Source organism: Dromaius novaehollandiae, chromosome 8, assembly GCF_036370855.1.
Source record: "Dromaius novaehollandiae isolate bDroNov1 chromosome 8, bDroNov1.hap1, whole genome shotgun sequence".
NCBI lineage: Eukaryota > Metazoa > Chordata > Aves > Casuariiformes > Dromaiidae > Dromaius > Dromaius novaehollandiae.
The window spans coordinates 24,129,178-24,187,441 of record NC_088105.1 but is presented as its reverse complement, the minus strand read 5'-3'; the positions used below and the strand labels follow the sequence as shown (position 1 = coordinate 24,187,441).

The following is a 58,264-nucleotide window of genomic DNA, read 5'->3' as shown; positions in this document are numbered from 1 at the left end:
GATGTTTGTCTTTTTGTAGCAGCTTGTCAGTTTTCTGTTTGTTGGATCTGAAATTTGCAGTAAGAGTATATTGACAAAAACAGAAGAGAGAACCGTTCTTTGGTATCTGTACTGTTGAGCAGAACTGTACAGTAAGGTTCCTCTAAGCTGGCAGTGTCTGTGGTATTGCCATTGGCACTGGACAAATCTTTATTGGTTTGCTCAGAAAGTAAAATATGGGCCTCTGTTTTTGGAAAACTGTTACTTCTCTGCCAGACATTGATATATCAAAATTATGACTGAACTGCTTGAAGCCTTGCATATTGCTTGTATTATTTTCACGTTACTCATTTGGCTAAAAAAACATTACTTTCCAGTTGAAATAGGGCTGGGTCATGCACGACTTTGACTTTCTGTTCTAGGTGATCATGTCTGAGGATGTTCTGGTCCACTTTGTGTAGCTGTAGCAATGCAGATCTTAACAGGTCCTGATGTCTGCAGTAAGACAACAGTTCTGATGAAAGCTGAAATGTCTGCTCTTTATTTGTAATGGTTTCGCCTACTGAAGTTTACTCAATGCTTTTCCAACCAGAATGAAGACAAATGCAAAGATGGCATGTCCAAGGAATTTTAAAAGGTGTAGACCTCCTGACTGAAGTGTGCTGTGTATTTTATTCTCTTTAATTAGTAAAGTAAGTATGAATCTCTTAGGTATAACACTTATATTTAAGCTCATAAATATTTATTACAGTTTATCAATTGCAGTAAATAGCTTATTCAATCAGCTATTCAACTAGCATGAATTAGCCACAAACACAAATGCTAAGCTGTTGCATCACAGCTCCCTTGTTTCATTTCTTAATACCTGCTCTAACAGTTAAATGTACGAGTGCTGTCGAACCTATGTTTCTGAGGGGTGATCAGCTTTGTGTGTGTGTATATATATACGTATGCATTGTCATTCATATATGAATGAAAATATTAGACAATAATAAGTTGTGCTGCAAAGTTAAATTTTTCATCCCATCAGTATATGTAATTCTCTTGGTGGGGCAAAATGGGGAATTGCACATAATACGTGATGGAAAACTGCTGTTTTAGAACTTATGCACTATTTATTCTTGGCTGATTGGATGGAATGATTTAATCCATGGAATATCCTAAATTACAAGAGTGATCATGTTAATGCATTGCTCCGATTCTAGGTCTTCTCAGAAGAGAAATAGAACTTATACTGCTATTATAATACTTAATACTGCTATTATAATACTTAATACTAGTTCAGTTTAAGGACAGAGGTGGAGAACTATTGGTAATATCTCTAACAAACACTTTTTTTTAACTTTGACCTGCTTGTTACTTTTACTTTAACAGTACCAAAACGTTTGGTCAAATATATTTCTCAATTTCTGGGGCTAGTTTCACTCTTTGTTTAAATTCTTGCATTCTAAGTAATTTTCCTTAAAATAAAAATGAGATAATGGCTAGGGTTAGGTATCAGGAGTTGTTGAATCTTTTTGCTATGCTTTGGATGCTAGGCCAGTGTTACATATATTTAAAATTGAGAAAACAATGATAAACTGCAAGTGTTTAATAGTGAGATAAACTGCTTTTAACAATTCTCTGTGTCTTTTCTTTTCCTATCACACCAGCTGCTGTTCTCTCACAGGTGAAAGTCATGATCACGCTAACAGAACTCAAGTACTTAGCAGATGCCCAGTCATCCTACCACATACTGAAACCATGGTGGGATGTCTTCTGGTATTACCTCACCATGATAATGCTGCTAGTTGCTGTGCTTGCTGGGGCTCTCCAGCTTACTCAAACCAGAGTGTTGTGTTGTCTTCCTTGCAAGCTAGAATTTGACAATCACTGTGCCGTGCCTTGGGATTTAGTTAAAACAAACCTTAACATGTCCTCTAGCTCCACAGCACAAATAATCATCCCACTTAAAATCCAGAATGATCTTCATCGGCAGCAGTATTCCTATATTGATGCAGTATGTTATGAGAGAGAGCTTCACTGGTTTGCCAAGTTTTTTCCATACCTAGTGCTTCTGCATACCTTTATTTTTGCAGCTTGCAGTAATTTCTGGCTTTACTATCCTAGTACAAGTTCCAGGCTTGAGCATTTTGTAGCCATTCTTCAGAAGTGTTTTGATTCTCCATGGACAACACGTGCCCTCTCAGAAACAGTTGCTGAGCAATCTGTGAGGAGCTTGCCAATAGCCAAATCGAAAGCAGTGGTTTCATCACCTGGGAACTCAGTAGATGTAGGTGCGAGCAGACAGTCCCTGCCATATACGCAACCTGGCTTGGAAGCAACTGGAAGAGAAAATTCCTCGAGTGTTCTTGACAAAAAAGAAGGGGAACAAGCTAAAGCTATTTTTGAAAAAGTGAAGAAATTCAGAGTACATGTTGAAGAGAAGGATGTCATATATACAGTGTATATGAAGCAGATTATAGTCAAAGTTATTGTATTTGTAATAATAATAATTTATGTCCCCTATTATTTATCCTTTATTACACTTGAAATTGATTGTATAGTTGATGTTCAAGCCTTTACAGGCTACAAAAGGTACCAGTGTGTTTATTCACTAGCAGAAATTTTTAAAGTTTTGGCTTCGTTTTATGTTGTTTTAGTTATCTTCTATGGCTTAACTTGTACTTACAGTTTGTGGTGGATGTTAAGAAGTTCACTTAAGCAATATTCTTTTGAGAAGTTGAGAGAGAAAAGTAATTACAGTGATATACCTGATGTAAGGAATGACTTCGCATTTATCCTCCACTTGGCTGATCAATACGATCCTCTTTATTCACAACGATTCTCGATATTCCTGTCTGATTTGAGTGAGAACAAACTGAAACAGATAAATCTTAACAACCAATGGTCAGTGGAAAAACTGAAAAACAAACTAATAAGAAATTCCCAGGACAAGATTGAACTTCACCTTTTCATGTTAAATGGTCTTCCGGACAGTGTCTTTGAACTGACAGAAGTAGAAGTCCTAAGCTTGGAACTTATTCCTGAAGCCAAGCTTCCTCCAGCTGTGTCCCAGCTAGTCAATCTCAAAGAACTCAATGTTTATCATTCATCACTAACTGTGGATTATCCAGCAATGAGCTTTTTAGAAGAAAATCTGAAAACATTGCGTCTAAAATCTAGTGAGATGGGGAGGATTCCACCTTGGATCTTTCATCTAAAAAACCTGAAGGAATTGTGCTTAACAGGGTATTTCATGCTAGATCATCACAACTCCATATACAATGAAAGCTTTCAGGGGCTAAAAAACCTGAGATCCATTCACTTAAAAAACAACCTTTCCCGTATACCTCAGGTGGTTACAGACCTTCTGCCTTCTTTACAACACTTGTCTATCAACAATGAGGGAAATAAACTGATAGTGCTAAATAACTTGAAGAAGTTGGTAAACTTGAGAACCTTGGAATTAGTCTGCTGTGATTTAGAGCGCATTCCCCATTCTATTTTTACCCTAAACAACTTGCATGAAATTGACTTAAAAGAGAATAATCTCAGAACAGTGGAGGAAATAATTAGTTTTCAACATCTTAAGAACCTTTCTTGCCTAAAACTGTGGCACAACAGCATTTCATATGTCCCAGTGCAGATTGGTGCACTATCAAACCTGGAACAACTGTATCTAAATTATAATAATATTAAAAATGTTCCATTGCAGCTATTTCTTTGTAAAAAGTTGCACTATTTGGATCTTAGCTATAATAAGCTAACTTCCATCCCTGAAGAAATCGGTTATCTGACCAATCTGCAGTACTTGGCTTTGACAAAAAACCATGTAAGTACAACTTTTAATTGCTTTAAAAAAAAAAAAAAAATCTTAGTCTAACCTTTCTTCCAGAACAGTGTCTGGTTCAAAATGCTTTTGTAGTGCTCATGGTGAGCATAAATCTAGTAAAGTTGAAAGGTGGTGGCGGTGTTAGTTTTGATTACTAAGACTTCGGTATCATCAAAGCTCGTGTAATACCGAGTAACTACCGTCCCAGTCTGCAGCAACTTAAAGGCTCCAATTCATAAATAGAGATAGTATAGGTTGGATGGCGACTGAAATGTATCTTCCCTTTCCCTGCAGCTGTCTACCCAATTAGTATCTTAATGGAAACATGCAGTTTTAATTGTTACCTTAAAATGTCAAACTAAGCTGTAGTGAATCAACAGCTGGTTTCTGAGCAGCTCATCTGTCTGTGGTTGCAGGAGAAAAATAATTATAGCTGGTAACTCCTCAGCAGTGCTGAACTGTCTGGCTCTGTAGCATGGGGTGCGGGCTTGTGGCGCAGGGCTCTGTTCACATTTCTCTTTCAGTAAGGCTGTTCTGGGGTGTTGTACCTGTAGTATAGACCAGGACTGAGTTACAACCGCACTGCATGGGTAAATGCTTGTACAGGTTTCGCAACACTAGGAGATGCTAATGTGTCTCCACAGAATCTGCGTTTGGTCTTCCTTGAGTGATTCTTTAGGAGACAGCCTGTTTATCTCCCCTGCCACCTGTACGCACGCACGTGCTTCTTATCCCACCCCCACCATGCTTCTGACTCGGTTTCTTCCCATAGCAAAGCATCTTCATACTAAAACAGGTATACAAGAACATTATAGTGTTCTCAGGCAGGTAAAGCCGTACTTTTCCCCACATAATTATAGAAGCACTAAAATTTTCCCCTTTCCTTGTCCTTCTATAAACTATTTTTAACCTAAAATAAGTTGGTAAGTGGAGAAAACATGCAGCTGCATTTATGCTAACAGATTTTCATGTACATCATTTTCATTCTTTTCTTTCCTTTTTCTAGATTGAAATGCTGCCTGATGGATTATTTCAGTGCAGAAAGCTGCAATTTCTGCTTCTGGGAAATAACAGTCTGATGAATTTGTCCCCTTGCGTGGGTCAGCTACTGAATCTTGTTCAATTAGAGCTCATTGGAAACTATCTTGAATCGCTTCCTGCTGAACTGGAAGAATGTCAGTTTCTAAAGCGGAATAGTCTCATTGTAGAAGAAAGGTTGTTAAAAACACTTCCACCTCGTGTAAGAGAACGTTTACAAGCATGCTCGGATAAGTGCTAAGCTTGAAATGAAACTGGCAGTGCATCCTTTAAGCCTTTTACTTAATAGCTCTCTAAAGATCTGTACAGGTGGAGAGAAGGAGAGAACGCAGTTTACAGATCAGTCCTAAACTTAAATGCATTCGGCTGAGTAGATTGTATTGGACAAGAAAAAAGTATTTAGTCTTTTTTTTTTTTTTTTTTTTTTCCTTTTGCCTTTGGCAGGTAATCGTATGTTTCAATACGCAGATATGAATTATTGGTCAGGTTCTCCTGATTGAAATAACGCAGTCAATAAATGTTTACGATAGTATTGTAATGGAAGAGTTGATTGCCTGGCTACAGTGAGTGTGTATATACTTTCTTTTCTTTTTTTTTCTTTTTTCTTTTCTTTTTTTTTGTTTTTTGTGTTTTTTTTTTTTTTTTGTTTTGCACCTATGGGAACTTTTTTCTGTTGATGGTGATCATTTTAAATAGTTTAATTTCCTACCATAAGAGGACCAAGAACTATCTGGGATTAGTTTCTAAATATGAACTCTCCACTAACTTAGAATATGTTAAATTAAGAGTTTAAACTATTTGAGCAGCTCAATTGCATGGGGTATAATGAAAATCATTTTTCAAAATAATTTAATTTTTTAAAGCTTTTTGACAAGTGTTGAGCATTAACTCTGTAACGGTGGAAGAGGTCCTCTGAATCTTGCTATTAAAACCACTTAGATAATACCTGAAACCAGCTTCAGTATTTTGTCTTCGAAATAGTGAAAACAAAGTGAAATGTTTGCCTAGAAACTGGATTGTAGATCTGAAGAATCTGGAATAAGCGTTGTGCACATGTACTGGACAACAAATAATTTTATAGTATTGATCCTTATGGAGAATGATGGCAAATAGAACATGGCATAGTAATAAAGTTGTCTTCTGTGTGTCGTGGGGATATCAGGTGTTAGTGTAGTGTATGTTGCTATTTAACACTTTTATAACCTCTCATTTTCTGACTGTCTCAATGCTTTTTCTCCACCCCCAACTGCTGTAATTTGGTGACTGGGGAGAGAAGATGAAGGAGATTTATATTAGGTACGTGAATAGGGACTGAAAGGTGCAGTTAAACCAATCCAAATATTCACACAACTTACGAGTATGTGGGTGGGAAAAATGGAAGAACACTATAAGCATTGTTTCTTCTAGAGATAGTTTATTTCCATAAGTTATAATGGTGAACTGAGCTCTAGTAATACCATCCTTAATATTTGCAAAACTGGATGGAAATAAAATGGTTCCTGATTTTGCTCATTCTTTTGCTGTGTGCTCATTTATTATATTTGAAGTCTTAAATCTCCTGGAATTTATCATGTCCACTAAACATAAGATCTGCCTTGGGGGGGGGGGGCAGGGAACATTCTTTTCAGAAATATATACTTGAAAACTTTTTGTAGTATATTAAAGTTTTCAAGACTATAGGCTCAGTTGTGGGTTAATAGATCTGGTTAACTATGTTCTTAATGACTTCGTTTTCATCAAGCATGCTGACTCTGTTCCAGTTTGTAATAATAAAGTCTTCAAAGAAAATAGTCTAATACTAAAACTCATGTCATCTTTTGCTCCTGTTTCATTGCCACTTTTTTGGAGAGCAAGGATTAGTATGAATTAAAATGTCTAAAGCAAGTCTGATCAACATGGAAGTCAGATATGCTTGTGCCATAGCAATCAAGAGGTTTGTGTTTATTCACTGTACAGACTGCATTCCAAAGACCTTTGTAGTTCGAACACTTTCTTCTCAGGGAACTCAAATGTGGTATAACTGTTACTTTTTATGTAATTCTAGAAATGTTTAGTTTAAACTAATTAGTTGCATCTATGTGCAAACCAGTATTTGTGGAACAGTATATTTCATAAAATCCATATGTAGCTCTTCCAAACTCTAGTTTCAATTAATTTTCAGTTCTGTAATAGCTTTATAGGCATTAGCATGGTCCCCAAAGAGTTAGCCTCGGTATATGTGATTAAACTGGACTAGACTGATTTATGCCCTGTGGCTTGAGTTCTGTTAATAATTACAGCAAGTCTGTATCAGGACTCTATAACTTAAGGTTGAAGAACATTTTGTGCCAGGATTTGACACACACGACTTGCAGTCTAGTAACTTTTTAAAAGATTAAGCAAGATTTTTCTTTAAAGCTTTTTTCATGAATTTGAAAGCTGTTTGAAAAAGTTAAATAGGCAAGTAACTGTACATATAGTTTTGGTTGATGAATTCAACTTTTTAGCAGTGTTATCTGCACTTTTCCATAATTAACGCAATGACAGAGGTGAACAATTACCTTAAGTTAAGCATTCATTTTATGCTAATTCTTTCAAAGTGAAATAATAGAAATAATGTAGAGAAAGTTACTTTGAGGTTACGAATTTTGGAAATGAAGTATTTGAGGAAACGCCAAGAAATGCATAAGCATATAAACAATATTTTGTAGGTTAAAAGGGTTACATTTTATTGTGTAGATTTCTAATATTTTTTCCATTCTGCACCCCATCAGAGAGGGATGTGTTTTTCACTGTGTATGTGTAAGTATAAATGTCTATAAAACACCTAGACAAAAGCTAGAAAGTTTAAGGGCTAGAGTCTCTGCCTTGTGTGCAAACAACGGTGTGCCTTTGCTACCCATTTCATACTCTGAAACTCGCTGCCAGTGCTTAGGATTGAGGATGGAGACAACAAATATGACTCTGAACTTAAATTTATTTCAGGCAAGACCTAAATATTGAACACTTCTTCAGAATGAGATTTTCAGGGAATGAAAATACTAATCCACTGTCATAAGCTTTGTGCTATAAGCAGTAGTGGCACCTAGTCTTTGTATTAACCCATCACTTCTAATCAAAAAAGACTTTTCAATTTCAATGTTGTGTTGTTAAAGAACTTTGTATGGTGACCTTCCGTATCTTGAACATTTCTTTGAAAAATTAAATTTTTTTTTTTGCTTTATAACTCTCTGAACCATTCTTTATTTCCCTGTGAGAAATGTGAGATGTTGCATTTAAGGCAAAGCTCAGAAGCTTTTTCTAGCTATCTGCACTTGTGTACTAGCAAGTGTATATTCCATAGGAAAGTGTGAAGAAAATGAACAGCAATGGGAAATGAATGCTATGCTCCTTATCAAAGCAGTTCTCATGTTTTGAGCTAGGAGCGAAGCTCTTGTGTTGATCAGAATTCAGTTTCCATCTTAATCATTGTCTTGCTACAGAAACACCTCCAAGTCTCCCACTAATTTTGGGGAGCTGGGTTAATATGGAATACTATCTGGAATTGTGCTGGGAGGAGTGGGAAGGCAATGATGCTCTTTGCAGCTTGGTCCATACAGCTATCATGCAGCGAAACAGCTAGAAATAGTGCTGCTTGTAGTAAATCATGCACATGTTTAAAGTATTGCATGTCATCTGAGCTCCTGGATCTTACTTATCTTGAAATGTGAGCTGATATTTGATTCAGTTTTGTGAGAATTTGTGGCTTGGCTCCTTGTTTTGAAGAGGAGGAAAAAAACAAATGTGCAAGTGATGTTACATCTTCAAATACTGGTTTCTTATCTTTCAAAATAAGAACCTATTTGGCAAGTTTTACAGAACTCTGGCCCTCTTTTTTTTTTTTTTTTTCCCCCTTAGAGATGGAGTGGAATAACTAATAAAAATGATTCTAGAGTCTACCTGCTTGGAGATGGTAGTATCAGTGAAATAGGGCAATTAATTCCTCTTCCAGATGTTGTTCCAGGCTTCTGAAGTTCCATACATTTTGCTTACTTGACAATTTATTATTGTAGTTTTAGTGATTTTAACCAGTAGATTTATATCATGTTGGAAAACTTCCTCAGTATATAATCTCTCTATCTTCAAAGTATGAGCTGAAGGTTTCTCCATAATCACTTCTAATAAGTGACTCCTTTCTTCTATTCCCACAGTCTGGCAAGTACCAAAGTCAGCAGGAGGTGATAAGGAGCAATTCCTCCTGCTGTGATAGCTGCTTAATGTGTAGCTTTGCATTCACTTGCATGCAGCGTAATTCTCCTTTGCTGCTTCTATCTTTTTAGTACTTTCTTGCAATCAAATGGTAATAACTTCTATGCATGAGCTGTGAGATAGATACACATATAAATGTATATAGCTATGTATATATTTAGATACTGAATTGAGATTTAGCACTAAATATGTCCAGGGCACAGTAATATGCTAAACATGTTGTTCTCATTTATCTAAAATAACATATTAGGAAAGTGGAAAGGATAAGAATAGAAAGATACATAAACTTCTCAAGAATTTGTAAGTACCATGTCTTGAAATAATCTTATCAGATGACAGACATGCTCAGAAACTTTGGCTGCAATGGTTACCTGAAGATTTAGGAGTATCAGAGAAACTAAGCATACCTTGAAAATGTGTAAGCCATGTTAATTAGTGAATGTGTACTGTCGTTCAGTGGGCTGCTACATCCCTAGCACGATGTCAGCTTTCCCCAGGCTGCCCTGTCATGTCTAGATCAGGGCTGTGATCATGGAGCAGGGAGAGTGGTTCCTGTGCTGCTTGGAGAGTTTTGCGCAGTTCAGGGGTGATTCAGGTTCCCCTGCAGTAGCTGTTGAGCTGTTGTATTTTAATCTGGGATGCAAAGGCAGCCCAAAAGGGTGTCACTTTTTGTGAGGTAGACAGCAGCAGTTTAGTAGCTATGGCAGAGCCCCAGAGGACCTCCTGGAGTGGAGATGGAAAACCAGAGAGAGGAGGGAGAAGGGTAGACAGTGCAGGAACTAGCCCCCCTGTCCTACGGGAAGCCATTGCTAGTCCTGAATCGGTTCCTCCATCCGGCTGGGGAGAGACGTTGCCTGTTTTCCTCTGAGGCAGCGTGTCTTGTTATGGAAAACTCTTGAAGTGACTTGAGCACTGTGCTGGGATCGGTTCTGCAAGGTGCTGAGTTTGAGTAACTGCTTATGTGAATGTGCTCGACTCCCACCCAAAGCCAGTGGGAGTTCAGAGTATTCATACCATTCCAGATAACCCTTTTTATTCCTAAAGATGTCTTGATAAGATGAGCTTGTAAAACAATGATCTGTTTTCTTTCTGTTCTGTGGATATAAATTATAACGTATGCATGAAAAGGAAATGGATAAGTATTTTCTGTTTTAAAAAATTTGCTAGAAACAAGCAACAATGTCAAAGTCAAGGACATATGAATCTTATTTGATTTAAATCTATTTTTATGCCAAGTGTGTGGTTTTGTTAGCTTGAGAAATAAATCAACTGAATGGTCTTACTGATAAAATACTCTTTCCTGCATTGGTTCAGAGCATACTTGATAAAAATGCTGAGGCACAAAATTCTAAATTTATTGAGTTTTGGTTTTAGCTATAGCGGCCTGTTTTCTTTTTCCCTAGGTTTAATGATTCCAGCAGCTTGTAAAGAGGGATTGGCTTTAATTGCAGTTGATTTACCATTAAGAGTGTAGAGACTATATCCATTAAGAGGATAAATAAAGTCCTATATTCCATAGCAAATGGGATCTGAAAATTTTCAAGTTTCTAGTTGCATTAGGCTGCAATAAATAGTTACATTATTTATTCTTATATGTTAAAATGGTGGCTTTCAATAAATTTAGCTCATAAATAAAGATTAATAGCCAATACAGTACTTCAGGTATTTTGATGAAAGCTCTGCGTGTTTTACACTGCTCTGCGCTTAAACTTCTGAATATATCAAAGATATAAGCACAGAGGTTGAATATTCTTGGGTCAGCAATGAAAAACAAAATGAGCAGATGACAAGTCAAGGTTTGGGGATTGTTCTCCCCAACTTCTTAAAAAACAAACAAAAAAAAAAACCCCAACTTTTTTCCGTGGTTCGTAAGGCTTTGAGCTCCTTCGAACTGCAGCATCCCTCTTGCGTTTTTCAGAAGTCTCTCCCTTTGTGCAAGTTGATTTCAACCCTGCCTTTTCTCATTAGCAGCCCATCCTAACTGAGTTTTAATCGTAGTGATAATTGCACAGGACAAAGGAATCTCCTACAGCTAGATGATAGTGTAAGTTGTCTCCCTGGCATCTAGCTAAACCTTCCTTTCGTTTTGCATTGAGGGCACGGAGATGCTAATCACTGCGGTTGCCGCCTCCTCCTCAGAGTCCAGCTGTTCACAAAATCACAGCTTGGTATGTAGGAGAATTCCTGCTTGTGCCCCTCCCAGCCCCTCCCCTTGTGCCAGCACAATCGGGCTGATTATTTTGGCAGCTGTGCCAGCTTATGTGAATTTTGATTGTTCATAGAAGTGTGACCTAAATAGTGGCCGTATCCAAGTGCAGGATACAGAGAAGAAACAAACGGAGAGGCAAGCACAACAGTTCGCTAGCGGTTATCCCTGCTACAGAATAAAGGAACTAACTGAGCTGAGGAGTAAAAAAAAGAACATGGTGCTAGGGGGAAGCTTTGGTTGTGGGTTTAAGTCCCTCCCCACATGAGAGTTTCTGTTTGCATGCTTAGCATTCGTTTAGCTAACTGTGGCTTTTGCCATCTTCATAGGCTTAAACCAGCAGCTTCGACAGCTACCTAAGGCTGTAGGTCAGTGGGGAGAAAGTAGCGTTTACACTTTTTTTCCCCCGACCCCCAGATAGAATAGTATACTAGAAATCAGAGAGGCTTTTTAGTCTGAGCTGTGTGCACTGGTATTGTATCAGATTGCCAGTGAAGCATGGGAAATGTATCCTCTGCAGTTAGTGACCTGACAACTAATGGCTTTGCCTTTTCTGCCCAAATGATACATGCTGCTCAAAACATGTCCAGAGAAGAGAGAGGATGTGTGCTGAGGAACATGAAAGAAAAGATTACAGCTGCTTACAAATGATTGTCCGAACATATAAAGTATGTTATATGTTTTTTTACCAGAGACTGAAAAAGTAAGCTACTAGGCGAAAAGGAGTTCAGAAGTAATCAGCCATACCCAAAAGTTGCAACAAGTGTTTGTAGAGAAGGCTTATCTCATGCTCTTTTGTAATTTGTTTTCCATTTCACTTCTCTTTTGAAATTTTAAATGTTAGTCTATTTCTATGCTTTTAAATAACCAGAGCCCTGCATAGGGCATATTACTTTTTCTTTTTCTTTTTTTTTTTTTCTTCTGAGACTACCAAAATGTTTTTCCTTACTCCTATCTGTGCTTTGTGCAGACTGAAGCGTGTTTTACTCTTCAGCTCCCTCTGCTGCCGCTACTGCATGATTCTAAATGGGAACTGTAAGATGGTTCCAGCCAGACAGTCTCTTTAAAAAGAGACAGTTTTAAAGAATATTTTCATGAATTATATATAAATCCTAATTAAAATTGTATTTCATTTGAATATAAACGCTCTCCAAACTTCCAGTCACAGCACTGTGGAGCAAAGCCGCGACAACCAAGGATGGAACAAGGGAAGAGGACAGCAGTGTGTATTATTCATCCTGCTGCTGCGTGCTAGCTGCCGTGTGCCGAGCAAGTGCTCTACGGAAATGGCAGAAAGTATATAAACACCTAATCTCAGGTTACATATCTGGGGGTCCAAATGTACATTTTTAGGGTGCCTTTGTCCAGTCTTGAGGAGAATATACGATGAGATATAGGGGACACTACCTCAAGGTGAGAAGTAAACAGTAATAATAAGTTGTATTAAGTGGGAAAAGTCCGCAAAGCTGTTGAGAAACAGCTACCTTTGCATAGTTGAGGAGAGAGTAGAAATTACATTAAATTTTCCCCCACTTCAAATCCATGTCAGAGTTGTGCCCTGGGAGCATGCACCAGTCGCCTACCCTCTTTGCCTGTTGCCGGTGTCTCTGTGTGCAGCAGTGCAGTCAGTACCTCATTTGTGCTGTCTCACTAGCTTGGAACGTCCTCTCTTCCCCAATGCTTGAGTCATTTTATTTCCTTAATCTTTTCCTAAAGATCTGTTATTTTCTTGGTATGTCTTGAATGGTTCTCTTGGGAAGTTGTGGGATTTTCTGTTTGTTTTTCCTCACTTCTTCGAAAGAAGAAGTTACTCTGAAGCTGGATAAAATTTTAATAACTTCCTAAAGCATCATGTATCCTCTTCTGTTTTATATTCTATGAATGTATAGCACAATAGCATTCTCTGCATGGTTTTCAAAGGTAATTAAATGAGTAGTTTCAATGTGTAGAATGGATGAGTTAAAAATCGAATACGTAACTTGCTGATGGCCAGCGTTTAAATGTCTAACAATATTTTCCATTAGTCATAGTGTGGCAAAATGTTGCTTCTAATAGGTTATGTCAGCTAATGAATAGCAGTGGGCTGGGGTGTTCCTTTGGTGCAGTTTTGCGCATTTACAGTGAATCACAATAGTTTCCTCTTGCCTCATTTCTGTATTTTGGAAAACGGATGTAATTTATTGCTTCCAGCTCAGGTCTCTTCCCACCTGGCTCCTCACCCTTCTAGTTTTCTTCTGGGATTACACTTCAGTGCCTTCCTCTGGGGGCTGCTTTATTCAGTCTTTTTACTCCGTCTGGGGGCATTTCAACTCTCCTGCAGTTGAAGCCACTGCGCAGCCCAAGGCATCCATGCACAATCATCCTATATTTAAATTTCTGTGTGCAGAATTCAGACTCAGAGCCTTTCTGGGGTCTTTTTCAGCTGGAGGTTTCTGTTCCACCAAAAGGATGTGCAATTACTCATTGGCATGAACGGAGGGGTGGCTGTTTTCACGTGCTAGCTTCAGTGAGATTTTTGGCTAGCTGTTCACAGTAACACTTCAGTGTACTCATGCCACCAGGTATCCCCAGACTAGTCACTAGAGGTCAACATCATCATCTACTAGAACGCTAACTTGCAGATAATTAAAGGACAGTTTCTTGCTTGTAACAGTTCATTTGCCGAAATGCTCTAAATCTTTATGACGCGATATTATTGATCTTACCACTGTCCGAGGCTAGAACAGAAGGAGACAGAACAGGAGTTAGTACTTTCTCACAGTATGGGCTTTTTAAAGGAACCAGGAGCAAGGAGAAATATTGCTGAGGGCTTTTCCTTTTTTGTGCCTGAGGCTGCTTTTGGTGAGTGCCTTGGGGAACAGTAGTAAAGTCAAGAGGATAGAGCAGTAATGAAACCTTTCTCTGAGGCCGTTGCCACTTGTCAGAGTTGTGTGTCGTCCAGCTGGTACGTCCATAGCCAAGGGTTCCCATCAGTACGGCGTGCGCTTCATCAGCCCTGTAAGACCTCATGGGGAGCCCTAGGATTTCCCACAAGCAGAAATGTTAACTTTTCATTCCGACTTTGATTTGTAAGAAATACTTTTTACTGTTTCTCATTTGGGCCAGCTTACAATCTCTTTCTGAAATCTCTGACAAACTGCTCCATAACTGCTGAAAGTTCAGTGAAAGGTGGGGAACCAAAATGAGAGAGGAAGGGCCTAACACTGCATCATTTAACAAGCCGCTGAAGGAAGGAAGCCCGGCCTACAGAGCAGTGTCCCTGAAGATTTCCTCATAGTTGGGGTATTTATAAGTGACCTCCCTCCTTTGGGTTTTCTGATGTCTAACTGTGTTTCCATCTTGCAGGCTTCCCCTTGCCTGGAGAACTTGCAGGATCTTCTCCGAGGTAGCTAATTGCCTGTTTCTTGGAACTTGCAGGAACTCTGAGGCATCTATTCTTATGCTCAATTTGTTTGCAGTCAACCAGCATGTTAAACATTTATTAGGGGGATGACACAGATAATATTATTTTAATGATTATTCCCACAGGAACTAATGTAAGGAATATGATGTAAACAGTCTTTCTTCTGAGAAAATATTCCATATTTCTGCGAAGAACATCTGTTACTACGAATGTAATATCCTCTGGGTGAAATTATCCACTCCACATTTTATGAACTTTGAAGGAGGTGAAAAAAGCAACACTTTTAGGAAGAGCATGGATCTTGGATTTCAAGTATGCATCCATATATGTACAAAACCTCCTTTCAGCTTCTAACTTTACATGGTAGGTCTAAGAGGAACACTGAAGTGGGGGAAAGGGAAGGAAGATGGACCTACCTAAAGGCGTAAAATAAGATTGCTGGGTGACCTTGGGTGTGATTGTCAAGGCTTTAAGTAGTTAGGGTTGTTGCTGTTGGTTTTGTTGGAATGTGAACTCATGATTTCCTGTCTTTCTGTTTTATTTACAGAAGTGTAGTGCTCTTGTCAAATTTACAGAACTTGAACCAGTAATACATCTTTATTTATTAGACTGGAAGAAAAAGAAACAGCATCTTATAATTTTTTTTCTGATGGAGTTGTCTTCTCAATCTTCTTGAGAGCTGGCCGGGAGAGGGCATGCAGGCTGCCCTCTGTTCTGGCCCCGCTGCCGGCCACTTCTGCCTCCTTTTCAGCTAATGCCACTTTGCTGCTCCTGGGCCGCAAGCTGGGACCACGGCGCTGTGCCTGACGGTGCCAGCCCTGCCAGCTCACCTGGAGGGAGCTCAGGATCTCTGCACGGTGGAGGAGAATAAGGGCCACACCACAGCAATGATGTGGAGGAAATGGCAAATATAGGTGCAGGCGGAAGAGTTCTGTTCCTGTCTTCTATGCTGAGCTGGCGTTATCACCTCTGACAGTCTCTCACCTCTGTGTTTTCCCCCATGTAGGTCTGGGAAGGCTATCTGTCTGGCAGGCAATGCTGTTGTCAGGGCTAAGCTGCAATCCTGTGCACAGTTCAAGCTGGCACAGGCTGTTGGTGCTGCTGGGGCGGTGGCCCTGCCTGCCTCTCGCCGCTCCCTGCCGTGTATGCAGACCTTCCTGCAGCCCTGCAGATGCCCGCTGCAGGGGCAAGCTCGGCAGGCCCGGGCAGGGGCCCAGGCGTTAGCACGCACTGCAGTCATACTGCAAGTCGCTAGCACAGCCCCTGGCACAGGTCTGGCCCGGTCGCTTAGCCCCCTCACAGCAACACGCCAGCATGGCAAGGGGCGATGTGGGCTGGGGACTGCTCCAGCTGGCAGTGTGGATGTGTCCCTGCTGATGGGGATAAGGGAGTTCAGCTGGGTGGACACAGGCTGTTCTTTGCAGTAAGCAGATATTGAAAGCAACCATAGTATCATGTCACTGTTTGCTCTTCAAACCTTGATAAGCTGACTGTATCTAGTAGCATATTCTTGGACTCACATCAATGTCTTTTTCATATTCCTGCCTCTTGCTGTGCTGGACCAAAAAGTAAATGAGTAACAGAAATATGAGAGCGTTTGAAAGCCTGTTTCATACCTAGTTCTCTTGTGGCATCCAAACATCTTTGTGTATGGTGGAAAGACTATATGAAATTGGAGGTATGAAAACACTGAACAGAAACTGTGATGACACCTGGGTTTGATACTTGACGTCATTAGAAGTAGCAATCCCTACTCCAATGGTTGGTGTCAGGACCTGGACTGTGCTTGATAAAGCTGTGAAGCAACCACTTCCAGGGTTGTAACCACACTAGATTTTGCACCTCTAAGATTCACCTCAGTTAAAAGTAAGATTTCTTCCAGTGTGTTGGAGCAGAGGTCCCTCTGGCGAGCAGAAGGCTCTGCTAGGACGTTTGAATTCATTAAATCCAGAGGCCAAACTCTTGCACATGCTGCTTGGTACTTTGCTTTGAAAATGCTCTGCTTGACCACTGCTTCAGAGTAGGCACTACTCAGCATGAATCAAGGCAGCAGAACTGATCTGCTAATGAACTTGGAGGGACTGGTTTCCTATTGCTTTTGAAGCCCAAAAGACTCTGGGCTCCTTTCCCCGCAGCACTGCAGAGTTCACCTGTTGATATAGAATTACTGTGCCTCTGTCCTTCTATCTAATGACCACTGGAGTCATTCCTTTATTGTTACTAAATGGAAATATGTACCTCCATTAGCACTGAGTTCAAGTTAAAAGTGGATTTGGTTTCATAAGATAAACAGAATTATGGGACAAATTACCTCTTGTGCTGAGATGATTTTGTACTGTTTTGTTTCAGCATTTGCTCTTGACATACAGGCTTCCTGCTAGCCTAGTAAAAGTCATCTTAGATGTCTGTTTTCTTCATTCCTCCTTTCACAAACTAAAATAGCCTTGTGGTGCAGAGACTATCAGCATTACCTTTGTTCCCTCTCTATGCTTGTATTTTACATAATGATCTCCAGGAAACAATCCTATGCCTGGAAATTCACTGCATTCCTCGCAGCTGTGTGGGCTAGCTGATGGTGTTCTCCAATTGCTTAAAATGATTCAGTGGAACTTCCACTTGCGTTTGGGATTCCTGGAAGGTTTGTCATGCACAGTCCTCTCAAAATTCAATAATGCAGACGAAGCCAGGCATAGAAAATGCACAGTTGAGTCCCTTAAATTGTTAGTAGTCAGTCTAAAGGGGAAGCTGTTTACTGTATTGTCTGCTGAGTCTAATAAAGGTCTTGAAATGTAAATATACAATCCTTAGCTCCCTGTTGAACAAAGAGTCATTATACTATATACATACAGCCCAACGAACAGCTAGACCAAAAGAGCCAGCTTGGATGTTTCCTCCCCTTAATTTTGTGTATATAATAATCCTATCTCTCATCTCAGCAGCATGCAGGCCTGCTTTAGTACGTCAGTATATATGTGTGTGTATATATGCAAATACATATAGCCCTAAATCTAAATACTCCAGTGTGATAGTTCATAGATATGTAAACCTCTGGCGCTGCTGCCTGGGCTGCTTGGACAGCTCTGCAACTCACATCCACTGGAAACACCAACCAGCTGGGAGAGGAGAGGAGGGAAGCCCTTAGACTACCGTTGTTCCACAGGGTGGGATGAGACCGGCTCGTAGCCAGAGCACTTGCAGAAGTAACAACACATACTTTGAGGCATGGAGTCGCTGACCTGGCTGAATATGGTTAGTCTGGAGAGCCAAGCTGTGACAACCTGGGAAAGCAGAAAGTAAAAATGGAAAGGGCAGGCGTATACTTTGTGTGTGATGCCGGAGTAGTTGGGCCAATTATTAGTGTAGTCCACAGGTTGCTGTGATTTATGCCCATGCACCCCAAAAGACTGCTACAAGTTCCCGGACTCTGCTCCTGTGGGTTCACCCTCTTCAAGGACTCTGTGCCCCTTGGGGTTTTGGTACCAAAGCAGTCTTGCAGTAGGGAAGTACGCTGACTTTTAGGTTGCTTCCCTGCTGAAGTAGTATGAAGTAGCTAGAGCTGAAATTGTAAACTTAGCCCTAAGCTCTTTCAGTAGCTGGATGCACATTGATTTCTAGTGAAGTGAAGGCTCTATGACTGAAAAACAACACAGAAAAAAACCCTTTTTGTTGTGTGGTGCACACTGAAATGGGGGCAAGTCTGAACACAACAGAAATAAGTGCAGTGGGGTCAGATGCCTTCCACTGTCAGGCGGTGAATGAGCCAGGAGCACGGTACCGGATGCGTGCTGGCTTCCTCCACAGCAAAGGCTGGTGACCCGGGACTGTGTCATGTATAAGAAGCGAAAGGCGTATCCATTCATCCTGTGCGTTGGACTAGTCTGATGATGCTGGAAAATGCTGGGGCCTGCTTTCTGCCATCATGCTCATGACTTAAAGAATCACATCAGCATGAAACTGGAATGATGACGTGGAGGATTTCATTCTGTTTTATCTCCTTCGATGGCAGCATTGTGAACCGTGAGCTGTGCTTCCACGCTGGGCATGAAGGCTTAACAGCACAACCTGCTTTTACTGGCTACTATCTCAGTGATGCTTAGCCTTACAAATCCAAAAAGTATGATTACTTTTATCTGCCCTGACAATTCTGCATCAGAAATCCAGTGGCTCTCAGAGCTACTGAGATCACCCAGAAGCCACCAAACAACACTCCAAATTTTGGCTCCTTGCCAGCGACATCTGTATCAGATCATCATCCTTGCAGATGAGTCTTTGACTAGCTCGTCCCCAATCTGCCGAGCCTTCCTCTCTCCCTAGGCGCCTTGTTTCAGAGAATCATTTAGGTGTATGTGTTTTACCAGTGTTGCTCTGTTCCAGTGATTAACACAAAATGTTGTTTAAATTTACACAGCCAAGACTGCAGCTATATTTTAGAACTTTCTAATTTTGAGAATCTAAACTAATCCTGACCTTTTCCTGGTTAATGACCACACCATATGTCTGATTACTCAAGTTCCCATGCAAAATAGGAAATTAAAAATTCCAGATGATTAACAATTTCTTCTTCTTACTTATATGTAGAGACAACTGTTTTATAATCCCACAAAAAAATTGGGACTTTTTCCTCAAAATGTACTTTACTGTAGTTGAATGCGTAAGAGGATATTTCATTAAGAGCATGCTGTTTCTGTTTTTAATCTATGATTTGTTGACACAAGTTTGCTGGCAGTAAAAGAGTTGAAAATAATTGTTTAAAGACGGTGGATGAAAAGCTGGGTGATTTAATGGTGAAATTTCATGGAGGGAGCTAGAGATAAAATTTCAGGCTGAGGTCTAATGATGATAAAAAGACTGGGATCCACTTTAAAACATCCAATCCCAAACCGTGATGCTAAGTGGACCACCAACTGCAGTCTATTATCTCTTATTGGAGTTATACCAGTGGGAACAGGCCAGGCCACATAATGAGTGATTTGGTCTAATATAGTGGCATAACCGGGATACCAGTCAGGATATGTCACTGCTCTGGCAAGCAGAGATGCCCCTAGAAGTGGAGCTGCTTTGTATTATTTATAGATTCGGTGCATTAATTTGGCTATGAGTGTGCCAGCTCTGTGAGTGTCGTGGTCTGGGTTATGCGGGGGCGGAAGGCTGTTGAGCAAACCAAGCACAAGAGCAAAGCAGCCACTTCAACCCCACCATTTCATCTCGCTGCAAGCGCTTGAACGAGGTTAGGAGATGGTGCTCCCCTAGGAAAAGGCCTGTAGGTGTGCGAGAGCAAGGACAGCTCTCGCAGTTTGGTAGTGGGCGTCAGAGGCGCAGGAGGGCGGGGTGGAGGCAGGACCACAGGTGGCCTCAGCCACCACCCGAGGACAGCAAGCCTGCAGCAGAGATGAGTGCGTTCATTGACTCCTGTCCTAAAATCCTCCCCCAGAAGTGTTTGTCCACCAGGCAGTGCACGGGCCCAAAGGAGGCTTTGGGGGCTCTGCAGATCATGGTTAAACCCTGCCAAAGGACAGCAGGACTCGCTGGAGAAACACAGCTGGGATGGGGGCCTCCACCCCGGGGTTTGGTTTCCATCAGGCAGGTTGTGGAGCCCCTGATGGGAGACACTCAAAAATCAGAGAGTGGGCTGAGGTGTAATCAGCCCTGCAAGAGAGAATAATGATTATTTGTCATGACCTGAACTCGCTGACATGATTTACACCCATTGGCAATGTGTTAGTTGTGCCGCTGAGTTATGATGACAACAGCCACAGCATAGGTACATTAAATAACCTCAGAGAAATCTGGGGGGTTTATAAAAGAATTGTGCTGCTAAAATAAACAAGGACCAAGTCTTGCAAACTTGCCCATAGGAAGAGTCCCTGTCTTGCTCGGTCCTTGCCCCAGAGCTGGGTCTCTTCTCCATTTACACTTGTTACTGCTTGTTTCTCCCACCACACCATAAAGGTGCATTGGTAGCAATAAAAGCAACCGCTCTTTTGAAAGCAGCATTTAGTAAACTATTAAGTGTTTGTTCTGTGGTCTGGGTGTTGGTGCCTGTCCCTCCCTCCTCGTGTGAGCTCCCCACGCTCAGCTAGCTCGCATCTAAAATTGCACCAGGAGCTCGTGTACTCTGTGGAGCACGCAGCACGCTCGGTGGCGAAAAGCAACCGTAGCTGTAACACCCACAGCTGCTTAGCTCCTCAGTTAAGGAGTTTTCAGACAGATGACTAAAGAAAACTAATGATGATCAGAAGTGCAACGGAGGTAAAGTATGATTCAAATCCAGGAGCTCCAGTTCAGCCAAGGGTCAGAAAATGGGAGTTAGCCCTATTTTTTTTCAGCATGTCCTTAGCTGTTTTCTTACAATACAAGCTATGCGAGGACTGCTGTCAATAGCTTCTCTACAGACAAGTTTTTTTGCCAAATTCTTCCCTGATGTAATTGCGCTGCTTTCATTGTAATCATACCAATGATGAATGTGACTCCTTTTTACTCAGGAACAACGGAAGAGTTCATGCTATTAAACATCTCTTTGGTTTTTTGCTCCCAATTAAAGCAGTTTTTAGTACATCTAGAATGTTGCAGGCTTAAGAAATAGTAAGGTATTTTTCACTTTTGATTCTGTAGTGTAGATTCAGCCCATAGCATTCATGCAATTTCTTTTAGAAGTCTGTATTTCCAGTATGATGATGATGATTAAACATCTGGTTTACTTAAATTTGTATTTCAAAAACATTACTCTTGCAGAAGAGGGGTTAAAATGTAAATCTGGAGAAAAGCAGATTGGGGGAAAACAAACTTTGATAGAAACTTAAAGCAACTAAGAAGCACTAGAACTGCAACATTGTGCATTTTGTATTTGAACAGAATCAGATCACAGAAGTAGTTTTTCAGTACTTTGTCTGAAAACAATTTGGCTTTTCTGTGTTAGCAGCTTGCACTGTTTTCAACAGTTGGTGGGGAGAGATGATGGATGGAAAGCATTTCCAGTGTGGGTCCGTTTCCAAGTGCAGACAAAGCTCTTGCACTCAAACCCCGGGTGTCTCGCCCTGATCTCTGCTGCAGTTGAACGGGGACGTGGTCGGCCGAGTGCAGCGCCAACCCCGCAGCCCCACCTGGGTGGCTGCTCTCTGGACTCCAGACTCTTGTGTATGGGACAGCCGTACTTTTTTTTGAGGCTGTGTTCCTAGAATTATTCCCAGATTGAGAGGGGAAAAAAAAGGAAGGGGGAGCAGGAATCAGTAGAGGTTTGGTGCTGATCCTGGAAGTTGGTGTTGCTGAGCAAGGACTTCAGGACTGGGCATCCTGAACCTGAATTACCCTGAGGATTCAGCCCTTTGGTAAATGACGGGCAAAAACTGTCGCTAAAGCACTGGCAGCATTATTTGTCCTTGAATCCAACTAGTTTTGGAGGCGGCTCAGTCATAGTTTAACTCTGATGCAAACTGGCACGGCACTATGTGTTGTATTGTAGTGTAAGTATTGCAAGGCAGCAGTCAGTAAGAGCAATAACGCTCCTGGGATTTGTAAATTATGAATGACAGACAAGGGCAATCTACAGTAAATGCAAGAGCACTAGGTTTAGCAGTAATGGTATTTCTCCTGTGGCTTGCCTTGCATTCCACTGAAGTCAATGAAAAACAGAGAGGCAAACCTGAAATCAAAGCTATCAAAAACTTGCACTCACATAAAAGGTTGAATTGTCCCCACCTGTCATTTGGTAGAAACAATATTTTTACTAAAGCAGAAAACGTGGGGATTCACAAGCATTTCATAGTGTTTTCTGCAGACAGCAAAATGTTTCCAATGGAGCCAAGGTAACTGGAGCCCCAATTCTCTAAATACAAAATGTGCTTGATGTCAGACGTGAATAGTTTTGCAGTCCTCTTCCACTAAGAGCTCGCGTGCCAGAATTGCCCCGAGCTTCAGTCCCCCAAGCGCATGATGTAGTTACCCATGGACCATCTTTTCTATCGCAGCGTCGGTGACCTTCCCCGTCATTATTCTCCACTGGGGAAGTTCGGCTCAAGACGCTGAGTCCTGCCGCAGCCCTGAGCAAAGACAATGCCAGAGCCCACGACAGGAAGCCCCAACAGTGGCAGGTCACCGGCCACCAGGTCGCCCTGGAGCCCGCGCGCCCGCCGCCAGCCCGGGGAGCAGCAGCGAGGTTAGGTAACGGGAAGGCCCGGCTTAGGAGAAAAGATTAAACGAGCTAAGTGATGGCGAAAGGGAGAACATAACTGTCTGCAAGCATCTGAAAGAGGAAAACATCCAGGCCAGGGAGGGATTCTCTACACTGCTGCCAGGAGTTAAAAGTAATGGAAAGAAACCAATAAGAAGAAAATGAACACAGCAATGGTCATAATAGATACGTTACATCTAGTTTCTTTAGCTCAAGAAAGAAATCCAGAGCTTGCTTCCATACGGATACTCTTGCTCAGTTGTTCTGTTTCATAGTTCAGCCTTACCCCTCAAAGCAAAGGGACAGCCCTTAACGTTACATAACGGTGAAATACTGCTGGAATATTGCAGGCTGGCAGCTCCACAGGCGCCTGGCGGAGCTACACAAACGGCCCTTTGGGCTCCTGCCCGGTTCAGACCCTTGTTTCCCCGAGGCTCCTCCGCCAACGGCCGCGCGCAACGGCCGCCCTCAGCGCCCGCGGGCCGCGCGCAGCAGCCGGGACGTGGCCCCGCGGCGGCGGCAGGCGGGCGGCGGGGGGCGGGGGGCGGGGCCGGGGCCGGCGGCGGGCGGAGCGCGGCGCGAGCCGCGGCGCGGCGGGGCCCGGCCCGGCCCGGCCCGGCTGCCCGCGGCCGCCCCGCCCCGCCCGGCCCCGCCCGGCCCCGCTCCGCGCCGTCCCGCGCCGCGGCATGAGCGCGCCGCCGCCCGCCGCCGCCCCGCGCCCCGCCGACACGCACCAGGTAGGCGCCGCCGCCGCCCGGCTGCCTCCCGCCGGCATCGCCGCGGGCGGGGCGCGGGGCCTGGCGCTGCGCCGGCCGCGGGGAGACGCGGCCCCGGCTGCGGCCGCGGCGCGGCGCGGCCCGATCAGGGGGCAGCGCGGCGGCTTCCTGCGCGCGGCCCGGCCCGGCTGGGGGTCCGGGGGGTCCCGGGGTGCCGGGTCTGCCCCCCCCCCCCCGGCGGAGGCGGCCGTTGCCGGAGCCGGTGGGATGCGGAGGCTCCATCCGCGCTGCCGCGGCCGGGGCAGTCGCGGTGGCGGTCGCGGCCCTGCGGCAGCGGCTGGGGCTGGGGCCGGGGCCGCCCCTGCCTGCGCCTCCGGAGAGACCCCAGCGCGCAGCCGGCCTGGGCTGGGGTCGCTCTGAAAGCCGCCTGTCGCAGCGCGGCGGCCGTTTCCGCTGGTCTGTCGGTCCCGGGGAGCGCCGGCTGCGCGGGGGGAGGCTGGCGAGGACCGGACCGCCGGCCGGGTCTGCTGTAGCGTCACTGCCGTGGAGATGCCTCGGAGTGAGGCGTTTTATTGCACGAATAACTATATAAGTTATGGTTGGTTTGTTTGTTTGTTTTCACTTTTGGAATAAGCACTTTCTGTGGAAAAATGACTTTGTATTACAAAGAGCACTGCATGAACACACATGCGTTTTTGCTCCTATAGAGCACTTAGGCTTGGATGATACGGTAAAAAAAATGGGGGCAGGCAGAAAGGGACCCTGCAGAATAGGGAAAGAAGGTGGCAATGTGGGAAATAAGAGAAAAAAGAGTCTCTCCCAAATTCGACAGAGTAGGCATTTCCCCTCTCCCCTGATGTTTTAGAGCTGCTTTTACTTTTCTTTTTGGCAGGGCCAAAGCTGGTAGGAGGGCAGCGCTCCCTCCCTGTGCTCCTGTTTCAGCATCCGCTCGCTCTCCGCCAGCAGTTCCCGCTTGCGTGAGCGCGGATCAGGCCCGGGAGTCCCGGCTGGGGCTGGGGCCGGGCAGGGTGGCCCCGGCAGGTGTCCCGTGCGGGATCCCGTCTCCTGGCGCTGCACTGCCCGTGGTGCCGGTGCCCGGCCCCGCCGGTGCCCAGCCCTGCTGCTCTGAGTCATTTTGTTTCCCCGGTTGCATTCTGAGTTTGCCACAACGCGTAGCAGCTCTCACGCCGCTTTCTTCCAGTTTGAGTACTGAGAGGCTGCCGACTAGGCTTCGCGGTAACAGAACGTTTTGTGTTGTTTGGCTATTCCTTATTCTTGTAAAAAGAAACTTTTTGATCGAAACCCTAAAAATCTAGGTGCTTTATGGGGCTGGTCCCGTTCTCGGGGAAGAACAAACTCGGGCGACTCTTGAGTCCTCCGCGGAAGTCCCTTGCTTGGGTGCTTGATGCCATCTTGAAACTGGTTTCTGTGGCAGTTTGCGTTGACTTTCTGGGGCGGAGGCACCCCGAATCGTCGCTTGCTTTTCAGGCCCTTGATAAGGGGGCTCCAGCAGGGCCAGGGCCGCTGAGAGGGTTAAACAGCGCTGAGGTGGCCCTGAGACCAAAGCGCCGACACAGCAGAGCCCAGAATAATGGCAGGCGGGAGCTGCTGGGAGAAGCAGTTCCTCCGATTGTCCGGTGACCTGGGGGAGCGGCTGAGCGCAGCGGGCCCTGCTCGCCACCAGAAAGGCATTTCCCAGCCCAGCCCTCCTGAATGCTGCAGGAAAGCTTAGATGACACTCCAAACAATTCACAATAACGGGAGCTAGTAGGTAGTTTTACAGGGTTTTTACTCTAAGAAAAAACTTGGTTAAAAGATACTGTCTTTGTTGACACTAAGTTGTGAGGGGCAGGGGAGAGGGCTGCGTGGTAAAGAAAAGCCTGACACAGAAACATTTTACATCAGAAAAAATGAAAATAACCCAGAAATGCTTTCTTAAAAGCCTCGTGTAGTGGAGCAAAGCAGTCATTTTCCTTCCAAAATGATCTGACAGAAGAATGTCAACAAGCGTTGGATTTTGCACGTTCAACGGAATGGAAACTTTTCTCTTTTTCATCCTTAAGCTGTTTGTCCAGAGATTTTGTGCGACACAACTTTGGTGTAAACTCAAGCTATAGTACAGTGACTGTGTGTTTTTAAGATCTTTTTCCCTCTAAAAAGTTACTTGGTTTGATTCATCTTTTTGGGCATGCATGAATGTGCGTTTGCGCCATTGCATTTGCTGATAATACCGGGCAGGCGTCGTCATCTCCTCATCCCCAGGCAAAGTGTCTTAAAACTGCCTTTAAACCTGCCGGACCCTGGGTCAGCTTCTCTGCGCTGTATTCCTTTTATATCTTAGTGCCTGACACAAGAAGCTGATCAGATGAAGAATGGATTTTACAACTGTATCATTCAGGCAGACATAAGCTGTACCAATATGCTCCTTTTCTGCAGTTTTTCCAGTATGGAGATTCTGCCAGCTCCGTTTCTGTCTCCCATGAAGAGGCTGATTTGCAATCTAGTGTTTGATCAGGTCAGATTTTTAAAAGGTAGGCTAGTGCCCTATAAATGCCTTGCATGTTTCCTGAGAGTTTGGGAGAATTCTGCTTTAAGACGAAGTGTACATTTTTTCCTGGTTTCCTGAGGTAGCTCAGATAACCATAGCAATAGTATGTAAGAGTTTTTTATTGCGTTTGAATTATTTTGTTTTTAAATGAAAACGAATCCCCTTTGTTGCTCTACTAACAAAATATGATGTGCAAAATGGCAGTTCTCCTTAGAAAGATGTTAACGCTAGTGTCAGGACGAGCTTACAAAATTCCTCTGAGTTTTGACCAATGCGTGTGGGAAAGTTTGCTCCTGTACAGTAGCATTACAGATCTATTTCTCTCTGTCAAAGTAGGCTTTAACTCTCCTGCTGACTTTCAGGTGAGCAGCACTCAGCCTCTCATACCTGCTTCAAATTCTGGACTAAGCCATAATCTGCTGAAGAGGGTGAGGCGCTAGCTCGCTTCTCCCTTTGGTGGCAACAGCAGATAGTGACGTTGTATTGACAGGAATTAAAAATTTGACAAACCAGCCTTAAGACTGTTGAAATGCTGTGAATGTCTCCAGTTTTCTGTGCTCATCACTGAAAATAAGGTGGGAGCTTGGATTAATCGTGTGCTCTGGAGCATGCGGTGGAGCAGAGCCCGCGTTGAGCCGTGCCCCGGGTGTAAGACCTCGACACGGGGGTGAGTTACCTCCGAGTGCAGCAACTCAGAAGTGAACGCTGTTGTAAGGAAGCGGTTTCAGTGTTGTAAGAGAGACCACTGTACGACAAGTCTTCTCATTTCCAGTCAATGTGAATGCTTTCCTGATGAGCTGTCCCTGCAGTGGATTGTTTCCGTGCGAGCCTACGGAGCGGGAGGGGCGTTCGCAGATGACATATTCAGAAAAGCCCTTTGTCAAGTGTAATGTGATTAAAAAGAATATTTGCTCTTTGCCGTGGTTTATCCATGACAACATAATTTCAGGGCGCTGCACACCTGCGGTGGTGCGGTCCGCACCCCACCCGCGGATGCTTTGATCTCGCGCGGTTTGGGCCTGATGGATGTGGCCTTTTGTTCTCTTCGCTGATGCCACAAGAGACTTTGAGGGGAACCTAGTTTACAGCTAATCCCTCCTCGGCAGGCAGGCCGTGGCTGGACAGTGGTCTGAAAAAGTCCAATAGGGAATTTAGACAGAGCGCTCTGTTTTTCCAGATCCCTGAAGTTTATTTAAAAGTCGTATGGGAATAGTGATTCAGATTCTGTAGCTGTTTGTGCTTATCTTTGGGTGTGCGTAGGTCATCTCCACAGCATGTTTCATCTGCGGTAGCTTTTCCCAGACTATCAGGAGGGAGGATGAGACCGAGCTATATTTTTATTGTTGGGGATTTGTATCCCGAAGGATGGTTTTAGGGGAGGAAAATGCCCCAGATATGTTTCAGGCTGAGAATACCTGTATGTTTGTCCAGGTGTGTTGGGATTTGTGTTTTATGAGACTATCGCAGACTTTAGAAAGCTCTCTTGTGCAACAGGCAAGCAGGGGCAGAAAAGATCCTTTATATGAAGACGTCTCGCAAATCATGAAAGCAGGCATTTCTTTAATGTTTTTGGCTCAGTCACTGCATAAAATGTTTTTAACTAACTTTTCAGATGGCTGAGCTATTTAAGACTCAGAATGGACCCTTTGTGTTTCCTGCCCCAATTAGGAAATAGTTTTTAATTATATCAGCTGAAAATATTTTATTATGAGCACTTGTGTCAGGCTGAGGTCCCTGAATATTTCTTTGGCAATGAGTGGCATTAGTTTATGCAATATTTTCTATTCTGTGAAATTGAGAACTGATTCTGTCTTCATTATCTGAATATATTAAATAAGTGTTTGTGGAAAACCTGGTGAAGTGTTGATTAAAACGTGATATGAGTCTACTTTTCTCAGTCATTTAGATGTGTTTCAGGAGTACTAAAACAACACTTTTGGAATAGTTTTTTACTCGGTACTTTGGTGTGCTTTTAAGAGTTTTCCCTCACATTAAGAACATCTTGCAGCCCTGGGAAGAGGGCCCTCAGTTTGAAAGATAGCTCTGATAAACTAAGAATGTCATTCCCAACACTGCAAAATGATGCGTATTGCCTTTGAAGTAGTCTTTTTGACATGGAAATGTGTACAGTTCACTTTTCTTTAAAATCAGACAAATAGTTAAGCAAAGCCAAATCTGCATACAGTCCTGTGTGCTTGGTACAAAAAGAACTCCTATTGATTTCACTGAGATTTTATCTGGCAGAGTCCGGCCCTGAACATTTTTTTTGTCTTTGGTCCAACCAAGTAGAAGTCGCAGAGCTGCTGACAATAGGAAGTGTTTTTGGTGTGTAATACATGAAAATGTACTGTGGCTCAGTTAAAACAAACAGCAAGGTTTTTATCTGGGTTCCTCTTGCCAAAGTAGCATTTGCTCTACGTGTAGCTGGAAATTGCAAGGTATGTTTTGAAACAGCGTTTATTAAAACTGCTTCCTCTGTACGTCTCCTGCGAGGTCTGAGCTCGGGACTTGGGGCTTTACGGTGGCGGCCGATGGCATCGGCAATGCATAAAGCAGAGCGGGGGGTTCTGCCTGCTGGGGCGCTCCGTGATGCCCCCGCGCCGCCTGCCGCCTCCCAGGGCAGCCGCAGAGAGGCCAGCTTCCAGCGGGACGCTGTGCCTCCGGGCTGGATTTCGGGTGGCAGAATGGAGCCTTCTTGGATCAGGACGCCTGGAAACCAAATGCCATCGCTACCCTGAGCAGCTGTGATGCAGGAGCCGGTTCGGGGGCCTCGTCCGCCGGCCCTGCCATGAGTGTTGCCCGTATGTAAACTGCACGGGTTGGACAAGTTTTGTAGGGCACCAAAATCTGGGAGGTTGGAATGATATATTCTTTAGAGTGATTATATTTTTGTCTGCTCTGCAGAATGCAAACTACTATAAATTGACCCAGATAACTTCTGTTACGTGTAGTATCAAATCAAATTAATTCCAGTGGCTTTGCAGGGCAAGTTTTAACTTGCCATCAATTTAGACTCAGTCATTTTCAGAGAACTGTCAAAAGTATTATATTACCATTTTGTAGTACTATCCATTCATATTTCCCACCAAAGGTCGTGAAGAAAGCAGACGCGTCTGTGTGTTGCAGCCGGAGTGCCGGGCACGGCACGGCGGGGTGGTGTGGTTTGCCCCACGCAGCCGCGGCGCAGCAGCCGGACGAGCACTCCTTGCTCATGCTCTGCTCTTCCTTCGGGCCGTGTTCCCTCGCCATCCCCAGCCCCGAGATGATGAATTTCAAGTAGTTTGTTTGAAAATGCAGTAGACACATGGACTTTTAAAAATAACTGTTTGGATGTGAACAGATTGTTTTTTAGATGACTTTTAAAGACTTTCCAGCTCTTTTAATGTGGGATTTATATTTGAGCAACAGCATCATTTGTTTGTATTTCTTTCTTCCAAATTCTGGTATTTTTTTTGCTATGAAAACCTCTGTTATAATCAACAGAACTAAAAGTAACCCGTTGCATTTGAAAAACTGGCAACAAGTGATACTTTTTTGCCATATTATCAAATAGTCAGTTTTCAAAGTAGCTTTCAACAGAATTTTTCACGGGAAACACCAATGTAAAGCCCAGCTAGGGGGATTGTTATCCTTAAATACCTCACATACAGAGAGAAGTTAGTCATAGAGGTATTTACTGTATGTTACATGGGAAATGGCCAAACCTATGCTGACCAAAATGCTGGACATAGCCAACATATATATATACATGTACAAGCAAATATATATGCAAACACATTTTTAAAAACATATAGCAAGGTAATTACCAAAGCTGAACTTTGGGGTAGTTCAGACATTATTTTACTGTACACACAATGCATGTAAGAACTCAGTAAGGGTGTAGATTTGAGCTCTTGGGAATTAGGATCGCTAATTACAGCCCTTATCATAGTACTTCCCCTTTAGTCTAATCTGTTTTCCAAACTTTGTGCCTTGCCTGTGAGTCTGCTTTTTATCCTGTCCTGGTAAAGTGATTAAATGAAGCCAGGCATTTCCCGTGGCTCGTGGTGCCGTCGGGCAGCACCAGGAGCTGCGAGGGCTCTGGGGCACAGGCCGCGATGAGGTGTTCAGCCCTTCTAGTGCCTCCCATCAAAGGACACAGATGAAACCACGGTTTCCAGAAGTTTATAAACTAGCCAGCTGTGGGCAGCTGTTCCCAGTGCAGAAAAGTGCATCCCTGATACACAGGCCAAATTTGGGCCGTGCTGCAGAGCATGTGTATCTGGAAAACTTAAAATATAAAGACTGCAAGTTTTGTACTATGTATAGTCCAATGTGTGTTCTCCTAAGCTTGTTCTTAGAAATGATTTGAGCAATTTTTGGCTAAATTCTATTTTTAAAACATTTTTAAAGGGAGACAGACTTTTTCTTACGGACATCCCAGGGGTCCCCCTCAGTAAAAGTTTGGCCAAGTTACAGTCGGCAGAGCGTATGGCCGATGACGGTAGCACCGAGCCATTTCCATGCTGGGCTGTGCCTACCAGCCCTACCTGCCCAGCTAGAAGAGGTTATGGCCCCAAGCCCTTGAGCTCTGCATAGGCCAGTGACTTTGCCTAAATCAAGTATTTAAGAATACCTCGCCATGAACTTAATTGCAGAGCTCCCTTATGCTTGCATATTTAGCTATCTCCATGTGTCATTCCCAGTCAGGCAAAGTGAAGTGTAAATTTCTGCTTTCCAGAGCAGCCCCTGGCCCGATGTCGAAATGTGCTTTAGCTTAACGTTGGCTCCTGGCCCGGGGCAGCCGGTGCGGTACCCCCTGAAAAGCAGCACTGAAATACTTAGACAGAGCAAGAAACGTTTGCAGCCAGCTGCAGAGCGCGGCAGTGGTTGGGCTGCAGCGCCCTGCCCTGCGCGAAGCGACGGCCGCGGGGGCACGGGTGGCGCGCGGGGTCCCTGCTGCTGCGCCCGCCGGCCGGCCCAGCTCCTTGTGCCCGGAACTGCGGCGGCCGCTGTGTAACTGTGTGCCGCGCTCTGCTCCTTTAATGAAGATGAATATGCTATAAATCATGTATGGGAACTAGCCCAGAGACCTAGTTGTGGCAGTATTCCCAAAAGGCATTTCATAATTTATCCTAACGCATGCAACATGTTTGAAACAGCAAGGGCAGCGGGTTTTGCCTAGCCCAGCACTTTCTCCTTTCTCAGATCTCTGATTGGGAAGACGGAGTGGTCCCTGAGCTAGTTTCTCGTGGGGACATCCCGGCAGGGACCAGCTCCACTGTGCCGGCTCGCCTCCGGAGCTCCCTCGCCGGGGGCGGCTCTGTGGCACCCACGCTTGGCTTCGGCAGCCCCAGGAGGGGCCGGCGCAGTGATGGGGAGTGCAGTCAAATCCCAGCGGGATAGGGATTTGCACACCTTCTGGTCCACTAAAGACAAGAAGAAATCCCACCAACCTCTTATGTTTCCAGGTTGTAGGATTCACCGTTTCTGCAAGCTGGTCTTCCTCCTGCTGCTCTGCTCCCTGTGCCTTCTCTCTGGCGTGCTATATATCCCCGTGCTACAGCAGTAGATCGTGGGCATTAGCTGCCCGTGCAGCACGTGGCCTGGGGGCTGGGGATGTCACCCCAAAACGCGTAATGTGTGGCAGCGATTGCTTCACTGCATGGGAGCGTGGTGGAGTAACTGCTACTGGAAGATACGAGAGCAGCGGGCTTGCCTGCTGGGGAGCACCGCCTGCCGCTCGGCACACGCAGCCCTTGCGGATCCCGTCTGCTCCGTGCAGCACGAAACCTGTCAGAGCCACCGCCTCGGTGGCGTGCGATGGGCTGGCTTGCGGCCCCCCGAAGCACTGGGACGCCTCTTCGGGCTTTGCTCAGCAGGATGCGGTAGCTGGGGCCCGGCCCGGCGGGGCCCCGCGAGCATCGCTGAGAGTCTCCAGCGTTCGGGACTGGCAGTGTTCGGGGCGGTCGGTCCCCTGCGGGAGGGCTGGTCCCTGGGAGGGTGTCCTGATGCTGGTAGGTGCTGGGTGAGGAGCATGTGCTGGGGACCACCTGCAAAGAGTTTGGTGAAGGCAGGGCTGTCCACTTACAGCTTTGCGTTTCTCTCAGGTGGCTATTTTGGTCTGAATGCCTATGGAAACTGCGCCTTGGGAGCGGGGATGGGTCAGGCTGGCATGCAGGGGGGTTTTGCGTGGCACCCTGGTACCCTCCCGTAGTGCGCCCGCGCACCCGCCTGAAGGCTGGTGCGAATTCATTCACAGCTATGCTGCACCAAGTGAATTAAGTTACTCTGAAAGAATCTGCTTAAAAATAGCAGCAGTTACCTAGCAATAGCCAGAGCGTAGGACACCAAAAGCGCTCTTATTCAGGGCTGTATTGGAGCTGCACGCCTGTGAATATTAATGTGTTATTTCTTTTTAACTGTAAAGCATCTTTCAAGGTGCTAGGCAAAGGCAGTGGGAAGATGGGATGTATCGCACAGATTTCAGACAAGCTGAGTGCATGCACTGTAATGTCCCCCAAAGTTTGCACATCTGGCGCAGTGGGGCCCTGTTTCGACCATGGTGCTCCACATGCTGCTGCAGCACGGGTCACAGAAATTCACACCCCGAAGCCCCAGCGCGAAGCCCCCAGAGCAAGTCACAGAGCCGGTCTGTGAAGCATTAAGCCAAGGCCGGGGTGGTCCTCGGAGGCTTTTTCGGCCTTGCCGTGCCAGCTCGCGGTGCAGACCCCCCCTAGCCATGAGCAATGCCCTGTTGTGGTGGCGGGGGGGTTGGTCCACTTGCTTTATGTCGCTTGTGGAGGTAGGGTGGCTGCGGAGCTGAAAACCATACTTGTCAGCGGTTTTCTGCCCGCTGACAAAGCGACTTTGCTGACCCAGCGCTGATGCCGGAGGTCCTGGAGCACGGGGGAGCCCGGCAGGAGCGGAGGCGCTGCGAGACGGCTGACGCCCGGCCCGCCGAGGAGCCGCCAGCCCTCAGGAAGCTCATGTCCTTTATGTTCTGCACCGCTCGCCATGTGCATTGCCTGATCTACAAAATGTATGTTTTTCCCTTTAGCGGCACTGTCGAGAGGCTTCACGGCTTCCTAGCTGCGTGCCCCGCTCTCCTCGTCCCTTCTGGTGGGGGCCAGCTGCAGAGGAGCTGGTGTGCACCGTGGTGCGGCCATTTCGGAGTCATCCTTGGATTTAATCGCTCTCATTTATTAATGAGTCGAATTCGTTCCCAGGACTTTTCTTTCTCCCTCAGATCTATTTATTCCCCTTAGCTCTTTCAGGTCATGCTAAGTCGTTGTGCCTTGCTCCTCATTGCCTATGCATTAGCTGATTTCTGTGGTCAGTATTTCTGCTGGAGTAAAATCTGAAATTTAGCTGGACACTGTGCCTGTTTACATCAGCAAAGAGTTTGGACCTGAATGTTTTGTTTGGTTCTTTTCCACATCTCTATTTCCAGCAGAAGCCATATCTGTTTGTTTATTATCTTCAAGTCTTTGCATGTTCCTTCAGGATGCTATATTCGACTCTCCTTTTCCTTTGCGGGGGGAGCTGGGTACTCTGCACATCCTCTTTGTTCCTGGATCCCAGCATTCCCCCTTGTTGCTGCATACTGATCTTTACTCATCAACTCTTCTTTATTCCCTAGAAACTTTAAAATAATAATAAAAGATTTCTGCTAATTTCTCTCCTCTCAGTTTTTTTTAGCAAACCCTCAGCTGTCTTCTGCAGCATGGTTTAACGAGCTGGTACAACTTTTCTTAACCTGAGCTGCTTTCGGGATTCCTTCTGGTAGCAGAGAACCAGATGATTTATCTCACGTCCAATTTTCTTTTCTCTAGAGATTATTAGAAATGCAAGGGAGAAAAAAATGAAAGTGTCCTGATTTTAATTGAATAAATTAGTTCAATAGTTAGAAGTCAAGAATTCCTTGAAGTGGGTTAGAATAATATTTAGCATCAGTTAGATTCCACATCTCAGCGACCATATCTTGTGCCATTAAACAGCATTGTGAGTGCAGGTGAACTGCAGTTAGTAACGCTGTCCAGCCGAAATTCCAAACTGCTTTTTTCCCTCTTTAATACCGCCTTGTTATGAGAACAGGAAGCTACAGCAGGCGGTGAGCTGTCCCAAAGATTGCTCTTTGGGCTGCAATGTGACTTTTTAGCATCTCTGTTTTGATCTGTTTAAATGAATGAACGGATTACAGATTGTCTGAATCACTTTATTTTGCACAGACCTGGTTTGCGTGTGATGATCAGTGCCGCTATCGGTAGCACGGTTCAGGGCGTAGCCGTTCGGGAGAGCTGGGCTCCTGCCACGGCCCAGAGGGATTTTTCGGGCATGCTTTTAGCCGTGTGAACCTGCTGTGCCTTCCCTGAGGCCTCGGAAGCTGCTGCTGATAATGTCGTTTTGGTCACTGCACAAGCAACAACGTGAAATAAGTTACAGGGAAGAGGGAGATGGATACGATACAGTTGTGTATGATTCTGCTTCTCGTGCAATCAGTTGCCAGCAGCACGCTAAGGCCGGGCTTCCCGGCTCTTTACTTCTCTTTCCTGCTAGTGCAACAAGGGAGGAGCAATATGTTTTCTCCAGAGAATGTTAGGAAACAGTTGTCCCATCTCTTCATGTCCAGCCTCCATTTAAAGCTTGTTGCAAATGTCTTTTTTTCTTAAGGCCTTCTTTTACAATTTACTTTTTAACTTAAGATGGACATTTCCCATTCTGAGCAAAAGACGGTTCATGCTTCTTGAACTCCCTGTATGATGGTCTGTCGTTGGACAGGCATCACTGCTTTATTTGCCATTACGATATGCAAGAATGTTGCCATCATTCAGTGACATTATATTTTAACAATAAAAAACTGCATAACTGGCAAACATCTGATGGCGGAGCGCAAACCCTCCGTGCCCACCGCTGGGCTTTGGCGCGGGGCTCGGAGAGGCAGTCCGTGCGCCGGTCTCGCCCTGCTCGGACCGCAGCCAGGTGACAGCACGTGCAGCCTGCGGGAGCCGCGCGGGGCAGACCGCAGCCGCTGCCGGGGGGTCGAGGGGTCGGGGCAGCGGGTGTTTGCGGTGCCAGAAACTTTCTGCCTTCCTCTAAATTCCCCACATATCACTGACAAGAAACCAAGCAAACCTATGATACACGAAGGCCCCTGAAGAGCAGACTGGAGCCTGTCGGCTGCAGCAGGCGGGTTACTTTGGGGCGGTGGGAGCGGTCCCTGCTCGGCTGTGCGCGGGATAGCTGCGGTCCTGGCTGCCGTCCTGCCGCCCTTCACAGCGCCCGGGCTTGGGTCCGCCACGCTGCTGAGGCGCCTACCCGGGGGCAGCTGGGTGTCCACACGCTCGCTGTGCACGTGGGCGCGGGTGCTTTCTCCTAAGTCTCCGCTGTAGGAGGCACGACTGTGGCTAATCGCACGTTCAGATTGGCTATGCTTCCTGAAAAAAGCTGGAAAACGGGACCCAGAGAGGCCTTGACATCAGAAGATGAAAAAGAACCCAAGAGCCGTTCTTAAGGAGAGAGGGGGGAAAAAATCACGATTTTTAAAGCAATCAGCTGTTGTGTGTTCATTCCTGTGCCGACAGTATTGCAGGCAGCTGACTGGCCTCAAAGCCCCAGCCGCGGCTGTGTGTATGTCGCAAAGTTCTGAACAGGACCATTCATGGCAACTGAGAAGTTAATGTTTTTATTAGTATATCTTTTAAGAGTTTCCTATGTTTTTGAATGTTTGGTAGAAAAATGATTTTTTTAAAGCTTGCCGGCAGCTACTGCCAACCACCTAGATTTTGTCTGGGAATAAAGAAGAGGCGGGTAATTCCCTACCAGCGGCCGTGAGGCGCTTGGGGGGATTGGAGAGCGCTGGGTCCCCCCGCTGCGGCACGGCGTTGTTTCCCCGGGAGGGAGCCGCGGGAGCTGGCGGCCCGCCAGCCCGGCAGCGCCTCTCCCAGCGCTCTGCTGAGCCGGGGCCGGGGCGGGGGTAAAGCTGCGTGGGGCGCCTCAAATTTCCGAGACCCAATTTTTTCTGCTGGTGTTTCAAAGAGAAAAAGTGAGGCGAGAAGGACTTGTCGCAGCAGCTACCGGAGCTGTTCCTCTGCCGTAGCGGCGTATCTCCCTGATGTGTCTGCTGAGCATGTGGAAGATAAGCACGCAAAAATCAGAAGAGCGGCTCCTGACCGGCTGCAATTCGATAAAGAGTGCTGCATACCATCACCCCTGCTGCAACAGCTTAGGCCTGTCGGCATGGACACGGCGTGGCAATCGGCTGATTTTTAACCTGGCTGGGTGAAGCCGGGCTTGCAGGCTCTCTGATTAATTTGCGTGGGCTGAAGAAGACGGCTCACCTTCCTCCTGGAGATCTCCAGCCACGTCAGAGATGGGCATGATTACACCTCGCGTGCAGCGTGCGTCCTGGGGAACACCGTCAGAGAGACAAGAGCCTGAGAGAGTCTCCCTGGCCTGGCCGAGCAGCCCTCAGCAACACAGGAGGACTGGCAGGGGTGAGGGGAGCAGGAGCAAGAGCTAAGGTGCTTTCATGCTGCCCACCAGCAAGCTGCCGGACCGGTCCCGCTACGGGCCCTTTGCAGATCCCCCCCCACACCCGCGGCTGCCTTGGGGGCTGTGGTGGCTCCCGCGGGGCATGCCTGCAGCGACGGCCGTCCTCCCCGGCCCGCATCCCCGCTCCAAATGGTTCCGCAGCGTATCCGCAAGCGTGCGCTCGGCCCCAACCTGCACACAGCTGCGCGGCACCAAGCCCACGCTAACGCATTGCCGTGCTCGGCTGGATCAGGCTTACAAACTCTTTAAACATTACCGTGATGCGTTTACGATATTAGTCAAAGGACGGTTTTTGTAAACTGCCTTTGGGACTGTTTTTGTTACATTCCCACGTGAGTTTATCTTTCCGTCGTAACCTACTGGGGAGTTTCTCTGCTGTTTTGATCTTGGGATTGAGTTACGCAATATGCTGTAGGCTTTGAGATTGCTCTCTGTGCCCGAACACGCTCGTGCGCTAGCTGATTTTTCAGAGGAAGCAATGCTGTAAGCCTAGACAGTGAGGTGAGGTAAAGCCCTCGCTCTGCCTGTACTGCCTGTAGTTTGGGTTAGCTAAGGCGCTTCAGCAGCAATTGATTTAAAGCTGCGGTGAGTATGCACAGAAATACTGCAAAGCATCCCCCAAACCCCTGTGAATAAAATGTGAATGAATGGAGCACGGCAGCTAGAAGGGACTGGGAGAGCTGAGCCCGGGGACGCGCGCTGTGTTCCCTGGCGGGCGTGCGGGACAGGACGGGACGGAACGGGACAGGACGGGAGGGAGCGGTCCGCTGGTGGTTCAGCGCTCCGGTGCCTCTCTTGCAGGAAGATGATTCCCGTGACCGAGTTTCGGCAGTTCTCAGAGCAGCAGCCGGCCTTCAGGGTGCTGAAGCCCTGGTGGGACGTGTTCACCGACTACCTCTCCGTCGCCATGCTGATGATCGGCGTGTTCGGGTGCACCTTACAGGTAGGTTAAACGAGGCCGGGACTCAGCGGGTGCCGTCGGGGACACGGGAAGAGCAACACAGGCGAGAAAGGTCCACGCGTCGCGGTTCCCTTGTGTTCGCTGTGAGCAAAGCGAAAATTGGCCCGTCCCAGAATTACAAGTGTTTTAGGCAGAAACATAAAATAACACAGGCCAGACTTTTAGTGGCTGTAAATCCACTGATTTACACTGTATCTACACTGGCGTCAAGGGAGTGGTGCCAGAGCTGTTGGTTTGGCAATTGCCTTTGGTTATCATGACAAAAGCTTGTGTCTGGATGCCTGTTTTCACCACAACCTGATGATCGACTGAAATTCCTATTTCTTACCATTTTCTTTTGTTTAGGAGCTTGAAAACATATTTTTGTAATTTCTATTTTTCCTTTTTTGTTTGGCTTTTTTATTTAATAGTCTTTTTTTCTTTTTGCTTCAAATAGACTTGAAATGAATATGCTGATTTTATTAACACTACCCACAACCAATGCTATGCCTCCTCTATTCCAAAGCATCTCTGAGAATGCTTACACATAAACAATTGATGTTATTGTCACTCCCTGTTAGTTAAATTATGCTAAAGAGCCAAAACCCAGAAAGAAATGGAAATTGCTGTTTGGAATGAACTCTACAAAAATAGGAAGTTATAGTACTAGTTCAATCATGGATGTCCATTTTTGGGCAGGATTCAGAAGTGGAGCAAAAGGGACACAATGACAGAACTCTGATTTCAGCAGAATTTGCTCCATTACATGACCCAAGGTTTTCACATACCATGTCCCAAATTTTTTGTGAAATCAACTGTAGTTTTGCCTGTATTGTCTTTTCAAATATCTTTTGGAAAGTGTGATGTCTGTGTTTAAAAATCTCTCTATACAAGGATTTGTTCTGCATTAGTAGCCAAGTGTTTGCTTAAGCACATAAAGTCACTTTTAAATTTATCTGCTTGATTGGATGAAGCACACTTGAAAATAATGTTTGGAAACACTGCAAATAACAGGGATTTTTTTTATTCCAATTTACTACCAAAGGCATGATCTAGTGTAGAAATAATGGTGTATAACAGAATAGCTCTGTTACAACAACAGTATTTACAGACAAGAAGTTTTTGAAGTGGCAACAGTTGTGACACTGATGCTGTTAAAAACAGATGCGGTCTCAGCTCAGCATCTGCCTGCACCAGGGTGGATTATCAGGGGAAAATCTGTGTTTAGTAGCTCTTGTTGCCTACCTATAGTGCTTTCAGCAACCATGATGCCAAAGGATACATCCATGCTGCAATAAAAGGCACATTCTTAGTTTGGGCTAATCCCAGTTAGTCATTCAGGGCGAATAACAGAGCTCCTTGGTTTATCACATGGATTAGCTTTTTTAATTTTAAATTCCATCCTACAGGGAGCCTGGCACTGAGCTCAAACTGTTACCCCGAGTTAAGCCGAAGATGATTGGCGCCCAAAGGCGTTCTGACCCGAGTTTGCCAACATGGGAGGCCAGCCCAAATTAAGAACGTTGCTCTGTTTTGCATTGTAGGTGGACTGAGGACAGAGCTACGTTATTTCACAGGTGTATGGAATGAGGACTGTCTATTCCTATTTTATGTATATGAGAAACTGAATAAAAATTAAGTCTGTGTACACACACAAGTAAACATCTTCAACTCTCCATTATCCCTGTCTATCCTTATTAAGGCCAAAGATTAACAATGGCACAGGCACCAATCCTGGCTCTTTGTCAACTGTTTTTGGTCTGCCAGACCTCAGAGTTTGGGCGCAAAGCCACATGAATGCAGCGAAGCTGCTTTCAAGCCTAAGCTGTCTCTGAACACGGGGTAGCGCTTTGTCGGGGTGAATACGCCCAGCCAGAACAAACTGTCCCTGGGGAGAGCAATGCGGAAGCTTCTCCCTTGTCCTTTCTGGTTGTATTACCCATACTTTTCCTTTTTCTGGATTATTTCAGTGCCTTCTTATTCAAATTATGGAAAGCTAATCGTAGATGAAAGGGGGTGACCTAGTTCTTGGCATATAGAACAAGTGTCTCTTTGGGACTAATAACAATAATAATAGCACAAAGCGGGGGCCAGGCGCTGAGCTATGAGGAGGAATGCCTGACAGCGGGAGGAGCTCCAAGGACAGCCGCTTACTGGCACTGCCACCTTTGTTTGTACATCATTTGACAAGATATCTTTTTGTGTGTTTCAGGTCATGCAAGACAAGATAATATGTCTTCCAAAGCGAATACAGCCTTGCCAGAACCAATCTAATAGTTCAAATGTGTTTCACACAATCCCAGATACAACCCCTCTCCCTTCCCCCAAGCCATCCACTGCTCCAGCTACTGTTGAAATGAAAGGACTGAAAACTGATTTGGACCTTCAGCAGTACAGCTTTATAAATCAGGTGTGCTATGAACGTGCCCTGCACTGGTATGCCAAGTACTTCCCTTACCTTGTCCTTATACACACACTGGTCTTCATGCTGTGTAGTAACTTCTGGTTCAAGTTCCCTGGATCGAGCTCCAAAATTGAGCACTTCATTTCAATACTCGGGAAATGTTTTGACTCTCCCTGGACAACAAGAGCCTTATCAGAAGTGTCAGGGGAGGACTCTGAAGAGAAAGATAACAGGAAGAACAATGTGAGCAAGTCTAACACTATCCAGGCAAGTGCTGAAGGCACTTTGGTCAAGACCCAGTCTTTAAAATCGATCCCTGAGAAGTTGGTTGTGGATAAGGGAACACCTGGGGCGCTAGATAAGAAAGAAGGTGAACAGGCCAAAGCACTGTTTGAAAAGGTGAAGAAATTCAGACTGCATGTCGAGGAAGGTGATATACTCTATGTCATGTATGTTCGCCAGACTGTACTTAAGGTAATTAAATTCCTTATCATTATTGCTTACAACACAGCACTTGTATCGGAAGTTAATTTTACAGTAGTCTGTAATGTTGATATTGAAGACATGACAGGATATAAGAATTTTTGCTGTAATCACACAATGGCACATCTGTTCTCTAAACTTTCCTACTGCTACCTGTGCTTTGTAAGCATCTATGGCCTCACATGCCTTTATACTTTATACTGGTTGTTCTATCGCTCACTAAAAGAATATTCTTTTGAATATGTTCGGCAAGAGACAGGAATTGATGATATCCCAGATGTCAAGAATGACTTTGCTTTTATGCTTCATATGATAGATCAGTATGATCCTCTCTATTCCAAGAGATTTGCCGTCTTCCTGTCTGAAGTCAGTGAAAATAAGCTGAAACAGCTGAACTTAAACAATGAGTGGACTGCAGATAAACTGAGACAGAGGCTACAGACGAACTCCCACAGCCATTTGGAGCTACAGCTTTTCATGCTCTCTGGGCTTCCAGACACAGTTTTTGAAATTACTGAGCTGCAGTCTTTAAAACTTGAAATAATTAATAACGTAATGATACCAGCAACCATTGCACAGCTGGACAATCTCCAAGAGCTGTCGTTGCACCAGTGCTCTGTGAAGATCCACAGCGCCGCCTTGGCCTTTCTGAAAGAGAATCTCAAGATCTTAAGCGTCAAGTTTGATGACATCAGAGAACTGCCGCACTGGATGTATGGCCTCAGAAATTTGGAAGAGCTCTATTTAATTGGCTCACTAAGTCATGATATCTCCAAAAACATTACACTGGAGTCTTTTCGGGAACTTAAAAGCCTTAAAATTCTTTACATTAAAAGTAATTTGTCCAAAATCCCACAATCTGCAGTTGATGTTTCAAGTCACCTGCAAAAACTGTGCATCCATAATGATGGCACTAAGTTAGTGATGCTCAACAACCTGAAGAAGATGGTCAACTTGACCGAGCTGGAATTGGTTCACTGCGATTTAGAGCGCATACCTCATGCGGTCTTCAGCCTTCTCAGTCTTCAGGAATTGGATTTAAAGGAAAACAACCTCAAATCAATTGAAGAAATAGTAAGTTTCCAACATCTGAGAAAACTGACAATCCTAAAGCTGTGGTACAACAGCATAACATACATCCCTGAGCACATAAAGAAACTCACTAGCCTAGAACGGCTTTCCTTCAGCCATAACAAAATAGAGGTTCTTCCATCCCACCTATTCCTATGCAACAAAATCAGATATTTGGATTTGTCTTACAATGACATTCGCTTTATCCCACCGGAAATAGGAGTTCTGCAAAGTTTACAATATTTTTCCATCACTTGTAACAAAGTGGAGAGTGTGCCAGATGAACTATACTTTTGCAAAAAGCTTAAGACTCTGAAAATTGGGAAAAATAGCTTGTCAGTCCTTTCACCTAAAATTGGTAATTTGGTATTCCTCTCCTACTTGGATATTAAAGGCAACCACTTTGAAATTCTCCCGCCTGAACTTGGTGAATGTAGAGCTCTGAAGCGAACTGGTTTCATTGTAGAGGACACCTTGTTTGAAACATTGCCTTCCGATGTCAGGGAACAAATGAAAGCTGAATAACTAATTTCCTCTCGCTCGGTTTTACAGAAATACACTTCTACCAAATAGGATATAGGAAGTGAAATCTCTGAATATGCATTTAGTGTTATGTTTATTTCTTTTTCTTTTTCAAACAAATCCTGTCTGTACAAACAAATTTGGAGTAAGGAGTACATATATTTTTAAATAAAATTTTCTTGTATTTTTTCACTGTTTTAAGATATTTTAAGTTTATTTTGCCCTGAGAACAAGGGTGTCTGTAACTTAATTTTTACCGACAACAGCAAATGGTTTTATCTGCTGATTTTTTTTCCCTTTAACTAATCCCCACAGGGGAACCACGATTAAGCTGTGTGCTTTGGGTTGCATGATTTGTAATAGGTGAATTTATTGTCTTCCTGGTTCTTGTTAATCCCTTAGGATGTGGTCTTTGAAGGGTGGTCCTGCACATGCTGAATGCCCCCATCTCTTCTTCTTGTCAGCGGGAGCTCCAGGTGTTCAGCATCTAACAGGATCGAATCTGGGCTGACCACCCTTTCATTTCAGACGCGGCATGCTCAGATGGTCAGAGCAAGTAGGTTGTTTATGTACCAGGGCTGGAGGTGTTTTAACGGGCTGAGGGAAGAGGCAGAAGCCCCCAGGGCCCCTTGGAGAGCTCTGCCGGCTCCGCGGTGTGCCCAGCGTGGAGCAGGCGGCCCCGACCACCGTTCCCGCGGGGCTGCCGGCGGCAGGAGGCCACAGCGCACAAAGGAGGCAGCGCCAAAACCGTTCACGTTGGAGATTTGCAAAACGATGCAAAGGGCTTCGGCTGCTCATTTCCTCCTGACTTGAATGGAAGGGTTGTAAAGGAGTCACTGTCTTGGAAGCGGCAACCCGGGGGGATGAAATGCTATTTTCAAAAATCCTCTGCCCATCCTCCGTTAAATGTCCAGTCCTACAGGGGAGCAAGTGCCCTCTGTCCCCTCAGTTCACTGCCCCACAAGGATGCTTGGCACCTTGCAGGAATGGGATTCAAAAAAAGTGCAATCATGTTTAGTTCATAAAAATTCTGACACAGGAATGATACCATTTTTAGCAGCTAATGTGCTCCCTGACTGAGCTTTGTTATCGTATTACCAAGCTCAGCACAGGAACATTTGCAGATTTACAGAAGTGAGATTAAATTAATGCATTAACTTCTCAAAAGTCTCACCCTACCAGAGGACAGTGATGAAGGCTATGTTTTCATCTCCCAGCTAATAATTAAATCGGAAATCATACAGCGGGAAGCCTGCTTTTCAGAATAATGTAATCATCTGTAATACTCTCTAATGATTATGTATCAGGTTAGGAATTTTATCCTCTGAAGCCATGTTCATTTCTTTATTTATCCAGCTGTTTGCTTCCTTTTGTGAAGGCTTAGCAGGTATAGTGCATCGTAATTTGTGTGCTGCTCGCAAGCTGATTTAAGCTAATCAAAAATAACCATGTAATAGTAAATTATTTTGCTGGGAGAAGATCTCTTCATCCTATCCAACATATAGCACGTATTTGAGTCAGATGCAGGCACTGGATAAATGCTTTGCAAGGATAGCTAGAAATAAGTACTTCTTTCTGTAGGAGGTAATGCTTTTTATAAATAGCAGAGGTTGGGTTGCTGATTGTTTAAAGTTATGTAAAATAATTGTTTGATGATTGTCAGGTTGGTTGCTATTAAATGTTCTCTAATTGCTGTTGTGTGTCTTGAACTACAGTTAATCTTAGTTCCTGAGCTTGGTACAAAAGTATCTTGTTGCTTTAAGAGTCTGACTTACGAAGGTGGGGAGGCAAACTAGAGTATTTCCTCGTTAGTCCAGGGTGTGCTATGCAATTTGGTATGTGAGCTTGCCAGAGTACCGAAGTCAGACTTATTTTTTGGGCTTGGCTATGTTCTGGAGAAGATCCATATGATTAATCAAAAATGGATCAGGCATGAAAGAATCAAAGCAAGCTTCTTTAAAGTAGTTTGGCTGAGTTCTGTAAAAGACCTACAGCTGATGTAGCTATTGCAAGAGCTACTCTTTATTCATATATGGAATGCACTTATTGGAACAGCTTGGCAGTATATGTATTCTAAATGTACTTCACTTTGATGTAGTGTGAGGGAGAAAAATGATTCATTGCTCATATTAACCTAATTATGTAAACCAAAGTGCTGTTGTTCCTGATGAATGTAAACTGCTTAAAATGTCCAGGTAATTGGTGGAGCTGTATAGTTATCTTATTTAGATTTGAAATACGGGATTACATTTAAAGTTTTAAAAAAATCTTTATATTCCTAGATGTATCATTTTAAATCCATAATTTATTTTGTGTCTAATGTTTCATGTGTAGTTTGTGGTCTGTCTTCTGAATGGAAACGATGCGCACCTCGTAACTGCAGGCTGGAGATTTGTGCCACGTCATTTTGATAAATCCATCGGTTAGGGGGTGCTGTGCTTGTCACAGGTTATGCTGATCCCAGTGCAACCCCTCGTGTGGGCACGGTGACATGAGTACAAAGTGCCTTGTGCTGGTATGTCCTTATTCACCCGCTAGATGAGGACGACTTATACCGCTCTAAGCACTTTCCCACCCATACCTGTATCTTCTCCAAGGGTTTGGGCTGCTGAGTCGGTCTCACTGCGAGCTGCTGCCAGAGAGGGGCAGTTTCCTTCTCCTCCCGCCGGCTCCCCGGTCCCGGCTGCCCGCGCCAGCCGCCTCGCCTCCGCCTTCACCGGGCCAGCGCTTGGCCCATCCCTCCGCAAGGCAGATCAACCTCTTAAGCCAGGAGAAAGCTAAGCCAGCTAAAGAAAAGGGCCTGGTTTTGTGCTGGGCAAGAGCGGCGAGGGGCAGGGCTCTGCTGTGGGGGGCTCGGGCGAGGAGCGGGGCCGCCGCTCGGCCCCCTTGCCGAGCCGCTTGCTGGGGCAGCCGTGCCGTTCTTACCGTAGCAGGGCTGAGCGGCATGGCTTTTGCGGGTAGGCAACCCTCAGGTTCACAGTGAATGATAAAATATCAAATTGCTGTTAACTGTTCAAACTTACGAAACAAACTCAGGTAGCTGCACTGTTGACTTTTCTAAATTTCTTACTGTCTAGTCTGTGGGGTGTATTTTCAAAACCATATTACAGTATTTTAGAAATGCATCAGCTAAGGAAAGAGTGTTTCCTCATTCTGTATGGGATCCAGGAAAATATGTAAAAGTGCCATATTTACTCAGTGATTCATTTACTGCTCATGTGTGTATCCACATGCAACGCATACTAGAAGACTTTTCTGTGAACTGAAATATTGGACTTAGAAAGGATGGACTTTTTGTGGATAACACTTTAGGCATGGTTTGTATGAGTTTATACAACTAGTTACATGAATCAGGTGCCTAACAACTAATGTAATTCCCACATATAAGCAAGGCTTGTTACTCAGAAATAATACAGATCTTCCTTGGTAATGGGAGCAAAGATGACAAGGAGTGCCTCAAAAATAAGAAGACGACCTTAATAGTGCACTAAGCCCGAGAAGCAAATCTACTTTGTGATCAAAATCCGATGTGCATCTCCCCCTTTGTCAAAATTAGGATGGATATTTGTGTTGACCTCTTGCATCTAGCCAACCCAGCAACTCTCAGAAACGCTGAGTGGGAAGCGCCTGCTCCAAGTCTCCTATCACATTCCTGGCACGTCCACTAATGCATGTGTTTAAGCAGTGACAAGTCCTGTACGAATGCCAAGGAAAAGCTTTGAAATGTGACCAAATGGACAAACATCTTAATTCCGTAGCAAGAATCTTAATTCTGTAGCAAGACTCTTAATATGATAATAGACCTGCCTAGTGTTACATTGCAATAGAGTGCACCCGGAAGAAAGTGAAATAAAACGCTCTTTTGTAATAATGAACGTTGTCAGACTGCAATGTGCTTATTTTGGGGGGAAATATTTTGCTTCTGTTTTACCTAAAGATCAAACACGACCCTCTTTTTGGTTTGATCTCCTGGGAGGGAAGTCAGGAGAATATGCTTGAAAACCCATGGCTGGACCTGACGGTTTGCAGTGGTGGAGGCTGGCTTCCTGCGCACCTCCTCCTCCTCCTCCTCGCCTCTGGTCCCTCCTGCAGCGAGCTGCCCGCGGCCACGCCAGCGGGTCCTTGCGCGGAGGGGCAGGGCTGGGACGCCGGCACCGCAGCGAGCCCCTCGCCGGCCACACCCGGCAATAGCAGTGCGAGTGCAACCTCCGCGGGCATCCCTGGGGCGATGAGCTCACGCTGCCGGAGCAGATGTCGCCCTGTTTGTGAAATGCTCTGGCTGCAGTAAAAGTTCATGGCCTGAGTTCGCTGAACTCGGACAAACCTCTTCTTTCTTTTGGTTTCCTTCAGATGTGTTCTGGGAAGTAGGATTTAATCAGCGCAGATATGCATGGCATGAGAAACGCCGGCGCGCGCAGCCCAGGGGGCTCGCGGGACCTCGGCCAGGCAGCCAGCGGTTACATCATTCGTCAGAGAGTAAAGCAGCGCGGGCTAGAGCCAGTTTCTCCTTTTCTTCAAGCTAAATAGCTACTGGAAATTTTCAATAACGGATCATTTGTTTGTTTGTTTCTGTGTACTGCTCTCAATAGCGCAGGAAATGATAAGAAAGTTGTGTGTGTCCTTTTTTCTCTTTTGGAATGTACAAAAAACCCTGACGATTCGCATGAAAAAGAAAAGCAAGGTTTCATTTTCTTTTTCTTTTTTTTTCCTGATAAGTTAGAAGTATCTATCATGCCAAAGGTGCAGGTCTTCCCCCTTCCTGTTTTCTTCTCCTTGAACAGAGGGTGCTTGGGGGGTGACAGCTCATGGGAAAAAACGGGGGGTGCCCAGAAGGGGGGGGGGCAGCAGAGCCAGGTCCGCGTGCCTGCGGGGAGGGGGAGCTCGAGCCGGCTCCACGTCCCCCCTGCAAGGATGGGGCCGGCGGGCGTCCCTGGGGCTGGCGGGCATCCCAGGCCAGTGCTGGGACCGTGCTGCAGTCCTTTAGTGCCAGACGTGCTTTTGGAGGAGCTTGTGCTGGCAGAGCAGCTGAGTTTTTATCGCTGCCTGGATACGGACCGGGCTCTGCTGCGACCGGGCTGCGCCTGGCTGCTGCGACCAGGGAGCTGGTGGCGGTGCTCAGGGCCGTGGTGGGTCCCCACCCCAGGCTATCGGCGGGTGGACTGGCCTGAAACTAGAGCTGGCTTTCAGAGCGCAGCCTCCTTCGTATGTCCCAGGGCCAGCGAGGGCCCGATGAGCCCGGAGGCTGTACCTCCAGATGGGAAAACAAATACGGTAGCTTCAAGGAGTGCTGCTCTCGTGGCCAGTGAGGGGTGGTGGCTCTTGGCCAGGGCCAAATTCACAGGCGCTGTCCTGGGCAGCGCTGACACAGTGCGGGATCCCAGGGTATGCAGGTGAAACGCTGACATTGCAGGCAAGCTTGAGCCTTTCTGCTGTCAAACATGATTTTTATCGACACATTTTCTCCTCTGCTGATGAGGCTTATGAAGGAGCCCCAAGTTGGTGTCTTTGCAGCAGGCCCAGCAGCATCCTTGGCTGCGGCAAGGTGGCAGGGGAGCGTGCATTTGGAAAGGCAACGGCAGGACGGTGCTTCCTTCAAAACCATCCAAACATCAACAGGCCAAGTGCTGTACATGCATTTGTGCCCCTTCACGGTGTCTGCAGCACCAGAGGGAGGTGGTGTCCCACAGAGAGGCATACGGGTGAAGACGGACCCTTAGCTACCCGGAGACCTTCCTGGGAGCAACGTGTAGCGAGAAGGACAAGGGAACTGAGGAACGCTGGCTGCACCCGCAGCCACGCAGCACACGCCGGTTTCGATAAGGAGTCACTTGCCAATGCAGGCGCTGCTGTTGCCAGCATTGAGATACTGTGCAACATGTACCGACTTGATTTGTTGTGCTTTTACACTTCTGGAGAAAGCAGGCTACTAATCTGTTGGAGGTGTTTTGTCACATGAAGTTTATGGACTATGGTAACCAAGTGTTGATGTTTTGCTGAATTAAAACTCAATTTAAATGAAACCCTTTTCTCTTGCCAGTTGGGCTCATGTGGCACTGCTCAACTGGCTTGTGGAGACTGCCTGCAACTCCACTTCTTTAGTAAAATATCTTGGCAAAAATGTGGCGTCCTGTTAACTTACTGTGAGTAGAGAGAGGAAAGTGGTTAAACAAGCACAGAACTTAAATACAGTCACCAGGATGCCCTCAAGGATGAGATGCTGGCTGCAGCTAGCAGGTAAACGAGATTTCTGCAACTCTTAAAAAAGTCGCAGATGGAACCGAAGAGCAAAGGGCAGCTGCTGCAGGCTGCAGCGGCGGGAGGGAGCGCGGGCAGGAGGGTGCTGCACTGCGCGGCGGGGCGAGGGGCCGGCTTGCGCGACGGGTCCTCTGGCTGCCCGCAGGGAGCAGCGCCGTGCCCGTCTGGTGGGACTGCCATCCGGCAGGCCGTTTCCTTGTCCTCAGGGCTGCAGCACCCCTGCGCCCTGCTGAGTATTTTCTTTAAATGTAAGAAATCCATGAGTGCAGCCTCGCTGCAAGGTCTCGGTGTGCAGCCTGTGGCATTTGGGGCATCCTGAGCCTTCCCACTGTTGTCCTCAGCACGTCGGGACCCGTATGTGGGCTCCGGGCAGCGTAACAAGGTGGCGACTAGCATTACAGCCGCGCTCCCGGGTGGTGCCTACGATGCTCCTTTGAAAGGCTTCCTGGCCCTCAGGGTCAGGATTTCACCCAGCTGTTTCAGCGAAAAGCCCCTGAGACAGGGACAGGGGCATTTGTTCAAACCAGGCAGCTTATCAGGGACACGGATTTGTCAAACAGGAAAGAAACGTGACTTGCTGAGCTGGTGGAGATGGCTGAGCTGGGCTGAGCGCGGCCCCCGGCACCACAGGCTGCCGCAGGCGCTGCCCGGTGCGGGTGCTGCCGCCCCGCGGCTCGGCCACGGCTTCTGCGGAAGCCGAGAGGAAGCGACGACTGCGGCCGGCAGAGCGCGGCTCCCGCAAGATGGGCTCGATGGGCTGCTGCTGGCTCCCAGGTGGCTTCTGGCGTCACCAGGCGCTTCTGCTGCCGGGGCCGTGGGGTTCACCGGCTGTGCAAGCCCCTCGTGGGCGTACGGCCCTTTCCTCAGCAGTGATCCGCAGCACGCGCTCGAGCCGCGGCGTGCGTTTCCGGGGAGGGGAGCCTGGGGCTGCGGCGAGCGGCTGGTGCGGACACCAGCAGGAGCTCGACCCCACGCCTGCTCCTCGGTGACGTTTGCCACAGACCTCCCAGAGGAAAAGTCTGCAGTGGGAAACCTGTAAAAGGGACCCAAAAGGAAGAAAACTCATCACGCCGCTGAGGAGGGGCCAGACGTAAGCTTGCAGGTCTGGGAAAAAGTGGGAAGGTGCATGGAGATGCCGGCCAGGTGGAGCAAGTGCGTCCACCCATCCGTCCGTGCTGCTGCTGAGGCAGATGCGTCACCCTGCGATGCGGCGCCGTTGCCGTGAGACACAAGCCGCGCTTTCCCTGGCTTTGCCGGCCACGCAGGAGGTCAGTGCGGAGGGCGGCGGCGCCCAGGCCCCCGCTGAGAAAGGGCCACCTCCAGGCGGACGTGGCTGGCTCCGAGCGCTGGCGTGTCCTGGTGCCGCTGCACCGGCAGCACGGAGCAGTGCTTCCCCGCGCCGCCACTCCATCGCCGCCTCTTCCACTAGCACGCTTGGGGCTTTCTTTAAGAAAACACAGACCTTTGTTTACTTAAGCTTTTTTTTTAAGTCTAGCTGCTCTGATGCTCATGAGGGGCTTGAAGAGCGCTCGCTCCTATGGGCCCGGGTTGCATCACGCTCGCGGAGGAGAGCTGCGCCTCGGCTGCCAAAAACGTGTGGATTTCCTACCCAATTGCTCTTGTGTCCCAGGTCTGGTAAAATATTTATTGATTCCTGCAGGAAAAAAAAATCCCGTTCCCTTAACAGGCTGGTAGAGGTCAGAAGCGGGGCGTCTCCCAAAGCCGGTGCCCAGCTCGTGCTCCCGGGCGCCCACCATCTCGCCGAGCTATCGGAGAGCCCAGCGCCAAGGCCCAGCCGGGCCAGGCTCCCGCGGCAGCCCCCGACGGGGGGAGGGAGCTGGTGCCCGTCCCCCCCTCGATTCCTCCTCCGAGGGAGGCTGTCCTGCCCCCGGCTGCAGGCGGACCACCAGCGGAGCTGCCCTGAGATGCTCTCGCTCAAACAGCCGAAAGGAGGTGACACCACCCAAACCGCCCGCGGCGGGGGCCGAGAGCTGGGCCCTCGGAGCTGGGGGCAGGCTGGCTCCCGCGGCGGGTGTCACCTGCGCAGGCCGGCTGAAAAGGCGTAGCCAGGATTTTGGTACGGGCTCCAAAAAAAAGTCAGCAGTGCCCCGAGTCAATCATTAATAACCTCCGTGTGGATGCTTTCCCTTGACAAGGGCACAGGCAAGCCATAACTCCATCTAAACCTTATTTAATCAGCTTTCCAAGAAAGTTTTAAAGAGCGACTGGAAACTGTATCAAAATCCCTCCATTTGAGCTGTAATTTCATACAGCACTTGTTTAGAAGAAGCAATGCCGGAGATATCTGTCTAATGTACGAGTGTGTTTTTCTCACACGCTGACGGCCTCGGTATGAGTCTATCGGAGCTCCCTCAGCTGTTGGGGATCTGTGGTCGTGAGGAGTTGGAAACACGGCCGGCAAAGAATCCAGACAGAGCACAAACAAATGGCCCAAAGTTGCCTCCCCCCCAAGTATATTTCCATTTTTCACCCTCTTTTTCTCCAGCATACACTAGGCTCATAACACTCTGTAAGTACATGTTTATAGTTGTTCCAGGCCTCCACGTACATCCCACATTGAACCGTGTCTCATTATATAAGAAACCTCCATTTCAGGAGCCTTTACGCTGAATTCCAGTAATGCCATGTTCCTGCTCGTTCTGCAGCTCTCCTACTGGGTTTTGATCCCATCTTTATCTGTGCCTTGGATGCTTTGGTAGCCTTCCAAGATAGCGAGACTGATTTGTTGTTTTTTAATAACACGGTGTCCCTGAGCACTTTATTTTCAGGTCTTTAATGTATTATGTGCCATGGGTGCACAGATAATGCAAGAGACGCCAGATTTATTACGCCTTACGGAGCATTCTGTGGATTTTTTCCCCATTGCAGTCCGCACAAAGAAGTTTGTTTATTCTGCAGAACTTCAAAGCATTCAAATTTAGACATTTTGCTTTTCCTTTTATGGCTGCGCAGAGGAGAGGTGAGACCTCAGGGTGTGGGCCTCTTCCGCAGTGCCGCCGATGGGCAGCAGATACTGCGGAGGCTGGGGAAAAACGGGGCACACGGAGCGGCCTCCGGATGGGCGAAGCGCGGGGTGTGGGACGAGGGGCACGCCGAGCGCGTACCGTGGCCGTGGGGGTCGCGGGAGCCCAGGGGCCTCAGCCCACTCCCGGGGGGCGGGCGCTGCGCGGAGGTGGCTGCGGGCAGTGGCAGCGGGGCGATGCTCCCTCCCCACGTTAGGTCCCTTTCTGGGGTGGAAAGCGCAGGGCTCACTGGAGAGGCTCGCAGAGACGAGGGGGTGGATGGCTCCCTGCAAGCCGGGGCTCGACCCGGCTGCGAGTCAGGCAGCCTCCGACCCCCCCGCCAGGCACTTCCGCAGGGGCCGCGGTGCGGTCCCGGGACTGTGGTACCCACACCTCCTGCCCCGCCAAGAGCCACTGCTGCCCGCTTACCTCCATGTCCGCCTCGGCCGGGGGGCCGGGGTCTCCCCTAAGGCTGGTGAGAGGTGCTGCAGGGTGCTGCAGATCCCCTGGTGAAATCCCCCAAGGAAACAACCTGTGCTAGCTCTGCGTCTCCGCCGGTTTCCCCGAAAGCCTTTCCCACCCGCGGGTGTAGCAGTGCGGGTGTGCGTGCTGTCAGCAGGGCTGCAAGGGGGCTCGGTGCTTCCCACGTGCAGCAGGTCCTGCTTTGATCTGGGCAATAGTTGCATGTACACAAGATATTCCTGTATTTGGGAATAAGGTCTCTTCCCCCCCCTCCTTTTTTTTTTTGACTGGCCAAGGTAGGAAATACGGCTCCATCCGTGGCCTAAGGATAATCTCTGCTCCTTCTCCACCTCTATGAACGTCCCCACCAACACGTCTCGCCAGCCGTGTCCCCCCGCGGGGTGTGTTTAACCAAGGCCCCGGCTCTCTGGGGTCAGCACCGTCCCGGCCGGCCGGCCATGCCCGAGCTGGGCGCAGCCACCGCGTCCCGGCCGGGGGTTGCAGCTCCCAGCCCCGGGGCAGCCCCGCGGGCCAGGGACCCAGGGGGCCGGGGGCCGCGGCAGCGCCAGCAGCCGCAGAGCTGAAGGCGTGTGCGGAAGGGGAAGGAGGCTTCCTGCCGCTCTCGGTTTCTCTGCTTTCTTTATAACTTCGGTCTGATAGGTGTCTTGGGGACCCTCTTTTTCTTGGTATTGTTGCTCATAAAATCATTCTCTTTTCCCCTCCATTTGCTTTAAAGAGTTTTTTTATTCCCTCACCTCTTTCCCAAAGCCTCTCCCTTTCCTGGTTCCCCTATCATTGAGGGAAAAAAGTCCCTAAAACAGAAACAACAACAACAAAACTACTAACTCCGACGTACAGGAAAAGCGCGGCTATTTTTGCACTTCCTCTCCCTAACTTTGCTTCTGGCTCTTTTGGTGCCGGTGCTTTCTGCCTCCCGCCTCTGCGCCCGGCGGCTGGCACCGGCGGGGTCGCGGGCCTGCCGCGGTGCCGGGCGCCCGCGTTCGACAGACGCAGCCGGGACCCCCGCGAGCGGGGACCCCCCTGCAGCAGCCTCCTCGTCTTCTCGACCAGTCCAGGAATTACCCTAGGGCATGGGGAAAGGAGCGTTTTGCTGCTGTTAAAAGCAGAGGATGTACCTTAGCCAGGAAAGTTTAGCACAAGCGGAGACACAAACAGCAGCTCGGATGCCTCACCGAGCCAGAGTACCCAAAAAGCTGGGCCATAAAAGCAGCCTTATCCGAAATCACCTTAGCGTGTGTGCCAGGCTCCCTGGATCCACAGGCTGACACCGTAAAAGTGAATTATCAGTTCTAGGGAGGAAATACTGCTTTTCTCTGAGTGTTTCGCAGTGCTCATCCACATGGATCTTTCTCCTGCTCTCGGCTCCTTTTTTCTGCCAAAGGAGTGGCTAGGCAGGATCATCCAGGCCAGCTAACTCTGCGAATGCCTCAGCCCCACTTGCTCTCTGCCCCTCCGTTGCATTCGGATCCGCCGTCGCTAAACAGTCGCTCCCTCTCACCCCCCTGCGGGACGAGCAGAGAGCTCGTGGGCAGAGGGGTAAAGCGCACCGTCTGTCCTCTGCCGCCGGGCTGCAAAGGAAGGCGGCCTGCGCGGCCCGCGGGAGCCAGCGCGCGTGGGAAACGCGGCGGGGCTGGCGCAGAGCCGCCCCGGACGGGGGGCAGGAGCCTGGGGGCCGCGCTTGCTTCCCAGAGATGCTGGGCATGTCTCACGCAGCTCTCCCCGCGTGCACGGAAAGCAAAAGCAACCTCCATCTGCTGCCAGAAGTGAGTCACGCAGAAGGAAAAAGGTGGATCTAAAAAGCAAACTACAAATTAGGGCTAAAGGGTTGTACCTTCCTCCTCCTCTGCTATGCAGGAAGAAGGTTCAAACGAAAGGCAGCTTTTTTTTCCTGAAACAAATTGCAAGTAGCTGGAGAGCTTGAAGTGCCTGATCTATTTTTAATTAAGCCAGGGGGAGGTTTTCTGTAGCTTTCCGTTCAAATGCTACAAAGCTTTTTTTTTTTTAATTTGTTTATTTTCCTAACACTTAATAAAGCATCTGGCAAACAGAAGCGAGAAAATCATTTATGTTAAAAATTTGGTGTTTCCACTTATTCAACAAGCCTTTAACTGTAGCCTCTGCTCATCCTGGGAGAACATCAAGGGAAGTTTGAAATCTGGAGAATTAAAAAATAAACACACAAGCAAAAACTCTGTGAATAAATCTTTCAGGTCTTTTCTTCTGTCATCAGCAGGCTGCTCCCCCAGATCTCCCAAGATAATTTCAGGTCACTTTAGCAAAGATTTAATGAAAAAAAAAAAGAGAGATCTTAAAAAAGTGCAAATTCCCTCACTTCGGTTCTGAAGCTGACAGGGTGCAAATAGAGCCGCTCACGGGGGAATTTCTGTGAAGAAGCCCCGAAACGTACTGAAATTCTGCTTGTGGCAGGTGGCGTTTCTGCAAATGTCCGTGTTCACAGGGGCCTCTGAACGTAGTGTCACCAGGCAAGGTTGGGAAGAGGATGCAGGGGGTGGCGTGTTCCTCTTGAAACCTCTTCTCCAAGGCCTGCTGCAGCACTTCATAAACCGCATTGAGCGCACTCGAGAAACGGGAGGTCGGACCAGGCAGGCGGCCGAGCAGGGCGAGACACGAAGGGCAGAGGCTGGGTGCCACCATGGCCCACGTGGCCTTCGGGAGGCCCCGGTGCCCCAGGCAGCGGTGCCCTGCCCAGAGCTCGCTGCAATACAAGGGTCAGCGCAAATGGGACCTGGGAGAAAAAAACCCTGCATTTATTTATTTGCATGCATATATTTTTGAAATATACCCAGGTCTGTGAGTCTTAAAAATGAGAAAAGGGCAGATGAAAAGGTTTTGAAGAGATACATTTCTACTACTCACATTAGTTGTAGAAGACCCATCCCAATTACAGCCTTTCCTTCCGGTATTTCAAATGATTTTCAGTATTTTCAGTATTGGGCACTTCCTCACGCTGAAATTACCTATTTACTGTTGAGGCAGAATAGCTTCTGCTGGGGTCCGTGGGCTAGCCTTGCTGAGGGGGTCACCGGGGGCCCCCTCGGGGTGCCGGCCCCCGTCAGCCCCGGTTCCCACACTACCCGAACCCGGGAACGCACGTTCCCAGCCAGACATCACCGTTTCCCTCCGGGTCTGATCCCGGCGCGAGGAGCTCGCCAGCCACCCCGCTGCCAGGCCGTCTGCCGCTGAGCAGCGCTCCTGCGTGCAGCACAGGGGTCAGCGTGTGGGAAAACCCTGCTATTTACAGCTCTGCCTGCTTCGGCTGTGAGCTCCCGGGGTCCCCAGAGGATGCCCAGTTTATGTATGCGCATAGATATGTCACTCTCTCTCTATAGATATATGTGGTATACACATATAAAAATAAGATAAGGAATAAGATAAGAAATAATAATACTGAGATAAGGTAAGGAACATGATAAGAAATAAGGGTGCTGCAGGGACTTCCTGACCGCAGAAGCTGGACGTTCCCCAGGAGTGCTTGACGTGCTGGGACTGACACCCAATGCAGAAAGCTGGGCGGGTTTAAACGGGTGGAGTTTTTTGGGTGTTGGTTTTCTGTGCATCTACATAGCTGGTGTATATAACCTACTAATGAAAGAGAGACTTTGTGCTTGGCACCGAAGGTGCCGAGGTTCGTGGTGGCTCTCAGGCCCTCCATGGGCACCTCCCTGGGAGCCGTTACTCCGCAGCGGCGCGAGCTGCGGGGCCAGGTGTGTCGGTGCCGGTTAGCTAACAACCTGAGCCGACAAGTGTAGCAAGTCAGCCTGGGCTCGCTGCTGGGCTAGAACGGCTTCACGGCCTTGGCGCATCAAGCTCTTCCTTCCATATAGCTCAGTGCAGCTCATGTGGACAGGACACCTGGTGAGTGCCTTTGCGCCAGCCTCCCTCGTAGGCGGTAGCTGTGCCCTGGGAATGAGTGCCAGGTCTTTGCCCCACTCTGTAGCCGTGTGTCCCTCAGGCCCATGTTCCCCCAGCCCTGCGTCCCCACTCTCGGGCAGCCCTACTGCGTGTGAAGCCCATGTCCATGGGGCTCTTCCCATCATGTTGCGTCACTGCCTGCCTTTCCTGCATCCAAGCTACCGCCTGCCTTGAATATGAGGGCCTTGACCTTAACTTGACTTCTTACGGGAAGACAGAGAAGAAAATCAAGGATACAATTATAATCTTGTGATGTTGTTTATAGGGGGTGTTAATGTCTCCTGGGCACTGAGCTTCAAGGCAGGCAGGAGCTAACAAGGGAGCGTGTGATGGAGCATGAGCCATCTTGGAGACGGGCAGAGGGGATGGGGCGCGATGTTTTGTACGTGGATTGTGCTCCCTTAGGTTGGTCTTTTCTGTTGGTCTTCCTTCAACCAGTGGTTCCCACACTATTCAGCATTTTTCTAATGCAAATGAGTTCCTTCTCAATGTCTCCCTTGAATTACACAATACTTGGAAAGCTCAGGAAAATGTAGATATCCTGAGGGCAGGGAATTTTTAAAACCTCAGTGTAAGTAGCCTATGATCAAGTTTTGGCAAGTCATTTGGCTATGTCCTGGCTTCTTTCATTCACCTGACATCTACCAACACTTTCTATCGGTTTTACAGGAGCCGAGAGAGGCATCTGCTCTGTGTCAGCTTTTATCTGCCTTTTTTCCTCCTACTGTGCCTCATTATGCGTGCTCACTAATTCAATTCAGATTTGAAAGGAAATACATGAGAAATTAGCTGGCAAGACATCTGCAGCTGCAAGAACTCCGAGGGGAAAGAAACCCGGGAACCAATGGAGTTAGCAGCAGTGCAAAACCTAGGCACAACTGCAGATTACTTCAGCTCATGTGAATCTCTGAAATCAGAGGGAGGGTCAAAGAAAATGGAAAGGAGTCAGGAGAAAAATATCTGGCTGTCACGTGGCAGTTTTCTTGCACCTCTCAAGGCTGTAAGTAGCTTCAGAGCAGGGCTCGGGCTCTTGGAAGACATGCTGGCTGCAATCTTCAGTGGTGAAGCTGTGAGGCACGTCAGACGGTCACGTATCATGGTTGGATGCGCTCACGGTTAGCGCCGAGCCCAGGCTCCTGGATCATCAAATAGGCATTTTCATATGCCCGCTCCTACAACTAAATACGAAGAGAGAAGGAGTGTGTGAAGATGGAGTCGAATGAAAAACAGGTTTTGCGGAGGACAAGAAGGGGAGCTCTGTCTGGTCTCTACTACCGTTTCTCCAGCCTTGAGGATGACGGTGCTCTCCAAGCTTCCCACGCTGCCCTGGGTGGGGTGCCAGCTGGCATGGGGCCATCCTGTCACCCTGGTCCCCACAGGGCCTGGCATGTCCCCACGTCACCCGCACAGGGGGTGGTGCGGGAGCTGCCACAGGGGCACGGTGACAGTGACGTGCCCCTCCAGGAGGGACCCGCCAGGCAGCCACGCTCACCGGTGCCGCCTGCCCACGCCAGCGGAGCGGGGCTGTGCAGCGGCCAGAAACTCACCACCAGCTTCTTCCGCTTGGCTCCTGTGGGGTAGTCGGGCCTGGATAATTACCCGTTTGGAGCAGTCTAGCTACAGATATAGAGGCAGTTCCATAAGAGCACCCTGCTTAATTGCATATTTGGTGTTTTGTGTCAGGATTAAAACCACAGCGGTTTCCCCAGGAGGATCTGTGAAGTGGCTGGTGGTTGCCCAGGCCAATGCCTCCTGCCATTCGTAAGAGACCACCCTGGCCCTGGGGACACGGTGGGCACTACACATGCTGCTGCACATCTGAGTATTTCCGGTGCTTTTTTTTTTTTTTTTTAACTCGTCACCACTGCTACAAATATTCCCTAGCACTGAAGAGCCACTTCTGTTTTTCAAGACTAGACATCTCCGAGCAAAATGCTTGGGGCGGTTTCTGACGGCAGCTGCAGTCACTCAGGGCTGGTGCCTAGTGCCAGGGGCTGGTGCCGGGGTGCCTGCCTGGCCCCGGGTCTGGCCTCGGAGCGGCTCTTGAGCCCGGGCAGCGAGGGGCACCCGGCGCGGCCCCGCCAGCGACGCGGGAGGGCGGAAAGCCTGCTGCTCCACCCAGCCGCACGCGGTTACAGCTTCCGCGCTGGAGCGGTTCGAAGGCCAGCAGCTCCGCGCAAAATGGAGAGAGCGTCTCGGCCAGGAGAGGTTTTGCTCTTTTCCACTGGTGTTTGTGATTGGCCAAAAGGGAGGGGGAAAAAACCCAACACAGGCTGATGTAATATGGTTACGCTGTCTAGGACAACAAAATACTGGCAGCATGAAGTAAAAAGACTCTAAAAGATTTTTCTGAGCCCTAGATCAGCAGTTCTTGCAGTCGTTGTGCCCTGTAATGCTATTGTGAATTGTCCTTTTTATCTTGCTGATTGTAAAAACAGCAGCAAAGGGTTTTTTTGGGGGTGGGTGGGTGATGGGCCAGTCCTCAGCAAACCCAGTGGAGATGAATGGATGTCCTTGGC

The 58,264-nt window shown here is 47.2% G+C and overlaps 2 protein-coding genes across 10 annotated transcripts in view; both read left to right on the top strand.

The window, feature by feature from the left end:
- The window catches only part of LRRC8B (leucine rich repeat containing 8 VRAC subunit B), a 23,824-nt gene extending 17,481 nt beyond the window's left edge, over window positions 1-6,343 (top strand). For all 8 annotated transcript variants that reach the window (XM_064515949.1, XM_064515953.1, XM_064515954.1 and 5 more), the window contains 3 exons: window positions 572-671; window positions 1,632-3,793; window positions 4,800-6,343. In XM_064515949.1, coding sequence (XP_064372019.1) covers window positions 1,658-3,793; window positions 4,800-5,072 — 2,409 coding nt within the window. In that variant the 5' untranslated portion in view covers window positions 572-671; window positions 1,632-1,657 and the 3' untranslated portion in view covers window positions 5,073-6,343. The remainder of the gene's footprint in view (window positions 1-571; window positions 672-1,631; window positions 3,794-4,799) is intronic.
- A 17,122-nt stretch (window positions 6,344-23,465) lies between these two features.
- Window positions 23,466-45,926, top strand: LRRC8C (leucine rich repeat containing 8 VRAC subunit C). Of its 2 annotated transcripts, none has more exons than XM_064515948.1 (3): window positions 23,466-23,571; window positions 37,433-37,574; window positions 39,784-45,926. In XM_064515948.1, exons 2-3 carry the CDS (start codon window positions 37,437-37,439, stop codon window positions 42,052-42,054), a joined length of 2,409 nt encoding a protein of 802 aa, XP_064372018.1. In that variant the 5' UTR covers window positions 23,466-23,571; window positions 37,433-37,436; the 3' UTR covers window positions 42,055-45,926. The 2 variants fall into 2 exon arrangements, with proteins under 2 accessions (XP_064372018.1, XP_025972328.1); XM_026116543.2 differs by lacking the exon at window positions 23,466-23,571 and adding an exon at window positions 36,092-37,216.
- Window positions 45,927-58,264: the final 12,338 nt, after the last annotated feature.

Bases quoted from the DNA above. Each gene is read 5' to 3' on its own strand.
- LRRC8C (XM_064515948.1), top strand. From the start codon at position 37,437: ATGATTCCCGTGACCGAGTTTCGGCAGTTCTCAGAGCAGCAGCCGGCC. The intron at 37,575-39,783 runs GTAGGTTAAACG...TGTGTGTTTCAG, and splicing joins TGTTCGGGTGCACCTTACAG to GTCATGCAAGACAAGATAAT.